This window comes from Megalops cyprinoides, chromosome 1, assembly GCF_013368585.1.
Source record: "Megalops cyprinoides isolate fMegCyp1 chromosome 1, fMegCyp1.pri, whole genome shotgun sequence".
In the NCBI taxonomy this organism is placed as follows: Eukaryota; Metazoa; Chordata; class Actinopteri; order Elopiformes; family Megalopidae; genus Megalops; species Megalops cyprinoides.
In genome coordinates, this window is record NC_050583.1 from 31,702,446 (window position 1) to 31,770,770 (window position 68,325).

The 68,325-nt window shown below is 38.4% G+C and overlaps 4 protein-coding genes across 7 annotated transcripts; 1 reads left to right on the plus strand and 3 right to left on the minus strand.

Annotated features, from left to right (window-relative positions):
- Positions 1–4,053: 4,053 nt before the first annotated feature.
- LOC118781061 (protein rogdi homolog) lies at positions 4,054–16,513 on the minus strand. Its single transcript, XM_036533924.1, has 11 exons — positions 16,298–16,513; positions 13,757–13,828; positions 12,642–12,724; positions 8,968–9,022; positions 8,736–8,816; positions 8,212–8,307; positions 7,126–7,224; positions 6,924–7,037; positions 5,757–5,806; positions 5,312–5,438; positions 4,054–4,972 (listed from the first exon to the last, which is right to left on the minus strand). Exons 1-11 carry the CDS (start codon positions 16,331–16,333, stop codon positions 4,931–4,933), a joined length of 855 nt encoding a protein of 284 aa, XP_036389817.1. The 5' UTR covers positions 16,334–16,513; the 3' UTR covers positions 4,054–4,930.
- Positions 16,514–19,982: 3,469 nt separating this feature from the next.
- LOC118779087 (putative oxidoreductase GLYR1) lies at positions 19,983–32,033 on the minus strand. Of its 2 annotated transcripts, XM_036530976.1 has the most exons (16): positions 31,996–32,033; positions 31,401–31,437; positions 31,060–31,139; positions 30,796–30,934; positions 29,910–30,068; positions 29,486–29,569; positions 29,043–29,096; positions 27,745–27,795; positions 27,550–27,623; positions 27,136–27,235; positions 26,512–26,622; positions 26,185–26,286; positions 21,954–22,116; positions 21,599–21,778; positions 21,379–21,503; positions 19,983–20,254 (listed from the first exon to the last, which is right to left on the minus strand). In XM_036530976.1, the coding sequence occupies exons 1-16, from the start codon at positions 32,031–32,033 to the stop codon at positions 20,180–20,182; spliced, it is 1,572 nt and encodes a 523-aa protein (XP_036386869.1). In that variant the 3' UTR covers positions 19,983–20,179. The 2 variants fall into 2 exon arrangements, with proteins under 2 accessions (XP_036386869.1, XP_036386877.1); XM_036530984.1 differs by lacking the exons at positions 29,043–29,096; positions 29,486–29,569.
- A 2,140-nt stretch (positions 32,034–34,173) lies between these two features.
- Positions 34,174–45,643, plus strand: LOC118793098 (ubinuclein-1-like). 3 transcript variants are annotated; one of them, XM_036551097.1, is made up of 16 exons: positions 34,174–35,267; positions 36,206–36,301; positions 36,470–36,613; positions 36,795–36,886; positions 37,913–38,342; positions 39,078–39,148; positions 39,274–39,403; positions 39,966–40,084; positions 40,266–40,394; positions 40,910–41,053; positions 41,641–41,691; positions 42,152–42,194; positions 42,347–43,624; positions 44,269–44,524; positions 44,844–44,933; positions 45,471–45,643. In XM_036551097.1, exons 1-16 carry the CDS (start codon positions 35,037–35,039, stop codon positions 45,521–45,523), a joined length of 3,357 nt encoding a protein of 1,118 aa, XP_036406990.1. In that variant the 5' UTR covers positions 34,174–35,036; the 3' UTR covers positions 45,524–45,643. The 3 variants fall into 3 exon arrangements, with proteins under 3 accessions (XP_036406990.1, XP_036406998.1, XP_036407006.1); XM_036551105.1 differs by having other exon boundaries at positions 42,347–43,615; XM_036551113.1 differs by lacking the exon at positions 44,844–44,933.
- A 1,830-nt stretch (positions 45,644–47,473) lies between these two features.
- Positions 47,474–60,418, minus strand: LOC118784589 (periplakin-like). Its single transcript, XM_036538902.1, has 22 exons — positions 60,148–60,418; positions 56,557–56,656; positions 56,308–56,462; positions 55,842–55,971; positions 55,578–55,703; positions 55,326–55,367; positions 55,041–55,202; positions 54,842–54,949; positions 54,659–54,754; positions 54,162–54,284; positions 53,924–54,070; positions 53,497–53,648; positions 53,277–53,374; positions 52,994–53,151; positions 52,659–52,837; positions 52,412–52,550; positions 52,132–52,325; positions 51,747–51,897; positions 51,476–51,559; positions 51,194–51,310; positions 50,884–50,976; positions 47,474–50,495 (listed from the first exon to the last, which is right to left on the minus strand). Exons 1-22 carry the CDS (start codon positions 60,195–60,197, stop codon positions 47,826–47,828), a joined length of 5,274 nt encoding a protein of 1,757 aa, XP_036394795.1. The 5' UTR covers positions 60,198–60,418; the 3' UTR covers positions 47,474–47,825.
- Between the last annotated feature and the right edge of the window lie 7,907 nt (positions 60,419–68,325).

A 68,325-nucleotide genomic window follows, 5' to 3' on the forward strand; every position in this document is an offset into this window, starting at 1 on the left:
CAGATAGTGTAGAATTAAATGGTCTCTGCATCAGCAAACTGAGAATGTGGATGTCAGACTTCAATGACCTTCCCACACAGAGAGGGCTTACAATTACAGATCCAGTACTTAAGCATGTAGATGTATGTCATGGAGCAAAACTGGTTCAGCCAGGGGACTCACTGGGTTGCTAGGCACCAGCAAGCAACATTACCATCAGGTGATTCCCTGTACTTCCAGGGTCCAGTATCTTATTCTGCTTAATTATGATGGTCTATCTAATTTTACACAGCAAGTACTTAAATTAATTATGTGCTAAGAATTTCATCCACCAGCCTGCATTTTCAAAATTTCAATTAAATATGTTATTCCATAATATATGCCATATTATCCTTCTATATCATTCTGGTCTCAGGAAGCTGGCTACCATGTCCTCCCCAAAGGGACCCTAAATTATTAAATTAGTTGCCTTGATCCAGAAGTCAAAGACCGTTTCAATATTTGACTCCAGACTAAAACGCATGCTCTTCATTTTTAAGGCTTTTTAAGGTTTAATGCACAACATGTACTGTATTTCCCATAGCTTTGCTGCTATGTTTCTTAAGCTCATGCTGAGGTTATTGTATTTACTAATTACTCTGTTTGTATACAAATTACTCTGTCACACACCAAATTGCACACCAACAATTACTAGTATACTATGTATTACACAAATTTCATTAAACTGTATGTTTATATTTATAGTCATTAGCTGTTGCAGAGTACTTATGTAATAATACTGTTACATATTCATTTGTGTTTTGGGCCACAATGACAATCTAAAGAGCCATGATAAAAAGGTCATTGTTATGCTCACCAGCCTCAAAGGCTTTCTCCACTTATCTGGACTTGATCCTATTCTATTTCCCTTTGTCTCAAAAAGTCTCACTCATCTCATTGGCATTAGACATATTGCACTGTAACTGATTTTTTTTTATTATTGTTTGTTACATTATGTACTCTGCATGTTATTTGCTATTTGTGTTGCATTTACAGACTAATATGTTCCATGTTGTTTTCTCATTTTTATTATTATCTCAGTTCATAGGATTTGTGATCTGTGACAGAGTTGCCTTAGACTGTTTCCTCTCATTTACTTTCTTACTCTTGTGTTACTGCTCTCTGTCATTCATCTGGATTGTTCTCCTCTGATATGTTTGATATTGTAATATGTCCTAACAACTCAAATAGCATTCCACGGTCCTTTGTATTAGTGCCTTTCTGCCATCTTGTGAGAAAATAAAAGTACTGCCATTACTTTGAGGGAGTAATTGACTCAGTGAGGGAGTGTGTAGGGAACAGTAGCATCTCTACGCCTGCTTAATCACAACGAAAAATATAGCAGCTGTGTGCTTAGATTTTACTTGTACTTTATGTAACATTCATTTGCAGTCATACCACATTAATTTCATTCATCAGTAAAATAATCAGCTTTTATGTTGTGGCGAACCTATGTGACAAGTTGATAGTAACAGTGATGATAATGGCCAGTGATGATAATGTGCTTTACTGGAGTTATCTTTCAACCATGGACCCATATTGTGACAAAGCTTTTTCAAAAATAGTGGCATCAGAGGTCTAACCTGTTCTAGGGGCCTTCAGCATTGACATGGGCGTCTTTACATGTTTTTCATTAATGAACAATGATCTGTAAAAGACTAGTAAGGGAATGCTTGTCAAAGGAATACATTTCCAGAACACCTTGAATAGATGGTAATCTTATTCTTTTTCTCCACCAGTGTCTGGCTATTCCTCATATCCAAATATAAGTATATAACAGCAGAAAAATATGGACATTGAGAATGACCTGAAAAACTTTTTGAGTGATGCTAGACAATGCATCCTTTAAGATTTTTGCTCATCCTCATATGGAATATTGTGTAACCTTTATTGTGTAACCTTTCTGTTATGTATCTATGTGTCATGGTATAAAATGTAAAAAAAAAAAAATCCTCTGTACTAACCCCGTCTCTGTGTTGCAGGTCAGTGCAAGTTCCCTATGATGCTTCTATTTTCATAAATCCTACTTATATATTTCTAAGAGAACTGAGGGGCTATATGAAGAAAAAAGACAAACATGTCAGCAGACTCTCTGTGGCAGTCTCCTACCATACAGAACCTGCTTATTGACTCATCTGCAGAATATCAGTTTTGTGTCCTATGTAATGACTGTCTTTAGAAACATATTTCAACAACAGAAACAGTTGCATAATGATAAGGTATCAAATTATCCAAGCTACAGAAGCATGTACAGTACATTAAAGGATGAGAGAAGATAAAAAAGAGAGGAGACAGACTTGACCAGGAGACAGCATTTGATCATTTGTGCTGACCCCAAATCAGTGACAGAGCCCGCTGGCTTTGATTAATGGCATGCAGGGCAAGGTTAAGGACTAAGAGCACATAACATTTTCCCTGAGATGCGACATCCTCTAATTAACGTGTCTTTCCTTTGAGTCCGGTCCCTCTGACTTGTTTTGAATATTGCCGCAGAACACACTAATGGGCTTCCCCTTTCAATTAAGCGTGTTCATTTTATAAACATAGCCGCGGTATCAGAATTTTATGTCCAGTAAGGGAGGCAATGTGCTCAATGTTCTCATTTGTTGATTTGCATACTAAAGGGGAACATTAGAAGCCAGCAGTGCATCTCTATGCCTGTCTGGTAAATAAGACTGGCTTCAGTCATTGCCCCAACAATAACCTGTCATACGTCAAAATACATTCAAAGTGAATGAAACTCAGTCATGCACACACTTAACAGTTGTTGTAGCTGCCCTAAAATCAACACAGGGATGATCAACCTCTGGAGATGAAGATAATCATGGTTTCTTTTTTAACAGAGCATTGTCTTGGTCTTTCTGCTTCAATTGGACAAGAACGGCCTTTATCACTTGTACAGACTATTTTGTTTAAATAATATTAAATATTAGAACCAACTAGAAGTACAACTCATTGATAATGTCCAGGAACTATTTACAGCACCCATTGCACCTTCATTCAACTATGCATTGCATGAGAATATGTTACATGTTCCCTATTTCCTCAAATCAGCAAATATGTCATACTGTCATCAATGAGATATATACAGCAATTATATATATATATATATATATATATATATATATATATATATATATATATATATATATATGACACACACATACACACATTGTAAATGTGTCATCCTGTTACCCTTCTCTGAATTGAGGGACAAATGACTTCAAACATATTCTAAGACATTTTGGGCTACAGCCCTACTTTCTGCTGCTGAGAAGCTCATGCTTGGTTGAAAAAGGGACATTTCAGCATGATGATCTAAACCATGCATTGATGTCAACATGGAAATGAGTCAGAGGCAAATCGATGCTCTTAACTGCTCACTGCTCTCTGCAGCTTGAAATCATGGAAGCAGTTGGAAAGAGACAGGCAAGTATTTGTAAGGAAGTTGAACAATTTTACCAGAACAAAAAAAATCTAAAAACCTTCCCCAGAAGTGCCTCATGAAATTACAGGAAGTGTCCTCTCCACATTATCACAATCAATGATCTAGGCACAAAATAACAATTATGGGATTTGAATAAATTTGACAGTGTTTTTTTACAGCCTCAAATATGATAGGGTTTTTTACAGTCCTGGCTTCAGACCACTCCCTGGATATCACAGGAACTGCCAAGCTCAGAGGTACCAAAAAGAAACTCCAGAGATGACAGTGTTTTATAGGAGAGATACAGGGAATCTTAACCATGTGGCTAACAGGTAAACAGCATGTTTATCAAAAGCATTACTGGCCAAGAACTGCTCATAGGTTTGTTACCCTTGGCTGTGCTAAGCCCTTTCTTGACCCATTACAAATAGCTTACAATGAGTTTGATCTCATTTCAGGAATGTTTGATAGTTGTTTTACAGGTCAGACAGAGTGGGAGAAAAAATTTTTAAAGACTTGACAGGCAACAATTAGTCTGTTTCACTTATTTATTGCACATACAGTGTGCTTTATTTGGTCCGTATGTATTTCAATGCATTTACAACAGTTCACTGTAAATCCTTTTTTATATTACAATACATTTCAACAAAAGAATATAGGGATATTGGTCTACAGGAATTTGTGACTAAGCAACAAACAAAAGTGCATATATTTGTAAAAGCATAGTGAAACAATTGCATTTTAATAAATAAATAAATAAAATTGTATTCAATGACTGTGATCACTTTAAAAAAAAAAAAAACAAAACACAAATATCAGCCAACTACCACCTTGATTCAATATTAAACATGGCTTGGTTTTTGTGTTTAGGTGGCAATTGAACTGCTTTGTCTATTCATGGAATGATGAACACACAATTTATTTACATATTAGGATTATACTCGTTAAATTAAAATGTGTTTTATACAGCTGGGGTCCCTTTTCTAATTCAGTTATTTCTCTTCATTGGAATTATTATTAGATCCACAAAATACAACAACAAACATAACATGAAATACTGAAACAATGCATTGGTCAGTACAAATCTGCAAGATACAGGCAGTGTGAGCATTCAAATCCTGGATTTCTTCAAATATTTTCCAACCCTTTCTTAGTCAAGACACCATGATGAAATGACAGAACCTTGAGTATGAGAACATATATCATCCTCCTTCTACTCAACCCAATATCAACCTTGCAGCACTTGTCCTGGTACGTACACATACACAAAACCAAAGCCTTACTGGCCTTCACAGAAACCTAAACAACCTACCTACCACAATGAACTGAGGATGCTTTTTTGAGTGCCCTGGGTGACTTAGTGTTACAGATAGTAAAATAAATGTTCCAGGATGTCCTTTATGTATCATTTAGCCTGAATAAATATGTAAATGAAGTCCATGTGACCACTTTGACCTGTGGAAATCCTCCTACCACAGCTTGTAACTAGAATGGTCCATAGTTCCAGTAGCTGGAGAATACAGATATCTGAAAGGAAATATCATATATTGCTAAATGCATCAACATCACATTCAAAACTCAAGTCTAGTATTTAATTGCTGAGATTTCTGTGCTTCTCTAAGTTTGTCTTAGATTGAGTGCAGATAAGGAGATCTAACTCTCTGTACATTTGACACATTTTCAAATAAATAGCAAACTTCATGAACCCACATGTACCCACACGACAGCAAATCATGTCAGGATAACACATCAGTGGAATAATCAGTTTTTCAGCCCCCGCTGAATGCTATCACAGGATGAGTCTCAGAACATTGCAGGCCTGAGGGCGATACCATGGGAGTATGTAGTGCGAGGGGCTCCACCCACCTTATCTTTCAGCTGCTGACAGAGCTGCAGGGAGATGGTGAAGAAGACCAGGGTGTCGTTGAGCCAGGGAACCACACACTCCACTTTGTGCACATGACTGACTTCAAACTTCGTGTTGTTGATTTCGCTAGTGGTGACAGAAGCACACAAGAGCACTCATGAGAGCAGAAGCATAACTCCACCTGTTTGGTACATGTGAGTGAGTAAACAAATGCACTCTCATCTTTGTCTCTGACTGATACTGACACTGGAAGCAGTCTTAACAGGAAGACAATATGCACATACATTCAACCCCCTTTATCAAAGCAATCACTTAACAGATTAACCCATTACAAATTAACTATACTTTATATTTACAGTAAAAATCTAAAGCTAAATAATAGATGCCTTTATAATTAATACTAAAGACTAACACAACACAAAAAATGTGATCACAAATACTTACAACATCGCACCAGGATTATGCAAAACTGAACTTCCAGCAGGCTTAAAGTTCTAGACAAAAAATATTTATGGAAGCAGAAAATGAAATTGATAATACCCTGATATTAAATCATGTTAACTTTAAGAAACACAATGTAAATGATATTTTGTTCACTATCAACTATATATGATGTACAATACATGCAAAAGGTTCCATGTTGTTAATTTAAAAAGGATCTTGACCTTTTCATTGTAATATTACCCAAAAGTGGAACAGATGAATTATATCTATACTGTATTATTCAAAGATCTGCAGGTTTTTAATACCCAGGAGACTAATCTGGAGGACTTTTTCACATGGATTTTTTCCTGTAGTCTTGAAAATGAGGCATATTGGTTCTAATTCATCTCTTTTGTTGCTTCAACTAATGAGGATGCTGTGAAATATAATAAATCTTTAATATCACAGTGCTAATGCTGCCAATTGAAACACCATTTTTCTGCACAAATTCTTCATAAAGTATTCATAACAGCTTTCATGCTATTCATCTTATTTAAGAGCATGTTGTACTCCTTATACAGCAGACTGCCAAGTGTGGTGTAGGAAGCTGAAGCACTCAGAGGAATTGTCTCAGCATTAAAAAAAATGGATCTTTCGCTTACAGTGCACAATTTTAGTCCTGTTGCTGTGAGAGTCAAGAAGGCTCCCAGAGCTTCAGCCGGTGAGTCAATTCAGAGAAACTAGAGGGACAGGTCGTGAAACATGCCGTGGGCAACAGTACCTATCTGTTGATATTCAGCTGTTTGTTTTTCTTGTGTGGTTTTAGGATTTTATACATATTAAAAACACCTGTAACATATTTGCAGTTTGTCTGAATTATTCTGGGTGTCAGAGACACATCCTGTAATGTTCAGTCACATATTACTTGCCACACCCTCTTCTATGAAGTTTTTGTGTGAAAGAGTGTGTTGTACTGCTCTATTTACAAATACTTGTGAACACTGTGCTAACCTACCCCGACATACTAACAGAACTAAGTCTTTCTAATTTTTTCATATCCACTGCTCATTTTGACAATTAAAGGACTAGACACTATAAATTGTTTTAATGTCAGAGACTTTCATTTTTTTTTCCAAACAAATACTAAGCAGCAGCCTATTTTGCTGGGAATAGCCAACAGAGTGCTACCTTGGTGGTGCTGGGTTGCAGGACATGCAGCTGGTAAACAATCAGACACAGCTTGCTGAGGTTAATGTAGAAGTTCACCATCAGGTCCCCTGGCATCGGGGGCGTGAACATTTTCTAAAATACAGACAGACAGAGAGCCTGTGAAATGGAGAGCCCTGTGCTGGCAAGCCATGCTTCTTGGGTCTTCTAGTCCCGGGCTTACCATGAGACCACTGGAGGCCAGCTCAGGCAGCGTCATCGTTGCCGGGGTGGTGAGCCGATTGCGAGCTCGTGTCAACTGCATCATCACTGCATCCATCAGCTACCAACAGAAAGGAGCAGAGGTAATGTCAGTGTGTAAGAAAGAAACAGTACACCAAAATACCCTTCGTTATTTGTTGTATTCAAACAGTCAATGTTTTATGTTTTTCCCTCATGTGAATTTGGAAGTAATTTCAATGTACACATTATTAACTATTAAACTAATTATGTACTCCTAGCACACATTTCAAACATAAATACACACCATCTTTGAATTTGAAGTGTGACACAACATCGCTCCATCCTTAAGGATCCTTAAGTATCCTTATTTCCTGGATTTTTAAGATGTCTTATTTTCTACATATCAAGTGTTCTTTTCCGGCTAATGCATTCAAATAACTAATTTCAGCCAATTAGTGACAGGTCATTAGGGCCATTTATTTCCACAATACACAATGGAGCCTGGTAATAGCATGTCAAGTGAGTGCACAGAGGCTTAGGGTGAAAAAGGGAAGAGTGCATTTAATGGGAAAATTATCTTGCCCAACTTGTTTAATCATTTAGCTTCCGTTTCACCTCAGAGATTTCCAAAGAATTTAATGATGTTTCATTCACACAAGTAATCACACAGCCTCAACTTATAAAGAACATTTTAGCTGGAGTGAAACAACACAAACTCAGTTTATTAGTTGCTTTATTTTGCACCATGTCATCTTGTGTTCAAGTAATAGGCAATTATGTCAGAAATACCAGTTATGAATAGCTCTATACAAACTGGTGATGGTTGCTCAGATACATGTTTGGATTAAAACTAGCCCATCTAGCCCATGTAGATTAGACAGGACTAATTTTGACCCTATGTCACTGTGTTTAAGAAAAACATAGAGCTTAAACATTAATGTACGGTACTAGACATTTCAAAAGCCTTAGACACACCTGAACAGAACAAGATATTGTTCAAAACTATCTACTTGTTGAGTGCAGCTAAAAACACAGACAAAAGGGCTGTTTTGTAATGACAGTCATGTGAGACAATGCTGTGACTAACCTTGTTAACTTCGGCCCCAGTTTTGAAGTGGTAACTCTCATCGCGGCTGTTCAGCAGCTGAAGGGCCTGGTTCACATGGTTCCTTGCATCTTGTATCTGAGGAAACAGCAGCTGAAATCAACTGGAGTTGTTAAAGTGAAGAATTACCAAGAAATGGCAAAAATGTCTGAGGGAAAAAACAAAACCACATGCATTTTGCAACAATTTTAAAAGGACATGGTGTGCTGAATAGTGAATACCAAGAAAGGACACCAAAACCACTTGCTGAAAGTGATGGCACATTCTGATATTTGCTGCATGAATCTCTTCATTCCCAAGAGAAGCAATTCCACACAACTGGCTTTTTCTTTCCCATTTACAGAGTAATTTTTTTGGTCAGGCAACTCTTTGAACCTTCCCAGACTTGCCAGGTGCAGTTGCCAGATTACTAGGGTTAAAGCGTTTTGCATACACAAACCCACAGAGGAAAGGAATTAATTCAAACACGGTAACAAGTAAAACAAAATCAGATGCTCAGACCAAACCTGCTGCATTTTCCATTGCTTGTCGTCTCGAAAAGCAAAATGCATTACTTGATTACTTTTGGCCATCTTTAAATTGATATCCTAGAAGACAAAAAAAGAGGCATTTACTCCAGGAAAAGATACTCCTGGAATTTAACTTGATATGAGAAACAAAATTATTGTCTTTCTCTTAAACCAGGATTACTTGAGTTCAGTATGTATACGAATTGAATAGTAGTAACTGCATACTTACAGCCTGGGTTAGAGCTTCCCCTTGTAATGTCAGCACTCCTTTCACTTGATCCATGCTGAAAATGAATGACATTATTAAAAATATATTTCACAGACACTAGGACACAATAGCTCACAGAGGGACTTAATCCATGGAGTAATGACACACAAATAAATAGGATTTGCAGTGGTGAGAGACTAGGCACCTTGATGATCCAAATTCAACACGGTGACAGATGTACAATAGCCAAACAATAAGATCTGATGGGACAAATGGACTGTTATTGTCACTATTCTTGCCTTTGTTGTGTTTTTTTCTTATGTTAATTATAAGGATGAAACCAAATACTCAGTATTTACAAATAAATTACCTGGAATGGTACTTTCACTCTCCAAATGCTTATTCACAATAAAAGAAGAAAAATCTGTCATCACTTTTTGACATGAACAGCCTAACGAGCTCTGCATGAAATACAGATGGCTCAGTAGTACAATGTTGAGAAAAAGTTCATGTATCCCCTTTGGAGTGTCCATATTTTCTCATCATTTAGACTTTTATTTCTACAAAATATTACGGTAACCTCCGTAAACAAATAACACAAGTAAATATCCTTGTATGAAGAATTATGTGAACCCTTGGATTCAGTAACTGACAGTGCTTCCTTTAGCAGCAATGACTGTAACTAAACTCTTGTAACTGTTATCAGTGTCTCATGTCAGCTTTGAGGACATTGGCCCATTCTTCCTTACATATCTACTTCAGCTTAGTGAGACCTGAGAGCTCATTTCAGGTCATGCCACACTTCATCCCTGAAATTTGACTCAAAGTTAAAGAATGTGAAATTACTGCTTCTTCAGACACTGTTGCAGATCTTCACAAATATTTAGGATCACTGTCAAAATCATGATTCTGTCATGATACATTCTGAAGGAACATTCTGTTTCTTCTGTTGGAAGGCAGTAGTTCTGGTTGTTTCTCATCGTGAAAAATTCTCCTTTTATGACACTTTTGACCAGAGAACACTTTTCCAGTAGTCTTGTGGATCATTCAGCAGAGAGGGATCCGTTCTTTTCACAGATTAGTGGCCTCTTCTTAGTTTTTCTAATAGTTGAAGCATGAACACTGACATCAGGTTTGGTGAGAGAGGCCTGCAGATCCCCGAATGTTACTCTGGGGTTCTTTGCAACTTCCTGATTGACTTTCCAGGTTTTTCTTTGAGAGATTTTGGGTGGACAACCCTTCCTGGGTCGAGGTACCGTGGTCTTATTTTTTTTTCCATTTGTAGACTGTCTGACAGCAGACAAATGGTCCCCACTGATTCTTAATTACTCATGTTTTTCAACTTCAACATCACCAATGTGCCTCAAAAAACATGCAATTATTGGTAAATATTGGTTATTTAAGAAAAGACTGATTGCAATTAAACAAGGCTATCCTTGCAATAAATTGTAATTCCCATAATCATGTTTGGAGTTCATAAACTTTTTCTTGCACTGCATTAATTTTCCTTCCTGAAAGCAAGCAATGTGAACAACTTTGCAGAGCCATTATTTACACAGAACTGAAATATCACACAGTTCTTGTGGAAAAAAGCATGCCTGATTACGTCTTATGACCCATACAATTCTCAAATTACTCAAAGTACACATCCCTAGTTAATTTTTCACAGTATCATAAATTACACATCAAAAGTAAAAATGAGCATAAAAATGTTCATGATGGCATTCATGGCATATATTCATAGAAAAAAATTAAATACACATCAATGAATATGCTATAACTCTGAATTCAAAAAAACTATCCATTTGTTCAGGCACGTTAAAATGTTACACAAGCTGAACTCAAAAGACATGCAGGCATTGATTTCATATGGGGCACTCTAGTGCTGGACTCTGATAGGAAAGTATTTGGTTAAGTAAACCTTGTATTGGCATTAAAACCCTTTGATGTGAACCACTGTTGCTGTTACTCTTACATATCTGAACTACCCTAATATTTGCTTGAGCATTGCATGTAACTAAAAGCTAGACAGACAGATTTACAATATAAGTTAACCTCTTCTAAAAATGTAAAGATTGTCATTTCAAGTAAGCAATACAAGCTCCAAAATACAGTATTTTAATTGAAAAGACAGACCACCCTCCTGGAAAATATATGGATAGTTCAATTTCCTTCAGCCTTTGAAAAAAAAATTGTTTGTGAGGTTTACATAAAGTAAATATTCAACATCATTATACTACTTCAGCAGTGCTTATCATTTCCAGATTAACACCTGGAAAGCACTAGAATACCTATAGTTGTGGACTTCTTAGTACTGATGATATTGTTACTGCTGATTCCTTTTTCTAATAAAGAGGCAGCGAGATATTTGACATTAGAAAACAATGTAATTAGTTTATGTTCTTATGTAGGTTTCCCTTAATTTTGTGTGTGTGATGTCATGGTCTTTTACTGGGTTTTTTTTTATCTTTTTGTACAAGTTTATTTGTCAGGATCTGTCTGCATCTGTATTTGTTCTCACCAAAGAATGCACCTCCTCCCATAGCATAAACCTGAAATGTCAAAGATGTTTAAAAACCCGCATGCTTGACCTTGCTCTGGCTATCTTCAGTGGCCTCCCATCTGTTGACTCTTTAGTAAGTTCAAACAATGCAATGCTGTGAAACGCTTAAACAAAATGGTAAGCAGTGATAAGAAACACACTTTGAGCGATGATCAGTTCACTAATTTCTCCCAGCACTGTAGTAGTAGAACTGTATCCATTTTGATCTGTGTGCTTTTGAGTATAGAATTGATAGTTTTCTTAACTATGACCCTCCAGGCAAAACAGGTTTGTGCTGTGTCACATTTTCAAAGTTCAGCTCTGGTAATCTTATGCTGCATTTGAGCAGCTGATTACACATAATGTAATATTGAGGAATCAAATGAAACAGAATTCAAGACACACTTCACCATTTACCTGAAAACAAAAACAGGTCACGCAGTCCACTTTTAATTACAGCAGATGTGGGTATTGATGTAGGAAAAGTAATATACACATATAGTTACTTATCCAATGATTACAAACTAATTTAACAAAACTGGAACTGAGCCACTGTTTATGAAGGCTTCACCAAGTAAAACGCTTCTTTTTCATTGACGTTGTAAGATGGTAATCTTACAAAAAATGTTTGCCCGAAGCACTACTTTTCTAACACATTCTACCACATCAAAATACCTTTTATTATATTTAGAAAAATATTTTGAGGACATATTTGTATCCATACATATGTTGCTCTTGTTTTTAAGTACACAAGAAATTGGACTGGGGTGAATTATTTTGATCCAACCAGTAATAAAGTAACTAAGCTGAAGTGTTAAGTGCTTGTAAAAAAAATTTGTTACTATTACTGGGACAGGGAAAATGGCCTTTCACAAAAATAATAAATAGTGGAATGTAATGTGCTGAAATAACAGCTGTTCATGAAAAGAATACAAATGGTGCATTAAAATAAAGATCGTTTAAACCTTAGACTTCCAATTGCTTTGGTTCTTTTTTGCAGCTTACTTTATTAATACTTTGTAAATAATCATTATTTTCTTTACACCAATACCTGAAATTTTTTACTAATTTTAGAGAGCATCTGTGTACAACATGAATGGAAGCATGGAACTGGTTATGTGGCATTGTGAATGTTACATTAGCCATTTCTTACGTTGAACTTCCAAGAATGAAATTTTCTTGTTTGAGTTGGCTTTCCAGGCCAGCTGCTGGCATGGCGAAGCGGCGTGATGCCTCCTGTGTGAAGAGAAAAAAAAATATTCACCATTTTCTTGCAAAAATGAAAATGCATACTTAAAGCTCTGTCACAGGCTGAGTTTCCATACAACACACTTTCTGCTTGACTTACTACCTGCAAGTGTAGTTACACATTCACGGGGAAAGACTTTACATTTCTTCCATTTTAGCTAAACTTGAAATGTTTCACCATCTAAACAATTTAAAAATCTAAAAATAATGTATGTAGAAATATACAGAAAAATAAAGAGACAACTGCACAAATCATTTATTTACTTGCATAGCAAACAAAGAACAGCTTGAAATTTCAAGTATTTACAAGTTACACATTAAAAGTTACCCATTTAAAAGTTTAATATGTAATAAAATACATAGTTTTACTTTCTCCCCATCTTAATTTTCATTTTCTTTAATTTAACTATTAGTTACATGCATACTGTATTGCAGTCCAATTTCATATTTCATAGTTAGGCAGAACTATTATTAACATACTTGGACATTAATCTAGTTTGTAAGTCTTTACCAAGCATCTACACAAGGAACAACCTCAGGGCATGCAAATCAATAGCAAAACAGCAGCTTTTAAGAAGTTTTAGTGGAATTCATTCAAGAATAGCATGCACTAAAGCATGGCAGGAAAAGGACCTGTTTCAACAGGAGTTTTCTATGGTAGATATACACATCAGGCTTCCTGCTACAGTCATTGCACCACAGTAATTTACAAAGACAGACTTTAATTTATGTTCGAACTTCCCTTTGAAATTAATGTAAATGGTGTTTTAAATCCATCTATATAGAACAAATACCAATGTTCAGCCAATGTTCTACCAATTACACTGATATTAGCGTAAAAAATTACATCAATGTTACACCAAAGTTCTACTCTTGCTACATAATGAAAACGTTCTTTATCGTAATGTAGAAACTGTGTGTTGCATTCAAAATGGTGACAATATAGTTTTTATGAAAACTGTATCTACTCTGGTTGTATTTACACACCATACATGAAATATGAATCTTGTCAAATTGTACCTTCAGTATATCCTGCAGCTGCTTGAGGACGGCATGGACCTCCTCTTTCAAAAGCCATTTGAACTCCTCCTCCTGAAATCACACGCAAGACACTATGTATACAGTTGTATATGTCCTGTTTAAACAATTTTAGTTTACCGTGCCATCAGGTTCTATCCATCAAAGTAAAACATGAATCTTTGCACAACTTTATACAGTATATATACAGTAGATCTAGAAATCCTACACAAACGTTCAAATTTTCTTGTTTTTGGTGTCTTAAAAGCTGAAAATCAAGATAAGTGAAGTCAAACTTAGTTTAATTTACACTAATACACAATATCTAAATGGAAATAAAATGCCTCAGTTTAATTAAAAAAAAAAGTTTTAAAAACTAAAACTTTGAATGTCTTGGTTGCAAAAGTCTGCACACCCTTATATTAATACTTGCTGGAAGCAGTTTTTGCTTTGATAACTTCAGTCTGTTCTGGATAAACCTCTACCAACTGATCACATCCAGATTTTGTAATTTTCTCCCATTCGTCTCTACAGTAGAATCTGAGTTCACTTAAATTGCAAGGGGATCACTCATGAACCACTCTCTTCAGGTCAGCCCACAGATTTTCATTGGGGCTGAGGTCAGGGCTCTGACTGGGCCATTCCTGAACACTGATCTTCCTTTTTTTTCAGCCATTCCACTGTGGATTTGGCTGTTTGCTTTCGGTCACTGTCATGCTGAAAGATGAAAATCTTCCCTACCTTCAGCTTTTTTGCAGAGGGAAGTAGGTTTTTCTCTAAAAAACAAAAAAAAACCTCTGGTATTTTGCACTACTTATTTTCCCCTCTATCCTCATCAGAGCTCCTGTCCCTGCTGAAGAAAAACAGCCCCATAGCATGATGCTGCCACCACCACGCTTGACAGTAGGTACTGTGTTCTTAGGCTTTTGGCTTTGCGCCAAACATATCGCTTGGAATTAAGGCCTGTAAGTTCTACCTTTGTCTCATCAGACCACAAGACCTTTTTCCACATGGCAACAGGAGATCCACTTTTTGCATGATTCAGATGAGACTAGATGTTCTTTGTGAGAAATGGCCTACGCCTTGCCACCCTACCCCACAGCTCAGAATTCTGGAGAACACATCAAATTTTTGCTATGTACATATGGTGGCCAGTCCTTGCCATGAAGTTTCCTCCTTGCTTGGTCATCCATCTTAGAGGGACAGCCTGATCTAAGCAAGGTCCTGGTGGTGCCACACTTAATCAGTTTCTTAATCATGATTTTTACTGTGTTTCATGATATATTTAAGGCCTTTGATATTGTTTTATAACCGTCTCCTAATCTTTATGTTTCAACAATTCATTCCCAGAGATGTTTTGGTAGCTCCTTGTTGCCCACAGTAGCTTCCTTACACTAGCATGCAGTAAGAAACAAGGACACCTGCTGAGAAAACCTACAGAGGCAGCTGATTTTATCCTGAACTAATCAGAATCACTTTAGTTGGTCACATGTGAAGTCAATTAGCTTTGGGCATTTGGAGGGTGATGGGTTAGACCTGAGCACAATTACAACTCCCTTTATAAAGGGTGTGTAAAATTATGCAACCTAAGTTTTCAGTTTTTCCATTTTAAAATTACATTCAGAAATGTGTTGCATTTTCTTTTTACTTTGATGTTGTAGGTTACCAAATCTAAATGAAAGTGGAAAAAAATCTTATTTCATAGGCTTTCACTTTATGCCTCAACACAGTAAAACAATATCGTCAAATATATATTTGATATATTTATACATTGTCTATATATACCTGGCATATATATTTTGACTTTCTGCCTGAAGACAAAAATGAAACCCTTAAATATTGCAAATTTCAACGATACAGTATAACAGTAGACTAACACATGGCAGGTGAAGCTGAAGGATTTCACTTCAACTATTAAGAACGTTTTCATCTGCATGATCTCAACACCTTGTCACAGCAAAATGCAGTAAACCGGTAATTTAAATAATATCAACTGAGCTTGAGCAAGTGCTTACAAAGAATGGACAGTAGCTAAATAACAGGAACATCTATCCAAAGCATGTGCTAATATTAGCTATTTTATGGAATTTCTGTTTTGATTTTATGTAGCCAACTAGCTACCTAGCGACATGGTCCCATATTTTTATGGTCCTCCAGGGTAACGCACTGCTAACGTTAAACAGCTAGCTAAATACCCTCTCTAGCTTATTAGCTCGTCTTCGCCAGCATTGATTTTAGTAGCCAGCTAGCCGGCACGGAGATGCGCAGTTATACGCTTAACGAATGACTTAATCATTTTACAGATAGCGACTGGAGCCATTTAATGAACATTCACTCCCTCGACGAACGAGCCAGCTAGCTATTCACCAAGACACTGAGGCAGCTATCAGGCTAGCTCTAATCACACTCTGCACGACACACAATCATAGCTGGCCAGCTGGTTGTGCATATCTCCTCTTAATCCACAATTCAGTGACAGGCGGCTAGCAAGCACTGTTACTCACTAGGGTTTGTTTAGATATAGTTAGACATTTTTCTGCTTACCAGGACAGCTCTTTCCGCTTGACTTGCCGCTGACATCTTAAAATTGTCGTATAATGTGGCTACCTATCTACGTAGACCTATGGATCTTAATTACTAACAAGCATTAACACACAGCCGTACCGCCTACTGCTTTAAGTGTGCTTGACTTATTTGTTATTGAATTACTATGCTCCACCTCCTTTGGGTGGACTCTGTTGCTACTTCCGTTCTGTATCCGTTCGCTCCAGGCAGAAACTGCCTGTCCGAGCTGATCCAGGTCCAGTTCTGCTGTTTATTTTATATTCAATATACAGAATTGTGGTTAGGGAATCTGGTCCTAGATTAGCAGTTACGGGCAACTTCTGCTTCGAGCCATTTGTTGTTAATCAGTGGCACTCTCCCTGTTTGGCTGCCACTGGGTCACTTGAAGACGTAATTCTCCGATTGCTTTTCTGTCTTCATCTTTCTGTTGGAAGGGTCGTTTATATTCAACAATAGATAGTCTTTCTATAAAAAAATAACTGTTTGCTGGCACAACTATAGCGTCGCTAAGATTCTGTTTTGTTAAACACGCTTACGTCGTAGTTGAAATCTGTCCATATGGTAGGCTATGTAGTTTCCCTCCAAACTGGTATACAGTAGCCTAAATATGAAACTGCTATTTCATGCTTATTCTTGAAAGATGTACATATTTAAGAAGTATTACATTTTGGGTCTGGGGCTGAAGTATTTTAAAGTCTATGAAACGTGCAAGCTAACAATGATGTAAAACATGACAGATAACAAGACAACATTGAATCAGCATTGATTCAGTATAGAAATCGGTTGGATCATTTAATTGATGTTGATTTGATATATGTTCAGAATTTATGTGCAATCCCTTTTAAGCACTGGCAGAACACATCAATGGTGCACATAAATGTTAAATCTTAAATTAACAGTGCATTACATTACATTTATTTAGATGCCATTACCCAGAGTGACCTTCAGCACAGAACAGAAGAGAATCTATTCAAATTAACTGAATAACAGTGTCAGACCAGGCTATCAACATTCCCAGAGCAGTGAGTGTGAGCAGAACACCATTCAAGCACAACCGGCGCTACTAGTTAACTTGTGCTAACCTGAAACAAGACAGCCTACAAAACTAAGGGGAGTCGAGTACATAGTACACCACCATATATCAGTCACTAGATGACAATATCCATAAAACATTGTGATACTATCAATAAAATAAGCAGTAAGCAATGAGAGTAGCAGGTGTGACAGGATGAGGATTGAGGTGGGACCAACATGCAGTCTGAAGAGGTCTGTCAGTCTGAGTCAAAGATGACCAGTGATTCTGCTTTCCTGAGCCCCACAGGAAGTTCATTCCACTACTGCAGGAACAATACAGACTGTCATTGTGGCTGAGAGGAGCAAAGGGACAGTCAGTTGCCCCAAGGTTGAAGAGCAAAAGCATAGAAAGAAAGAGATAAAGCTAGAAATATGGAAATACATAAATAACATAGAAATGTAGGTATTAATGAACATAATTCTTTTTTTTTTTTAATAAGTCATCTTTCTCCTCTTCCCACCAGGAATGTTTCTGTATAATCCTGTATACAAAGGGGTTGAGTGTATACAAGGGGTTGACTACTTTTGAAACCATGACCAAGGGTGACAGAGAGTACAAATGTCAGAACATAAAATTCTGATCTCAAAAGTAAAATATTAAATTATAAATAGCCAAAAGGTAACAATAATGTCCAAAAATAATCACAAGCTTATGGACTTACAGGAAAGCAGGGATAAGGTTTTCAAGCTTTCTCATTTTTAAAATGGACAGTGGGAAGGAGAGCTCAATTTTTACTTGCGTTTTTTAAAAGTAGGAGACCAACAATGACGTAGCTGCATCTGTATTTATTTCCAGCCATCTGCCCCCTTAAATGAATAAATGGTAGGACAACATGACATGGATTGGTACATATGTAAAATCCATGATTTTTTTTACTTTTCTCATTTGTCATCTGCACGCATTTGTCATTTCATTACACACTTATTGGCACAGACTACTTAGCTGCAGCTCTGCTTATGTGATGGGCAGCGTTTACAGTCGTAGGAAACATTGTCATCAAGGATCAGAGGGTTTGATTTTGTGTAAAGCAGCTGAAAAACGAATGGAATGCAGGCCGTTCTGCAGATTTAATTGGGAGTCACGGCAGTTGACAGCAAGTCTTTCCCTGGTATAGCAAATCACCTCTCAAATCTCATACATTCAAAAGGACATTAACTGGTTACTTTCATACACAATTTTATCAAGGATCAAGACAGCTCTAATGATCAAAAAGCAGGAAAACACTGCAGTGGCAAACATAACCTATTGTATTATAACACCAAGTGACATTTTGTCTGATCACCTGATCATCATATCAACTGCATTGTGTTAAAGATCCCCTGCAATTCCAATGGGGACATTTACTTATGGTGGAGAGATTAATAAAATGAGCTTTTTCACAGTGATGCAGATCTGCCATAATATGTATTTTGAAAAATTATCTTGATGGCATAAAGGAAATGTTTATTAAAATGCATAAAGTCATATGCCTAACCCTGTAATCTCAAATTAATGTTTGTCTAAGAAAACATCTACACTGGACACATTTTCTTATCCACACATCACATGTATGAACCATTTACAAAAATACAAACATAGAAGGTAGATTTTTCAACAAAGCACCCAAAACAGTAATGGAAGTGAAAGCTGACAAGTTATATTCCACAACTGAATTTAATAATCTTTCATAAAAAGTACTGTCACCATGGTTTTGTCAAAGGTATCCATTCAGGACCTGTAATATATTCTCAACCTCCCACAAGTGTAAAGTTTGCATATCTCCATGGATGTTTAGCCATTAGTAAATTGTATGGTAGGTAGCAGTGTAATGAAAACAAACTGATGAGGTCCATGTTTCTGTTCCAAAGAGCAGCCACATTCAAAAATCCTTAACTCAAAAACCTTTTTTGAGCTCTTACCTTTTCATGTGTTGTTAACAGTAGTGGAAGTATTAAAATCTGACAGTCTGAAATGCAACTGATCTAGCTGCACATCATTACAGACAGCCAGTGGGCACTGGTGCATCAACATTTAGAGTAAACATTTAATTCAAATTCAATCAATGAACCACATACAACAATTATGAAATAAAAGCAGAGATTTAGTGGTGGAAATTACTCTAGCACTGAACAAACAATTGGTATGACCTTGTTGGAATGGATAACTTTTTATATAGCCTTAGTTTGCATATTGTGGCTATCCCCATTCTTTTTTTTTCAGAACAGTTAAAACTGGAACTACAGTAGACATTTAAGGCATTGGAATATGCTAAATATTTAAGACATGACAAGTCATTTTCCACACTTTCTGTATTAGAGAAATAAGAATCAGCAAAGAAATAAATACATATATTGTGGGTTACAATATTAAGGCATTACTATGGCATTTCCTTGGTGCTTGTTTAGGATGCTCACAATATTAGGTTTTGTAATTTACATTATTCCAGACATCATAGCAAAGTATATACTGCTAAATTAAATAACGGAAACCATGTGCAGTCATGCATGACACATTAAATCTAATTCCCCTTCAAATCACAGAACACCATGAACAAGGGGTACAAGTTTAACAAGATGAAAAGACCCCCCCCCCCCCCCCCCCCCCAAAAAAAAAAAAACAGTGAGGAGCTGAGTAAGCTCATGTTACTATCGTACAAAGTCAGTGCAATGCTCAGGTTTACAAATAATTGCTCCCATCTCATATGGGAAAATAACATCACTGCTGCCAAACAGGCAGAATCTGAGCAAATTTATAAAAAAGGAAATAAAAAATATATATGGTGCAGAATCTGATGTATACTTTCAGATTCAGTGAATATAGGCTCTGTAAACTGCTGACATGTCATTGTCAGACTGGTCCAGCGCTTTTGCTCTCTTGTAGACCTGTGGAGAGAAAACAAGTACAAGTTAAAACTGGTAAAGATAGCCCACATCCCTGAGGACAAACCAAATCACTACAATGAACACAGGAAAAACACACTGAAGCAAGCCAACAGGACTTACAAAGGCATGCCATAGCTGTTCAGTCAAATGTGTAGTGAAAGCTCACCACCAATCTTTAAATATATCTGTCACTATAAATCCATTGTACATTTTCTGCAGCCAGAAAGCATCACTCTTTGCCTGCCTGGGTCTGGGTGTCATTTTAAGATGCCTTAACTCACAGCTGCCAGGTATGCATTCTATAGTTTACAGTTAAGTAGACCACTAGCCCCAACTTGCTCTTCTTCAGCGCTGTTCAACCACTTTATTAGGCTGCCTGATGAGGATGGAGGGTGCCTGAATGATTGGTGGTTGAACCTCCTTCCACTAATTCCTGTGAACTGCATCATGTCATTCACCCTAAAAACACTGCTGCATTTCCAGATTACAAAAGACAACTTATAAAAGGCTGAGAGACACAGGGGAGTGACTACACAGACAGTTAAACAGAAACCAGGCCACATGAGGGTTTAAACTGCATTCAATATTACAAAGAAAATAACTGTTTCACTTCAGAACAAAGGTGGAAGAGTATCAGTAGTATTACTGCAGGTTTTAGACTGCAGGTTTTAAGAAACCACTACCCAGACCCTTTAAAATAAGCAGAAAGGGTTTTCAAGCAATCTGTTGCCATGAGAAACTTATTGCTTTTCAGACCCTAGGCACAGAGATCCAGGAAGTCTGAGGGAATCAGATGACAGGGTGGTCTGGACTGTCTTTTATGAATGCAGTATGGTAAAGGGTATCTTCTGATGTTTTCACCAGCCAACCATTTTCTCATTACTGTAATTTTCAAACATTTTACTCTTCTAAGAGCTCAGATATTACTTCCAGCTGCCAATTACAGTATGTGAACAATCAAATCTTAAATGTAAGGTGAAGTACTGACCAATTTTCAGGAAGACAAAGTTAATTCCTGGGATTCAAAACTCCTCACACCACATGAAACCTAAAGGGGGTTCATGTTATTAATAAGCTTTACCATTTTATATGAATAGTGGTAAAATATTCTGACGACACCTTACCTCATTGGCTGCAGCAGCCATGGGAGTTGGGTGGTTGACTGAATCACCCATTGAAATTGCTAACCGGAGATCCTTCTGAATGTGTTTCAAATAGTAATCAGGTCTGAAGTTTCCCTGCAAAATATCTGAAAGGAAACATTAAAAAATGTGAGTAATATGTAAAATGTAAAAGACAGAAAACTACAAACTATTGCTTCAATGGGCATTAATTCAAACATACTTTGGCATTTCTGGTCCAGGAAGGTGCTTGCCATTTGTCCCTGACACAGAATATCCAGGAATGTCTGCTGTGATTGCCCTGTGACTTGAGCCAATGTTAGCCCTTCGGCGATCGTTGCCATGAAACTGCCCTGCACCATGCTTAGGATTAGCATCATTTTTGCAGCATTACCTGCTTCACCTGTTTAAGAGAGAAGAGAGGGTGGGTTAGTCAAATTGTATGAAAGATCATCTATGCGCACCATTACATTTATCTCATATAATTCACTTTACCCAAAAAAAAATCCCACTGTGACTGACAAGCATCATGTACACCTTGCAACTAGACACTGAAAACAGATTATTTTAACACATACCTAAGAAGAAAGATGTTTTTCCCATAGCTTGGAAGCAGCTGCTACAGTCTTCATACAAAGTTCTGTCTCCAGCAGCTAAAATAACCAACATGCCATCATTAGACAGCTGCTGGCTGCCTGACACTGGGGCCTCCAGGAACCGACCGCCTCGGGATGGGATGACCTGGGGACAATGACAATTGTACAGGATCAATGAGGCTGCACTGCTCTCTGGTTATTCACCACATTAGACTAGTCAGCCAAAATCAGCAGCAGCTCAGGCTGAAAGCCTGTCAGGATGTCAGCTCTGTCCAACTTCTGTGGCATAAAACAAGGCATTCAGGTACAGTCGGTGCAGTACAGAGCTCCAGGCAAACAAGACATGAAACTTAACATTACATTATTGTCATTTAGCAGACATTCTAATGCAGACTTACACAAGTTACAATCTTTACATGCTATCCATTTACACAGCTGGATATTTACTGGGTTAAGTACCCTGCTCATGGGTACAGCAGCAGTGCCCCAACTGGGAACTGAACCAGCAACCTTTCGGTTTCGAGCCCTGCTCATAACAAAAAGTGTTCACTTTCTCCTTAAAATGGAGGGTTTTTGGTGTCCTGCGATGCAGATTATGAAGCAGTAACACAAATTAATGGGGGCTTTCAGGCTTTGTCCTTTTCCTCTTTAGCCTTTCACAAGCTTGACGGGTTGCTTCCTTTTCAGTATTCTTCAGCTTCTGAAGTTCATGGTTAAAATAGCACTCAAAATTCTACAGAATGGAGTTTGATACAAAATTACCATAAAAACATATTCCCCAAGAAATAATGCTAATAGGAAAACAAAAACAACATGACTGAACACAGTTTTTCCTTTTTCTTTCCTTTCTTCATATCAAACATTGCCTTTCCAAAGCAGTACTACAGGTGCTGTTACTGCTTTTATGACAGCGATTAAATTTTAAAAATCAGCGGAAATCTGCTTAACTACATATTTTAAAAAGAGAGACCAAAATGACCAGGTTGTAGTGAGCACATGAAACCAGCAATCAAGGTAATACCTAGCTTGTTATGATACCTATAGTAACTTTCCTAACACCATATATACAGTAGAGTTGTTGGCTTACTACAAAAACTACTTATTGCTCCAAAAAGATGACAAATATTCCCATTTTTGGTGATTTAACTTTGCTTTTAGTGATGTGTAATGTATCAATTACACTAAGCATGTCTGTCAGTGTGCACTGACATTAATATGACTTACAAAAATTCTGTTTACCAGCTATATAGGTGAATACTGTTACAGCTGTAATAGGAATAATGGATTGGAACTAATCGTTTTTATAAAGCACTCTGTCATAGCACTGCTCAGGACTAATGGGCAGAACCAGTACAGCAAGTGAAAATTACACTGACACAGTATTTTGGAAAAAACTAATTACACTCAAGCCAGTTATTATAAATCACCTGGTAATTTGCTTTTGCAGTATGATCTCAGGGTCAAAAAATATTTTGTCATTTTCTCATTTCACAGAATTTAAAATTATGATATTTCATATCATGCCTATCCTTTATATTCTGAAGTGTTCAGAATAGCCATTAAAGTAGAAAAACACATTTTTGAAATTGCACAAAACCATACACTTTCAAAAACAGCATTATTCTATAAAGCCAACAGAAGCTCTAGCTTTAGCTCCTCCTCTTTTGGGAGTATTACAGACAGCCTGCTTGTCTTTATGTCCCTGCTAGAGATTCACACACTGTTAAGCAGCATGCCCCTTTCAAGAAAGCAGTTGAGGGATCTCCAACTGTCTTGACAATGCTGCACACCAAGCTGAAGTACTGAGTCTAGGGTATAAGTCTACCATGGAGGCTTTATCCATCTTTCCAACATACAGGCACTCTGTGAACCCTTCACACCATTTGCCAAATGCCAAGAGCAAGCAGAATCACTACCGGATGGAGTTGAAGGAGACAATCAGCTTCTGTTCTTCAGTGTATATTTAATGTCTATTAGTCTGTTAGAATGTCTATTAGAGTGTGCAACATGCCAAGACTAATGAACCCTGCCAGGATCATTCCCCTTTTATTGCTTTGAAGCACAATTTTTTTTTTTTACATAAACATACCAAGAGCAATGAACACTCAACTTAGATTGCTTGGTCTCAGTTCTTCATCAAGCTTTGTGCCTTCTGATTTATGAACGTAAGACCTCAGGTTTATGCCATTTCCCCTATTTTTAACTTGGTCTTCCTGTCATAGTAAGGCGAAACCTTCTTAGATTAACCCTATGAACACTGCCCTACTATATAGTGTTTCTTGATGTTGGGGCACTCCCCTCAGTTTTGGCAGATTACTTAGGATGTGTGATAGCTATCCACACATGCCATATTTTGTTCAGACCTAATTCTTCAAATGGGAAATCCCACCCCATGAAAGTAGGAATGTGATATGCCCTTTAAAATGATGTAAAATAATTTTTGCTTGTTGAAAAATATGTTTACTTGATTGCCCCTCCAAAAGCAAATGTGTAATTTCAGTTTGTGCTATAGAAAGAGACAGCATAGACTGTCTGGATTGTACACATACAATAATTGCAATTGAACAGATAATAAATGAAGTAATAATAAATCAGTTTATATTCGTAATATTACCAATAAAAAGAAAGATAGCTTTCACTAACTGAATTTGCCCACAATCTACATGGTGAGCTAAGGCGAGAGAGGCACATCTGAATACACTGCAGTAGTCAACATGAACATACAATCCTGTTATTAACTGACATCTGACTGAACACCATGTTAGACGCACGTTTCTGGTAGATTGCAATAAAAAAGTTTCTAAGTGCTGAAATGACCAAGGTATTAAACGGAGAGGAGCTGAAAAAAAAAAGAGAACCACTGGTGATGCAAAATATAGGCTGACTTTCAGCTGCTCTTGATGAGCCAATTTTACATTTACTGATGATGTGTTAATGGTCTGAAGTTAACACCTGTGAGGCAGATTTTCTCTTTGGTTGGGTGAAGTTGCAGGGTCACTAGCCACTCTGGCTGGTGGTTCTTGCATGAAACAAAAATGGATCAGGGCCTACTGTGTTAGTCAAATACGACTTGTAAATCGCAAGATGCTCAAACAAACACTCCTTTCAGTCCGGTTCCTGTTTTGTTTTTTACTGTAAATCAATGCAGCAGGAAGATTCAGCTTGATTCAAAAAAATTCAGTTTGACAACCATGTCTGCCACATCAAATATTTTATTGGTAGCTCTACCATCCAATTAAAATGTGTAAAAATCAGTAACTACACTGAGCAAACAGATGGCAGAGAAATGAAGACTATGTTCCGAATGGTACATGTCATCGGAAACAAAGGAGAAACCCCAAATTTGAGTGGCTGTGCAAGTAAATCTGATCATCCTTCATGGATTATTTATTTTGATAATGTCTGGCTAGCTAACTAGCTAGCTAGCTAGTAGTCGTGACAACCATTACTGTGGATTCACTGTCAGCTTTACCTGTAAGGTTCTCTTGCTGAGCAGCTGTTTTAGCTAATATACAATGTTGCTACCATATAGACTACATGTGTGCCTCACCAGATCCAATTAAAATATAACTTGATTCAGAAATTATTTTGGCTGGTGAAAAATTCACCCTAGTTAGAGAACCAAAAACTTCCAGACACACTGTCACACTGGGCAAAATAAATGGGAAATTTCTATGTGGGGGAGAATGAGGTAAACTCATTTGACCACAATTTCCTTCTTTCAGGTAATGGGGGTTAATATCCGTTTTGAATATTTCAACATATTGCAGAAACCTTTTCACCTGAAACAATGCAGAATTCTGCTGACTCCAATAATGACCTTTGCTCACGAGAGTTAATCTCCTCACATTTTCATGCCAGCATCAAACAACACTCAATTTTCACAAAACAAGTTAACAGCTACAAGATTTCTGTTCTAATAATGTGACATTGCCAACCACAACTTAACGTGCAATGGACACTGAAAATACCACATTAGATCCCTCACATCTATCAGTTCTATTCAAAACTTCCATTATAAGAGCACAAAATTTCATTAAAAGTTTTTCTGCCACAAACCTCCATTACTTTACAAAGTCACTACAGCATCAATGCATTATGATTATAAAGAAATACAGATAAAAAATAAATCTGGCAAGCTTAACCCACCTGGTAAAGACTACCGGTGAACTGGTGAAAACAATTTTAGACCATTATCTGTAGTGATACTCACCTGTGACAGTTCATTGATCGTTTCTGGGTCAACAGTAGACATTTCAACATAGCATTTCCCTGGTTGGATTCCCTGAAGCACACCACTGGGACCCAGAACTAACTGCAGACAGAGAAGTAGGTGTATGTTTACACACATATACAAGGGCACATGCCCATCTGAACACCTCTTCCTTCTCCACTTTACTTTGAAACATGAAAAATCAATCCAATTAAATAAAAAATACATCTCATTTGAGAATGCCGCCCCCCCCCAAAATGTCTCCAAGAGGTAGCACAGATGGCGGATCAGAAATGTAACCTTCAGTGACAAGGATTTTCTGCTTACATCTTTTGCAGCTTTTGGGTCTGAAACACAGGAAAAGGTTATATCACACATGGAGACAACCTCTGCTGGTGTTCGTCCTAACCTGGCTCCCTCCTGAATGAACAGGTCACACTGTAATGGAGATCAAAGTACATAATAAATACACTAGTTAGAAAACACTCTACACATTTATTCACACATTCACTCTCTTTGCTCGTTGAAGACCATAAGGCATCCAACTCTGCTTGTCTTTTGCAGTTCTGTGCCCCTCCCCTCAACAGATTCATTTCTTTCAGTTCCTGTTCAACACTCTGACATTAGAAGTTTTAAAAGGGTAAAATTTTTGTTATATAAGCAAATGGAACATTCTATGCAATATACCTCTGCACTCCCATGTGGAATCCCATTAACCTAATGTAGACATAATTTACAATGGCAGAAAATTTAGTCTCTTAATGGAATCAATTACTCAATGCTTTAGATTTTTATCTAATGCATCTGCCATCCCTAATTACAACAGAAGCCACCACTGAAAGGCATAGAGCACATTTTCTAGAACATCTGCATTGCACACTGCAACACATACACAACCTACTTTCCTGAGTAATATGTACCAGCAGCACATGATACATTTTCCAGTCTTACCTTTTCTGCTGTGCGATTCCACACTGTGACAACATGACCCATCTTTAAAAGATTAGAAACTATTCCACTTCCCATGTGTCCAAGCCCAAGGAACCCTATCCTGTGGTAAAAAAAATTCTTTTTAATGATCAGGCTGCAACAAGTACTTTGAAATGAAGCCATAATTCAATGTGTCATTGATCAAGCACTTTACCCTACCATAATTATCCTTAATTCACATGCAAGTCAGTTATGCATTTGGAAGAGTAAGTAGTTTGAGTGACATTTAAACTTCTGCGTTGTTAAAGAATGCCACTGCCATTGGAATAGCTACACTATTTAGTCTACTAGTTACGTTTGCTACTTAAAGTTACTTCAACTTGTGCTCTAGCAAAGATCATAAATTAAAAGCACTAAAATGCTCCAAGTCCATACCGTTTATCTGTGGGTGTGATGCTGCCATTAAGGGCTGTGCTGTCTGCTGCCTGAATAGATGTTGATGCCATTTCCTGTTTAAATACATTCAAACCATACAGCAAGTGTCAAGTCACACCACAAAATCATGTACACATTAATTGATTTAGAATGGTCAATTGAAATTGAACCTTCAAAAAAATAAAAAGTAACAACCTCCTCTATAATCTTCAGTCTTTTGCTGATGGGCTCCATTGAAGAACCTGACTGTGGAGAAAACATTACTCTTGTAGTTTTTCCCCACACAAACTTGAAATTATTAATAGTGGTGGAACATTTACACTGGGTTTTGTGATTTTAGTATAATTGTAATAATATTCAGTGATACTAACAGGAAACACTGAAGTCAGTATAAAGACTAAAAAACTGACCTCGTCACATTTGATTTTATTGAACATTCCACAAATGTTTGCCCTTGACACTGACAGTCTGAATTCCGAATGTGTGGTTTGGATGTTTCGATCCAGTCATTTTATTTTTTGGTACTGAACAAATGATTTTCTGAACCCCAGTGGGGCAAAACAGATTAATTATTCATCATGTGGTATTATGTTTCAGACTAGATAAAACATCTTAGTATTAAATGAATGCTTTCTTCAAGAGGCAAACACTGTATTGTTCAATGAATTGACCTCAAATACAGCAGTTTTTGATAAAAGGAATGACATTTTCAGAAGAAATCCAAGTAAAACTATCTTTTCTGAGAGTTCCTAAAATCTTTACAGAAACACTATTTTCATTACTTCTGCTGTGGAAGTATCTGCCAAATCACCAAAAAGACAGCATTCACCAAGGAGTCCATCTACACTATATGGACAAAAGTATTTGGCCACATCCGTTTATCAGGGTTTGGGCTAGGCCCCTTATCTCCAGTGAAGGGCTTAATGCGTCAGCATACCAAGACATTTTGGACAATGCTATGCTTCCAACTTTGTGGCAACAGTTTGGGGAAGGCCCTTTTCTATTTCAACATGACTGTGCCCGAGTGCACAAAGCAAGGACTATAAAGACATGGTTTGATGAGTTCAGCGTGGAAGAACTTGACTGGCCAGCACAGAGCCCTGACCTCAACCCCATCGAGCACCTTTGGGATGAACTGGAACGGAGATTGACAGCCAGGCCTTCTCGTCCAACATCAGTGCCTGACCTCATAAATGCTCTACAGAATGAATGGGCACAAATTCCCACAGAAACACTCCTAAATCTAGTGGAAAGCCTTCCAAGAAGAGTGAAAGCTGTTATAGCTGTAAAGGGGGACTAACTCCATATGAAAGTATATGTATTTGAATACAATGTCATTACAACGTAATGGTCAAGATGAATACTTTTGTCCATATAGTGTATATACAATGCCAATGTGATATGGTCTGCTATTGAAGGCATTCCTACAAAGCTCAGGCATATAGTTCTAAAAAAGCATTCTACAGCCTAGCGAGCAAGTTACTGCATCTTACCTTCTCAGACTGGCTGAGCAGGAAGTGATGGAAATATGGGTCATCCTTTACTTGCTACAATGGGAGAGGTTGAATGGGAAATTTCTCTACACAAAATTTCTAATCTGATAAAGTAAAAAATATCTACATTCAAAAGATACTGAATAAAAACACGTAGGGTACGTAAGCTCCACTTTGGAACAAGGTGCCTAGAATATGTACCCATTAACAGAAATCTTAGCACAGAAACGTCTCATAACTGAACGATGAAAATGTTAAACTAAGCACCAAGTAGTATCACCACAGAGCTTACAGTATTCCCATTTTTCTTGGTTAGATATTAAGTATAAGTGCAGTGTTCTGTCACTGACAATCAAGAAAGAAATGACCAAACATAATGTCATATATTCATTACCAGTGTTTGTAAAACACTCTCTCTAATCAGGGGCAGCTTTATCACCTACACTGCTCTCCCATTTGTATCGTGAAGCTGTTCCAGTGACCAGTCGTTGAACAGAAGAAGGTTCAGGGTCAGAGACAGTTAAACCCTTAAGGGAAAGAGAGAAACATTTACCTTCTCATATAAAGTGACTGGATATCCCATTTCACCTTAAGGTGTCATTCATGTCTTACTATACTTGTCAGGGTGCAGAACACGCTACCACAACATCTATAGAAGGACTGAGAGAGTCCTTTTAAAAAAAAAAAATGTGAAGAATCTGAAAAAATGATCTTCAACAAAAACAAACTCAGGACTGATTGATATAGCAGGATTCCCCAGCAGGTGGAGAACAATGGCCACTGAATAAGCCTCATTCAAGAAGCAAAACTGCCGGTTTCACTAAAATTGGCAAAAATGTTCACAAAACCAATGAATTATCTACTAACCTTTCCATCCTTCTGAAGACTGATGTGTTTGTGAGAGAGTAGGTCTTCTTCATCTTCCTCTAACATGGATTGCACAGACTTTGTAGGACTTCTTCGCTTTCTCCCATCAGCTGCAGTTGATTTGTTTTTGTCTTCAGAATTACTATAATTATGTGATGCCTAAATAAAAGATTGCTTAGGTGAGCAAATAATGTAACAATATGGTATACAGTAATGTTTGGCCAGAAGTGTGACATACTTTGGGGAACTGGGTATGGAATGGTACAGGGAACTGTTGTTGTGCTTCATATCTCACATGAACTGCATCAGTATGCTATATAAACCATCAAACATAATAAGCAGATAATGTCAGGATACTGATAAAGGATCATCCCTTATCCAATTCTGGTACGCCCCACTGAGACTTTCACTTTGAAGCATTTTTACATACTTTTGTAATGTGGAGATTCAAACATATACTTCTCATTATAAATGTATTTTATATCAAATTAATAGTAGTACCATACTTGTTCCTTTAAGCATATCTTATATGAATTTTTTTTGTAATATTCAACATGCAGTGAAAATCTTGCTGTCAGATTTGAACATTTTGTCTGCCTAGATACGCACTGTGGCCTTTGATGATGGCTGACTACTGATGTACATTTTTTTAATTCTGAAAATATGATTATGAATATAAAAATCTCATCTCTACTTTTGATTGTGCAGAAACGTTAATATGAATTTCTAGAATCTACAGTATGGGCACTGTCAATTATTCCTTTTGACTCCCAGAAAAGTCCTAATGCACAACTCATGTGAAACACTACCAATGTCCTCTTACAGAGGTGGAACACATTGTTTGTTTTAAACAGACTAGAGAATGAGTTCTGAAAAGACATGTCACCTGTTCTTTCCCCTTGGATTTCCTCAAGAACTCCTCCACTGCATCCACTGCCTGCTGGAACCGTTTGCCTTTGTTAATTTTGATCATCTCCTCTTTATGTGGGTGGTAAGGCTTCAGCTGTTCCACCTTTATCCAGGCACTGAAATGTACCATACAACAATACATTAAAGCAAAGAATGTTTCCAAGCTAAAAATATACCAATTGATGTAGACATGCACACAACTGTCTGCTTGGTTAAAACTTTAAACAATTATAATACTCACTGATCTTCAGTTCCAAAGAATTTCACAAAAAAGCATTTTTTGCCCCTTGGTTTCTTCAAATCCTTCGGGGGACTTACAACCTTATAATAAAGAAAAGGGAAATGTTTACCATTGTGCAATGAACAGGGCCTCCACTGTGAGGCAATCCCTCTTGTGTGGTCGCAAGCTAGCCATACTTAAAAGGATAAACATTCAATTGCATGACCACTGACCGGTAGCTAACGCCATTGGTCTTTAAAACTAAATGCGTAGTACATACAACTCGGCTATCTAATATATCCAACATGCAGCCAGCTATACAGTATTTTAACAAGCTAACCAGAGAGATTTCAAGAACTCACTTTTCCAGGCCAGGGTGGATACCGTCCCAGTTTTCCCCTGAAACAAGTAATGCAAATGATCAGTTTACAGATGGCTATCAACACCGAGAGGAAGAGGAGAACTGGGTACGTTAGCTAGCCAACGTAGTTAAAATTACAAATAGAATGTCATCATTTACACCGCCTTTTGTACCTGGTTAAAGCTGACTTCATTTAACTTTCTATCTAGCTAACTTACCCACGTCGTGAAAGCAAGAGTAACAAATCACAAGTTACTTAGGAACAGTGTGTTGATGTATCTCATTAGCTATTTAGCTAGCTAGTTATACACCAATTTTCAGTTATGGTGTGGCTTTTATTTTACACTCACGAAAGGTAGCTGCCCAGTTAGCTAACCACTCCTTGTGTCAGTGTTTGAATATCAGAAACTAACGTTAGCTATGTGCCTACTTAGAACGCTAGCTAGCTCGCATAGTACAAATTAAATATTGACGAACACAGCATCTCGGAATCGTGAATATCAGTAGAACTACTCAAACCACATCTTATCGAAGTAATTCATCGTGCGTCATGATTACAACTGTTCATAATCTAGCAAAATGGTAAATTGTCTCACCAAACCAAGTCCCCGATTCTCAGGTGCACACTCGCCATTTTGAGACTACCAAAGCACTAGCGACGACTGTCGAACAGCACCCAGGGAAAAAGAACACACCCACTTCGGTCACATGATTCACCATCCCGAACGAAATCTGTTTTTCTAACATAATATTTTCTGTGTTTAAGGGTTTTCGGGGCGTACCCCACACATACAGCACCGAGAATTAAGACATATTTTGGGTGGCCCACAGAAATAACAATGATGCCCTTACTGTACATAGGTGCAAGCATACATACAAGCAGACGCTACCATAATTTACATTGTACACAATTTTATCAACATTATTCATTTATAAAGTTGAATATTTACTGAGGCAATCTGAGTTAAGTAAAGTAAATGGCACAACAGCAGGGCCGCACCTATGAATTGAATAATCAGCTTCGGTTTCGGTCCTATCTGTACCATCTAACCTTATTTAAATATCCTTACAGCACATTTATTTACAAGCACCGGTGCTTTGCCGTACCAATTTCTGCTACTGTGAACACTGAAAAAGGATCTGTGCTACTGCACAACTTCATCTGCCCGCATCTGCATTTTATTCAGTGCGTGTATGTATGTCTGTGTACATTTGCTACATTGGGTTTCACGGATTCTTCTGTGTATAATTTCAACACATGAGGTACACCTAAAAATATACTGTAACAGATTTCAGTATTTAAAAAGACTAAATTACTCACATTTATATATAAAATTGCAGTAACAGGTCTACATTTGTTTTCATCAATGTATCTCTGACGCAAACATTTTCTGTAAGTCATGTGTTCTCCATAAGTGCACTAATTGCAAAAAATAAATAAATAAAAAGGGCAAAAATGTTTATATCAATATGACACCAACGTAAAATGAGCAAATTTACTCACATTACCTTGCACACTAAAGGCACATTATTCCAGATTAATGCTGCCCAGTGTTCTCTCTGTCCTTTTTAGTAAATTGGTTCTGAGGTTTATCATTTTAGCATCTCAACACAGTGTGCTTTCTCTTTCTCACTCTCTTTGCAAACTACTTCACATACAGTGCTGAAATGCTGTGGGAATAACAACTAAAACACATTTGTTGTAAATATATTTGAGTAAAACATATTTGTCGAAGAAATGCATTCAATGTTTGTGCTACTTTGTACATTGCTTTAAAATGAAAATTAAAACCTTCAGAACTCTGATCTTGTAGCCTAATACAGAATGAACACCAAGTTTGATTACAGTATGTGGACATATGTACAATATATGCTTCTATCTTGTAGGATTCAGCTGCTGCACACACCAAGGATTAAAACATCAATTCCATAAACACAGTGCTGTTTGGTCTCCACAGCCACAAGTGCTGCTTCGTATTATCAATGTAGTTAATATTTGCTGTTGCTATTCTTCACTGTCACTTTCCTCTCCTTGTAATAACTATAAGTTCAAAATTTATAAGACGACTTGTTGGGCTAATACGGTTCTTAGTACACACACACACACACACACATACACATACTGCATTCAGTGAGGCAGTGGCGCTCCAGTGGAAAAAATGTCAAGCTGATAGGGCATGGAACACTTTTTTTACTTTAAAGATGTCAAATTCAGCTGTGCTACAAAAGACCACAGACTGGGAAGGCACTTTACCGCCACTTTATAAAATATCAGTTTCACATTTGAAAATCAATACATCGGAAAGATGAGAATCTCTTAAAATTATATTGTAAAAGAATAGAGGAAATGTTTTGTACATCTGAGCAAGTTATCTTTTCATGTACCATTTCAACCTTTTCACTGTGGAAGTTCGCGTTTGAACAAAATTTGACAAAATTAAGGGTTGCCAGATGCGTTGTTAAGTACAAAATGGTTTTAATTTTCAGCATTTTAAGCGGGTTTCTATTGTTTTCCCATCATCCCTTTAAGGCTGTGAATAACTAAGCATTGACGTGGAGAAAAAGTATTCACAACTGTGGTGCTGACTCAGTCAAACAAGGGATCTAGAGTTGGAGTACTATTCCTATTTCAGTGACTAGAAGGTAGGCACTTGACAAGTTTCACCGATCCATTTCTATATAACCTTATCTCGCATTGTGCCACTTCATTCAAAGCTCCCCAAGAAATCCACCACACTGGCAACCCCAGTATCTTGGCGCAGTATGATGACGAAATGACCGGTTTCAATGAAGGTCCAGTCAAGAGATAAACAAGAGAGGAAACTGGGGAGTAATGCATATTTTAAATCATTATTGAAATAATTTAACTATGTTATTTTGAATAACCAAAGTAATTTGTATTTTTTTCGTGTTGAAGTTATTCCCTTAAGACCCAAAGGCCGTACGACTACGGGATAAAGTGGGAATAAGCTAGCTAACGTTAGCTAAGATGTAAACTCACTGACGCTAACTGTAGTAAGATTTCATATTTTCCATTTACCTGTTACTACTCTAGCAGACTAGCTAGATATTTTTCACGTCGACACGTTTGTAGCTGGTTATCTATCAATAATTTATCATTTTGGCCTGGGATCTGTTTATTCTATTTCCAGACCAGTCAAGGCAAACCCAACTATATTAGCTGGGCAGCTGCAAGTTGTGAATTATGTTGACTTCATACTCATGATTTTAGTTAAGTAGAATTGACCATTTTGTTGAGTTGGTTCACTGTTGGGATCTGAAACAATATGTGTTCAAACAAATGATGTAAAACTAATACTTGATTTCCAACGCAGATCACTTTCCAGGGCATTACGGCTGTGCGCAATTGATAGCTAACGTCATGTGTTTTCAGCAGTGGCTAGCCCGGCACCTGGCTGACTAAACTTTTGCAGGGTGTTAATGTGACACATTTTAATTTACTCTCGAGATGTAAGTCATGGTTGAACTCTAGCTATTGCATTTAAAGGCGCGTGTTAATGCGCACACACGTGGTTTCGATGTTTGTTTCTCTTTAGCTAGCCAGCTAGCTGCCAGGCTGGGCAGCAGTAGAGAAGCGTTCGTAGCTGGCTGTCCAAGCTTGCTAGTTACTTTTGCTATGGCTGAGCCCCGGAGGGTGCAGTTGACCAGTCTTCCCAGCAATATCCCTCCCCCTTCAACTTTATTGAAGATTCCCCAAAAACAGGAGACGACCGTTACAACACCAGCAAACGCTTTGCATACGGCCATTACAGGAAAGTCAGAAACTGCGCGACTTGTCCTCGCTCTTTTCGAGCCTGATCAGCGGCGCTGTCCAGAGTTTTATTATCCTGAACTTGTGAAGAAAAAGGTAACTTGCCGTTTCAGATTTCATAACTTTACTAGGTACATTGTTTTCGAATGTTAACCGATGTGAATTATGGATAATCTAGGCCAGTGGTTTCTCCATTCTGGTAGAGGGGACCCATAACTACTTCATACAGGTTATCGCTCCAGGCGAGTACCGATAGTTATTTTTAATTCAACCAGCTAGATACTGAGCTACATACCGATTTCTATGCGGCATTTCTTTCACAGTTATTTTCGGTTCTTTATGAGCTAAGCCTGGGTGAGAGTAGCTAACTGATATGAAATTAATTTCTGTATTATTGTTGTTCTTCAGGTAGCACATACCCTTACAAAACTTTTTTGTTTGTTCAACAGTGTTCAGTTGTTCCATCATGTTCAACAATGATCAGTATCCACTTGAGGTTAATTTGGGGAGTCCTCAAATGTTGACACAAATTGAAGAAACTTCCTTACGTTTGGCAGTATATTAGTACAAGCTTTCCTTGTCACAAATATATTTAATAAAAGGTGTAAGCTGCAGCAAATAATTTCCCATAGATCAAATAAAAGCAATAGTAATTAAGAGAGTTTTTAGCGAGAATGCTACTCCGTATCTCCACACACTTGACCAATTTTCCCCAGCTGTGTATTTTTCTTACTATTCGTTTTTATGGTGGGCTTTTGGTTGATTTTTTTTTTTTGTCAGTGAGTGTTTTCTTGAGTGTGTAGCGACAAAAACAATATTAACGTCTCTGCAGAGCAATGTACTCAAAAAAACCGCCCGAAGTTTGGAGGAGGAAGAGGAGAGGCAGAAGGAGGAGGTGGAGGCCATTGCAAAGGAGTTTGAAGAAAAATATGTAACTGTTTATTGCTTCTATTGTGTGATGGAATTACTATGGAAAACGACCAAATATTATTGGTTAGCATGTTGAGTTTGCTGTTTTATTTTTCGATGTTTAGGGTGGAAATAAACGCAAGAAGGATCGCATGCAGGACCTGATTGATATGGGCTATGGCTATGATGAAACCGATTCATTCATTGACAACTCAGAGGCAGTAAGGATTTGGTTAAATGTGTTACTTTTTGTGCAGTGCAGCCAAAATGTAGTGACAGATGATGAAAATTTACAGACCAGTCTGTGCTTTGCTGAAAATGTGTATGTCTGTTTGGATTAACTAACTACTTGTAATTGGATTTGTTTAATCAAGCCTCTTCTCTTACAGTATGATGAGCTGGTGCCAGCCTCTCTCACAACAAAGTATGGAGGATTTTACATAAATTCTGGAACACTTCAGTTTAGGCAAGCATCTGAGTCTGAAGCTGATGATGATTTCACAGAAGACATGAAGAAACTCAAAGCTCCAAAGGTATGTGAATCCCAAAGGCTTTGATTGAACCTTTTAAATCAGAGTAAAATCATTTCACACTAAATGTCTCAAAAATGTCTGTGTGGTTCTGGTTTGATATGGAAAACCCTGCTGATTTTGATCAAATTCACTAGTCTTGGGACCAAAAAAATCTTGTTGTAATGTCTATCTTTTTTAGCAGAAGAAAAAACTGAAAGAAGGAGGTGATGTAAAATTAATCAAAAAGAAGACAAAAGAAGGACAGCATAAAAAATCAAAGGTTTCAAAGATAGGGTAAGTGTTGAGCCATAGTACTGGTAGATACTGGCAGTTCATGCCTTTTGACATTGAAAGTACTGAAAGTTAATTCTGGAGTATTTGTTTACAAAATGCTGGATAAAACAAAACAATTTACGCTTGACAAAATGCTTATTTGGAAGAGATGACATTATTTTTTCTTGTTAGGTCTGATTTCAGTCAGTCTGTTAGATACCACCTGGATCCGTTCACCCCCTGTCACTTTTCAGTTCCAGTCTGACTCACTTAACCTTCTTCTGAAAGCATGTGGGTCAGCTAGGGGTCCTGCCCTTCTTTCCCCAAAGACAGATTTATTTTTTGACTCACCCTTGATGCTTTTTCTTTCCTTCCTAATGCCATTTTTCCCACAGACTCCAGTTCTCACTGGTCATTTTCCACCTTGATTATTGTATTTTTCATTTTGTCACCTTACGTCATTCTATGCACTCTTCAGCTAAAGCGGAGCTCTGCTTCTTCCTCGTCCTTTCACTCATACTGTGTTGTTGCTCCAGTCGGCTTCATTGCTTCCTTTTTGTTTTGCACAGTCACTGCAAAACTCTTTTTGCTTTGCTTACTGCAGTGTTAACTGTTCTGCTTCACTTCATTTTGAAGATATAATTTCTTTTAACTTCCAATCCCATACACTGACATCATCCTCTAGTGGCATACCACGTCTTTCTGTCTCTTCTCTCTCCCATGTCTTAATCTTGTTTTGTCTCTCTTCCCATTAACATAAAATGTCCTCTTTGTTGTCCTCTGTTGTCCTAGAAAAATAGCCTTAATCACTGCTACTCCTTTTAGCCTGCTCTCTAATGTTAGTTCTTTTCAAGATCCATCTGATGCCTTCAATGTTCTTGTGTCTGTAATGTCCCCTTCACATTTATTGTCCAATAGTTTGTATTCAACCAGACCTGGATTGTAATGAAGATTTTACATTGCATGTTTTGTATTTTTCACAATTGCATTGTTGTGAGAAGTTGCACTGATAATGATGCTGTTTGTCATTCTGTTTTCTTTGATAAGCATTATGCCTCTGAATTCGACTGAAGACAAAAAGAAAAAAAAGAAGCATGCTGGTGCCCTGAGCGTCAATGAGATGCTGAAGAAATTCCAAAGAGAGAAAGAATCCTCAGAAAAAGATGATTCAAAGCCATTGCAGAGTAGCCAGCCCGTGATCCTGTCTGCTCGAGAGATGGACCCCAACTTAAATGTGGCAGATCCTCTTCTCTCCCTCATTGGCTCTGCCAATGAGAGTGATCTCTTCCAGGCAGCTAGTACCATTGACTTTGATATTGACCTGGACAAACTCCTCTCTGAATCTTCAGAGCCTAGTCCCCCAGGATTGGATGAGAATAGCGACCCTCTGTCAACAGGGCAATCTCAGAAGCAACCTCCCATTCTCCCTGAAGGATTGCCACCGACATTGGAGCGGAGAATTAAAGAACTCACTCAGGTACACTTTCTGTTGGTCTTGTCTTTTATCCTTAGTATATACTTGATTTTTTGTTCAGGTGCGGTGCAGGTTATGTTTTGGGCATTCAGTGGTAATTGTCCTGTCTGACAAACAAAATACTGTGGCATGCCCTGCATGCGCACTGCACTTGCATTTAAGTCACAGACGAGGGAATGTCCAGAGCGGTGAAATTATACATTGTCAAATGTACTGGACTCCATCTTTGTGTGACTTGAATTCTGTGATTCTGTGAAATACTCCATTTCTTTGTAAATGATAGTAAGCAGGAATGTCAACTTGTTCAAGCTGTTGTCCTGTTTAATGCCCATCACAATGTGATGGACCATATAAGTGATAAGACCACTGTGAAGCACAGTTATGTAATTAAAAAAAAAAAGGTCCAGGACAGATGTAAATTAACTTTGTCCAGCTGGAGAAGAAGGACACCTGCTTTATGTAAATGGCAGTTATAATTTGTATATATTTTTAAATACTTTATTCCCATTGTACTGCTTTTGTTAACATTGAATTATGATGACACGTATTTCATTCATTTTTAATGAGCAGTGTAGTCAGTTGAAGACTGAACATCAAAACACTTTCTTAATGAATACTGTAAAGATTTTGCCCTGTGAATATCTGTATTCATGATTCTTAATTAATATCTTTGGCTGTGAAATGTGCAGTTATGTTGTAAAGAGTATAGCTGACTAAACCATGCTTTCCATCTACCAGGCTGCTAAAGCCTCAGAGGGAGAGGGGAAGCAGAAGTTTTTTACCCAGGACATAAACAATATGTTGCTTGAGTAAGTAACTGCATACTACAGTATGTCCTTTATAATCTGCTCAAGGTAAAATGATGTCATCAGAGTTCATCTGAATTCAGATGCAAAAGCAGACATTGATATATTGATTTTTTTTTTCCCTTCAGCATTGAGCTTCAGTCCAGAGAGCTGAACAGCCAGATGCGCTCTGGGATCTATGCGCACCTGGCCTCTTTTCTCCCATGCAGCAAGGACACACTGGTGAAAAGAGCCAAGAAGCTACATTTACATGAGCAGGTTAGAAATGGGCAAAACAATAAAAAACTACCTCGAGGTCATGTCTAGAGAATTGTCTACATTTCTGGTCCTCAAGGGTAATGCTCATACAGGCTTCACTAGTACTCTTCACAAGGTGACTAACCTTGAGTTTTAGCTGTTAGTCATAGACCTCAGATCCATATTTTTGTTTACACTCATTCCACAACAGTAAATGCTGTAGCTTTTTGTTTCCATTTTCTATTTGTTAGTCCAGAGGCTGGCTTTACCACAGAACTGAAGTCAATCTGTTAACTCAGTGAGTTAACAAAAATCAATACATCATATGGTTTTAACAAGCTCAGTACCTACAAATTCAAGCAGATTAACAGGTTCTGGGATGCATATGTCATGTGCAGCATCTGCTCAAAATCACCCTAGACTTATCCCAGTCAGAAAAAAATGACATTCCTACTATTCAAAAGTTCATGCTACTTTCAATGACCTCTTTTCCTGAAGTAATCACTTCTTTTAAAATCAAGATCTCTTGACCTTAAATATTAACTGTAAAATGTAATCTCCACTTTTCATCTTCTCTCTTCAGGATGGCCGTCTCAAAGAACCACTTCAAAGACTGAAAGAAGCCATTGGCAGGTCAATGCCTGAGCAGATCACCAAGTACCAGGATGAGTGTCAGGCTCACACTCAAGCCAAATTTGCTAAGTATGCTTGCTAAGAGTTTCAGAAGCTGAGAAATACTGTCTTCATTGTGTTTCATATACTCTACTTTCAGTTTGCCATTAACACTACTTAAACTATGAAACCTCAATACTGATCACCAGTTAATTCCTGCGCTATATTTTTTAATGCCCTGAGGGTTTAATCAGGAGACTTTCCATTGCAGAATGCTGGAGGAGGGGAAGGAGAAGGAACAGAAAGAGAAGGCATGCTCAGATGAAGATGAGGATGAAGAGAAGAGTGGAAAGAGGGTTATGGGACCAAGGAAGAAATTCCAGTGGAATGAGGAGATAAGGTGTGCTGCTGGTCTAGTTTTATGTCCACAAAATTAGGCTTTGTTCTTTAGCATTTGATGATGACAGCTGTACAACATTGAAAGGTTCTAAGCATGTAAATGTGTGTAATATGTTGCCGTTGAAAGAATTTAAAAAAAAGTGATGGTAGAAAACATACAGACAAATGTGCAAGAGATTCAAGTGGGAAAGCTGATTCAGTGCCTGTTTTGTCCAAAAAATGTTCAGGATCTAAGGACAGGTATACATCCACTGCTAGAAAATTATATGACACCATAGACAGTTTCATTATTCAGTCCATCTCCAGGAGCTCAGCCGAGGAGGTATTAGGAATTCATGCAAAAATGACATAAAACAATTAATCCTAGGATTAATTATATTTAGAAAATCCAGTAAGTCTAGACACCCGTGTAGGTTATGTAAGGGTAACAGTGATGTCTATAATCTCTTCACCTTTTTCAAGGAATTTCTTGACATTTTTTAACCAACAATCTGATCATGTTTGTCTCTCTACTAGGGACTTTCTTTGCAATGTTGTCAGATTGAAAATGGGCAGCTATGAACTGGAGAGAAACAAGTCCCAGAATGCAGAGGAATACCTGAAGGCTTTTCTGGAGGCTGAGGTTAAACCACTTTGGCCAAAGGGATGGATGCAAGCAAGGTGACCCACACTGAATGAATGTACCTGCTCTACACTTGCTTTAGAAATTTACCTGTGTTTAACATGCAAGGTCACCAGAGATGCCAGCCCCTTTGAATGTGTAGTTTACGGTTTTAAGCACCAGCTGTGCTGTAACAATCTGCACTTATTTTTAATCTAGCCACATAGCCTGCAAGTAGTTTTGTCTATTTCTTAAACAGAGCAACAGTTGTCACATCATACTGCAGACATCACTCAGCGCCCATGTCTGTTTTAAATGTTGGCATCTGCAAGTTTGAAGTTAAAAACGAAATGCAAAACTAATGAAGTTAAAACCTCTCACTACTATTTTGACCTCCCACTACTTGTTTCTTGAAATTAGCATCTCTGGGTCATAGGTGGTCAACTCTGTAGAGTTCTAAGAAATTGTCATTTTTTTCTGTGGTGGTCATGGAAACTCATGGAAAGAGAAGCATTACACTTCACTGGACAGAGCTAGCAGGAGAAATGAGATGAAGAATACTGTCCTTGTAGGTGTAAACATCTGGAAATGTGGTATATTTACCCTGCACTCTAGATGATTTCAATCTTTCAATCAATTTCTATAGGATGTTGTTCAAGGAGAGCAGGAGAGCACACAGTTACATCACCTCTGTACCGTAAGTATGCATGAGTCAGACACATTTTCGGGAGAGAAGTGTATATTGTGCCATCTTCTGCACTTCAAGTCCCACAGTGCACCACAGTGGAGTGAGTGCCAGTTGGAGGACTTTACTGGCATCAACTTAAGAAAATCTAAAAATATTTGTTTTTGTTGTAATAGTGTTTTTTTTTACTAGCTATGAATTCAAATGTCTCTATGATACAGAAATGTATTATAAGTAGTCATTTTATGTAAAAAGCTAATTGCCATTGGTGTTGTATTCATTAAGGGAATATGGCTGTAGATAATTAGAATTATAGTGTAAGATTTTAAACTTGAAATAGATTAACTGACTGACGTTTTTAAGCATTTACACCCTGAATATCATGAGTAAATATATGCATTCAAAAGGTTTCCATCTGTTACAGTATGTGAAGGGATAAATGAAATCTATTACTTTCATCTTGTTCCTACAGGACCAAAAAGAAAGTAATAACTGCTCCAAAAATAAGAATGAAGGTATGGCAAATTAATCACTTCAGAATTAAAATTTTCTTCGAAGATTTACATTATATGCTCTCTTTCAGACAGCATTGTTCTCTCCAATGGTAATGAAAAACACGTTCTCATTTTAGTGTCTGCTTCACAGCACTGCTTATATTTCTCTTCAGGAGCCATCTGTGAAGCCCGAGAGAAAAGTGACCTCCTTGGGCACAGCAACGACCCCCTCCGGAAGCACCTCAGCGCTGGTGTCTGGTTCTGGAAACACCACCGCATTGGTATCTAGCTCTGGAAGCACCTCGTTGGGACCGCCAGCTTCCTCTTCGTGCCACAGTGCTCAGGTCCACAGTAGCCCTATGAGCAGTGCTGCCCCTCAGCCCTTCAGTATGGACAATTCACTGGATGGAGATTTAATTCATAACCCCCCGTCCCTGGGAGCCGTCTCCGAGGAGCTGGCTGCTCTGAACACTGACGTGAGGGCCAGTCCTGACTTCTGCTTTCCCGCAATGCGCAAGTCCTCCCCCAACAACGCGGCCGTGTTGGCGCTGCAGGAAGAGAGGAAGGCTGTGCCGAAGCCGTCCACCTCCACATCCGTGACTTCAATGACGATGTCACAGTCACCACTCAATCTTTTAGCAGAGCAAGCGCTTGCACTTGGGCAGCTCTCACAGGACAGGAAGGCCGACAGCTCCCAGCTTTTGATTCTACCCGGCTACAAAGAGCTACTGTCCCAGGCATCTTTGTCTACTGCCAAAGCCCTGTCAGACAACATGCAAGCCAAGCAAAGGATCTTCAGTTTGCCAAGAACAAGCCAGTCGTCCTTATCCAGTCCTTTACCATCTCCAGCCCTGAAGCCTTTAGTCCAGCACAGCCAACACCAGAAGCGCTTTGCTGCACCAGCGCAGTATAACTTGGGCACTTCCCAAAGCAAAGCATCAAAGTACTTTCCTTCATGCCCAGGCGTGCAGCAGCCCAAAGTCACATCAAAACCACCAGCGTTTCACTCTCTCCCCTCCCCTTCAGCAAACAACGGTCACCCAGCGTCGATCAGCATAGCCAGCATGATTCCCTCTCAAGGGTCTTCCCAGGGCTACCTGTCGAAACACAGTGCCACGCCCAGCCTGCCCTTCAAGCCTGCGTTCTCCCTGCCCAGCGTCTCCCAGAGCGTAGTGACACAGAGTGGCTCTGGCTTGCTCGGATCTGGCACCAGCGTGATTGCATCGCACAAGTCCCCCACTCCCAGCCAGGCCCCAGGCCTGCAGTTGGCCAGCTCAAGTCACACAGTAAAGAAAGCTCCCGCCTCTCAGAAACTCACGTTGGTGGCGCCCCCCGGTGGTTCAAATGGGGACCCTGCTGTGGGCACTCAGGGTGTAGCCAGACTCCTCACCTCCTCACTGAACCCTGCTGTGGCAGCCCCGGTCTCTGCTGCCGTCACAGCTGTGAGTCCGGTGAGAGCGGAGCACTAAAGTCTCTCCTCCTGTTTTTCTGATCATTTTGATGTGTCATGGATTATGTGTTCAGCGGATGTTCTGATGTGTCTTGATATCTAGGATATGCAAAGTAGCCCAGAAACTCCATTTCAGATTCCATAAATCGTGCTTTGGTTTTGTGCAGTTTATGAGTGGTAAAAATTATTGCATTGTGGTGCAAGACGAAAGGTCCACCAAACTGTTAACATATCAGACATTTTTCTCATTTTATTTGAATCAGGGTTTACTGGATAAGAATCATCATTTAAAACTGGTATTATGTGTACCAGCTATTTTTGATAAGAGTGGCTCTTCCAAGTGTAAGAGAATATTGTGTTACGCAGTCGCATGATGGGTGTAGATTAGAACATTGACGAGATGCGCCATCTACAGGTAAAGGAGATGCATTTCTAGTGCTGTTGGTACTCCATAACCACCAATTGTGGATGTAAGTATCTAATACATAACACACAGTATATGACAAGTTTCTGCCTGAGCTCTTTTAATGTCTGTAGAAATCACAGAAAAAATAAGCATCTATAAGTAGCTCAGAGTGTGTTGCAATATGCAAGTTCTCTTGTGTAAATTCTTGACCACTGTTTTTTCTTTCCTTCTTAATGAAGGTCACAAAGAGCTCTACTGGAGCATCTGTGCTTTCAAGTTCTCCGTGTCTTAACCTCCTCTCGCCATCATTTACCACGGCTGGCCAGAATCTGACGCAGGGAACTCTGGGAATTCTCCCCGGGATCGTCCCCATGCACACGTTCAGCTTCCCTGTAATCTCCTTCAACCCCGACTCCACATCCCAAACACTGGGATCAAAGGACGCCATCGTCACAGGGCCTGCCCCTGGTACATACCACCATGGCCTCACTCACAGTAAGTGTCCATACACACAACTTGCCATCCATAACCACACACACTGGTTCAGCACACAGAGTCTTCGCACTGTGCTTATGTGTCGCTGTCTGTTTGTATCGCTTTACTTGTGGTGCATGTCTCTTTTCCATCTTGCTGTGTATCATAAGTTGAAAACAACACTCAGTTTGAGCTTTACTCTCACCTTTCCTAATGTGTATTTTCCCTAGATGACAGATGTCGTCTTGCACCCACGCCAAGCTGCTGAGGTGTAGTGCATGCTCACGCTGTCTCTCTCCTCTTTACTTGTCTGCACTTGTCTTCTTTCCTCTTCCTCTAGGTATTTTTGGTGGTTTGCATTCTAGCCCTCTCCACCCACCGCAGCTCCCACAATCCACTTTGTCCTCCCATTTACAGCAAAGTCTGCAAGGTAATCTGCCACTCACATTAAACAGTGTCCTCTCTGTCTCGTCATATTGAGCAAAACGGCTTAACTGCTTCAGCTGACTTTGTGTTCATTGTCTTGCTTTTCGTCTTTTGTTGAGGTTCTGCAATATTGATGATGTTTAAGCGCTGTGAGCTTTTGAAACACAAGGGACATAAAGTGCAGATGCCATACCACACAATAAGATGGAGTTTTTCTGTGCCTGCAATGATGAATGGGTCCGAGTTTGCAGGGCACTCCAATCATGATGCTCCTTTGTTAGGCAGGGATTCTGAAATTTGTTATGAAGTGAGTGGTCTGAAAATTTGACTAGGATTTTTTCCTGTATTTTGTTTGTTTGAAATATGGTGTTTTTCTATATTGAGGTGTTAGATACATGTAGTGCATATTATGTGAGCAATGGATTAAGCTTGTTGATTGGCTCTTAAAATGCGTTTGATCTTTAGATGCTAGTCAGCAGAACTAAATATCCTACTGTACATTTTACTAGATAGAAAAACATCAGTTTCCCATTTATTTCAGATGGGAGCCAAGACCAAGGAGAGGCCCCAAATGCACAGAGAAAGCTGCAGTGAAGTCTTAAAGGATGAAAAAGGCACTGGCTTTAATGGCTTTAATATCCTTTAACAATTAAATAATGAGATTTGGTCCAATTCTGTTGTGGTTATTATTGACGGATTGTCTCCTAATGTACATGGGTGAATGTGATTTTTATATATATATATATGTGTGTGTGGGTGTGTGTGTGTGTGTATGTGTATATGTGTATGTATATATATATATATATATATATATATATATATATATATATATATATATATATATATATATAATTACACATACATATAATGATTTGATGAAATGAAATTGGAAGACAGTAATGCACAGTGAAATTTGCACTTACTGACCCCAACTGGAATTACCCCAAATATTAATTTGAAATTGAAATTTGACACTTGAGTAAGGCGATTGTGAGGGTATTATACCTTGCAGTTGAATTTGTGAAGTTTAATGCTTGATGCACTTGAAGGTGATACATGTACATAGTACTGTATCTTACAAGACCATCTATTTTTTTTCTTGTTTAAACATTAATTGAATTGATGCATTTGGTACGTACTCTTTACACATACAAGAAGTTTCCAAATGCCACTTCATTTATTGTAATTTTGCCAAATGAAAGATTAAGAGAAAGTCAGTTATTGTTTACTATTAAATGAATCTTGAAATGTGTTGTGTGTACATTGCCAGGTTGATTTGTACTGAGATCTTGTATTGTAGGCTTTAAGTTTTGGAGCATTTTAGCACTGCATTCATTTTTTATTGATTTATATCTGATGTTTGCTTTGTCCATTGAGTTATAGAACAGCAGTTGGGGCATTTTGGACTGACTATTGAAAAAAATTCCCATTGAGTATTTTCATCCTTTCATACATTCACAGTATTTTGAATTACAATGCTATAAAATCATGGGACCATCTTTCTTTCTAGGCTTTTTTTGAATTGCAGTAAAGCACAGTGCTTTTCTGTGTTTTTTGTTTTTGTTTTGTTTTTCTTTTAATGACTACAAAGTGCTATCATATAAGATGGAAATGCTATCATATAAGATGGAAATACAATGTACATTTCCAAAAGATGCTGTTTCACTCCTTAGTACCATTGACTAATGATAAATAGTTGAAAGTAATATAAATTAATGTACTTATCTTGCTTTAGAAAAAATAACTAAAGAAATTATATCCTGAGATATTTTAGGCCGAAGTATTTAATTTTTGTTTGTGTTCCTCAGTTTATTGTTTGCACAAAATTCAGATTATGTTGAAAAGAATGTCAGTATTATCATTAAGAGTATAATTAACTTCAGAGACTGAGAAAGGCCTTTAGAATCTTTAATTCTTGTCCCTTAAAGAACAATGGAAAGACCTATTGGATCCCTTGTGAGGATGAGATTAAACTGTCATGATGAATATATACAGTTGTATAAGCTCAGGACTTAAATCTATTGATCATTTTGAGCCATTTACTTGAACATTTAAGATTTGTATATTAAGATGTGATGCTCTAGACTGTCAATGTAAAATGGCACTTAACTTTTAAACTGTTTTGTTGTACTTTAAATAGTTGTAGTGGAAAAAGATTTCAAGGAATAGAAATCTGTTATGTTTACCTTGTAAAAAGTACTTCATGTTTTGTATTTCTAAATTTATTTAAATGAAAAGATGAACAAAACTGACTTAAATAAAGATTTTTTTTCCCTTAAATGCAAATATTCTGTTTTCGGGTGTGTGTGTGTGTGCGTGTGTGCATGTGCACATGTGTGAATTTCTGGAATGGACTGAATGTTGGCTTTTCAACATTCATGAAGACTCACATTATCAATGTTAATTACTCATGTGATTTAATTTTTTTTGCTATACAAACGTAAATGCATCAGTGTGGTAGACACAAAGAGGTTTTCAGAAGGCAAGCTTATTGATAAAAAGAATTGCAGTATTTATTAAATGGCTTCCTGATCATACAAAAAGTCCATTTATGAATATGTTAAAGATTTTTTCTCTCAGAACATAGAGCACTAATAAGACAGTATGCCAAAAGGCTTTATTGTCACATAAATCTGACAGCAAATTTCTGTTAAGGGTTATGCTGCAGTGAAAAAATACTAGACTAAAGACTTTTTTATAGTATTACTATGAAATAATCTTGTTTAAGCCCTCCAAGAAAAAGACCCATCTTCCAAATAGATTTAATCTGTAAATACCCAAGTAGATTTCCCTTCAATCCTGATAGAACACAGTAAAAACAAAGCAAAACAGAAAACCGATGCAAGTCCATAAGGATATCAATACATTTAGAATCAACAAAATTTGCTTTGGATTCTCATTTGCTTCTGCCGGATACCATGATGCCAAATTCCTGGATGGTGATTTCTTTATTGTGGTACTGCTGCAATTGATGGTGTGTAATGATGCCAGCTTTTAATGCATCTTCAATGGAGAACTTCTGGCCTGACTTTCTGTCATGAAGAACTGACGACTCTCCACTGGGACCCTTGACTGAGATCTCCTCCCAGTCGCACTCCTGGCTTTGGAGGTTGACGAACATTTTCCAGTCAATGAGTCCCAATTTGTATGCCTCTTCTGGTTTCATTTCCTTGCCTGTGTCTGGGTCAATGACGATGATGGAACGTCGGAGATGACTCTCCCTCTGTTCCCTCTTGATTCTCATTGCAGCTAAATTATTGTTGAGTGTCTCAATTTCTTGATCTTTTTGTTTTGTGATCATTCTTAGGTCTGAAAGCTCTTTTTGAAGTGAAGCAAGTCTTAATTCAAGGTTCTTTCCATTCTCAAATGGAGCAGACTCTGTGATATGCTTGGTTTCTTTTACTGTGATTTGGATCTCTGACTGAAGTTTCCTGATTTCACTCTGCAGTCGTTGGTTTTCCCTTTGCATCTTGTTGCTTTCATCTCTGACTTGTTCCAGCTCCTTCAAAGACTTTGTGTTGGTGAGCTCCATTTCAGATATATTGTAATTAATGTCTTTTAGTTGCTGGTCCAGTTTATGGCGACGAGTTGTTTCCTCCTCCAAACTTTTCTTGAGCCTTTCTATCTCCAAAAGTGTCTCAGGGTCTTTCTCCACTTGAACTTTTTCAGAGCGTACTATTTTTTCTTGCACCTGCCTTTTCTCCAGAGTTGCCTGCTGTTTTAATAAGGCATTCAGCTCTTCCTCAAGCAGCATTCGTCTGTGCCTCTCCTCTTCTACTTGCAATTTGAGGATGGAATGTTCCTTTTCTTGCTGGGGGTCTTGCTGGAGGACCACCATTTGCTTCATAGTTACCTTTTCCCTTGTTTCCTTGTCCCTGACTTCCAGCTCATTGAGCCGGACTTTTAGTCTCTGGATCTCCAGCTCCGCCTCTCGCCGTGCCCTTCGCTCACGCTCAAGCTCCTCAAGCTGAGTTTCTAGATCAGCTTTTTGACGCTGGAGCTTCGCAAGTTCATCTCTCAGAACGTCCTTCTGTCTCTGCTCATGATTTATATTCTGAGAGAATGTTTGGCATTCGGATTTCAAAAGTGGGTCTTCTTCCATTTTCACAACTTCTTTCTCAACCACTTTCTTTCTCACCTGTGAAAGGTCAATCTTCCTCAGCCGGATCTTTTCCTCATTGGCTGACCTCTCCCTCTCCAGGTCCAAACGCTTCTTCTGCTCTTCTGCCAGTTTTCTTTTGAGGGTCTCCACCTCCTCCTTGGTTCTGGGATCCTCGCGATACTGAAGGACCTCGTTTACAACCTCTTTAGTCTGTATCTGTGGTTTGGTGTCCTTCCACCTCTGAATCTCCTCCTTCAGTTGCCGTATCTCCATCTCAGCCCTTTCTGTGTGGTGGGACTTGTCAACAATTTCATTCCTGAGAGTTTCCAGTTCCTTTTCGGTCTGTGGGTCTGTCTTGTATTTGATTACTTCTTTGATGATTTCCTTGATTTCTATCTGAGGTCCTCGGTTTTTCAGCGCATTCAGTTCTTGTTGGAGTGTTTTCAGCTGAAGTTCTGCATCCCTGTATCTTCTTTGTTGTTCCACCAGGTCAAGACGAAGATTGGCCACTTCTTGTTCAGCCTTTGGGTCAGGCCTAACAATCTCACGCAGTTTCTCCTGAATAATGACCTTTGATTTCTCTTCCTCCAAGCTTGAAATCTTCCTCTGAAGATCAGATTTCTCCCTTTGTGATGATCTCCGTTTTGCTTTCTCATCTTCATGGTGCTGTCTGAGGTTTTCCACTTCTCTTTGCAATGTCATGTCTTTTTCTACTTTAAGTACTTCTTTTATGGAAATCTTTTCCTCAGCCATAGCCTTTTCCTTCTCCAGCCTTCTTAGTTTTTCCTGTAAGAATGTGAGCTCATCTTCCAGGTGTTTTCTGCTATCTATTTCTTTTTGTTTGCTCTCCAGCAGTAGTCTGTATTCGCTCTCAAGCTGTGGGTCATTTTTAACCTTGATGACCTCTTCCTCTGTGATTACTTCCTGCTCCTTGGACTTCTCCTGGGCCAGTGTGGCAACTTGACTCCGAATTTGGATGATTTCATTCTCTTTTATGGTCCTCTGTCTCTTCAGCTCTTCCAACTCGTCTTTCAGCCTTCTAACCTCCTCCTCTTGTCCCTTGTCTTTTTCAATGCGGAGTACCTCTTTTATTGTAAACTGCTGTGCTTCTTCCCTCTTCTCTCTTTCTATCCCACGCAGTTTTAGGCAAAGCACCTCAAGTTCGTTCTCTAGGCCTCGGTTTGTTCTCTGTTCCTCAGAGAGCTTCTGCTGGATTTTGTGGAGCTCTTCATCCAGCTGTGGGTCAGGAACCTTCTTAATCACTTCCTTTTTGACTACAGTGTCTTGTGGTTTTTGACCCTCCAGGACGTAAATATCACTCTGAATAGTTTGAATCTCTTTCTCAAGTTGCTGTCTCCGCTGAATCTCATCTTCCAACTGCTTCTTCACCCTCCATGCTTCCTCACCCGGTGCTGCTGAGCTCACAGACTGGACATTCTGCACTGCTATGGGAACCTCTTGTTGCTGAAACCAAAAATGATCAGCTCATTTTAGGAATTCACAGTGTTGTCTGCAGTATCGCCGGGCTGCACAAATATTAATTGCAACTAAATAATAATCAGAGGTGGACACCACGGCTTCTGAAAGTAAAAGTCCTGCCACATATTTGTTTCACCCATGCACTAAACAAGGTGATTTCACTAATTAGCTCCTCTACCTGGCTGAAGAGTTGTGCTAATTAAATTCAGCTACTGTAGTGCATGGGTGGAACAAATACATGGCAGGACTTTTACTTTCTGAAGCCGGGGTGTCCACCTCTGATAATAATTATTGCAAATTATGACTTCCGTACTCCACAGGGTTCACCAAATGTCTCTGAATGCTGTGTACTGTTCATATCAACAACCTTTACCTGATTCAAAAGACTTTGTGCATACTCAAGATTCTGCAGCCTCTGCTTGTTTACAGCATTGACTTCTGTGAACTTTGCTTCAATGGCAGATTCCTGTTAAAAAAGAAACATTTCCTGAGTGACACATCATCTTTGCAGAACTTCTGCAAAGAACTGCCCCACAAATTATTAGAGTAAAAAGGTTTCAAATGACCATGCATAAACACAGTTGATACTCTTAAAACTTTTATCATTAAAATATAATGTGATTATATAAATTATTTCAAAATATACAGGCAATAATAATCAATAAAGGCAGGTATTTCAGTACCTCATTTTTTACATGTATAGCTGGGGACTCAAGTCGGCTTCTTTTGTATGTCTGTGGGACTAAGCCATCCTCAAAGTCAAGAATTGATTTAAATTTCTCTGTTTCAGTTTCATAATCCTGTGAAAAGTGAAACAGAAATGTTAAAATATAACACATAATCAGAAAACTAAACATTTAAGCAACCAGCCATGCATTACAACTTACATGAATAGCAAAAGATAAATCTTATTTGAAAACACTGTATGAAGTTCATTTGGACCTATTTTCGATTACTGCCCTTACCTTGACTGCTTGCTGGTATATCTGTGCATTTACTGAGACATTGTTCAAGTCCACCTCCTTCCGTGCAATATCAGACAGCAGATTCTGTGAAAAGTAAACATGAATTTCCATGATTTTTTAACATACATACATAATACTGTGTTTGAATGGACTACAAATAAATTAAAATAGCAATAACTATCAAATGCATCACTGAGATTGCTTAAGTCTTGTATAACACACATTCACAAACATACAATAATAAAATTATTGTTATTGTTCAAACACTTACTCTTTGGTTTTTCAGTTTTGCCTCCACTTGTTTGACATCATCATCCTCCTGTGGTTCATAGTTTGGCACTCGGGAAAGCCAGTTATTCAGACTGTCATAATCATTTCGATAGCTGACATATGCAGTCTTGGCTCGTTGTAGACTCTGGGCCCTTGAAGGAAGATTATAATATGCAATTTTGCTAATGCTCTTACGATTCAATCACAAACATAGTTTGATGCAGGTGATACACAACACAAATTATTGTGTTCCAGCATGCTTTTATAAATGGAAAATATGTGAAACGATGACCTGTGTAAGTTTCCCTGGAGGAGAGCGTTTGCTAAATAACAATAATGTAATGTAATGTGAATCCAAAAGAGCATATGCACAATGGATTGCTCACCTGGCATCGATCTGCCTGTTGAGGTTGTCAAAGCGTGTGCTAAGTTTGTGGACCTCGGCTTCTTGTCTTTCAATATCAGGACAATGCTCCTGCAGCTTGTTGGCCATGTTCTCACAGCTGACCTTGGCAGCCCTGAGGTTCTGCTCTGCCTCTGAAATGGTGGGTTTTTTTGATTTCAGCTCATTGGAGAGTTCCTGTGAAAAACAATTAGTAGAATTATGAATACATTTTTTCCTGTGAGAGAATATTGACAGCCTTTAGAGAGGGATTCAAAACCTACCAACAGATCTTGTTGTGTTTTTTCCAGGGCACTCAGATCTGATGGGGCAACTTCCTCCCTGGCCAGAGTATTCTCAAAAGTGGACAACACATTCTTTCCATTTTTCAGGGAGCTCTCTAGATGGTTGGAATTCACAAGTCTGCAAAATGTAAAGAAAACATTTATTGACTTTCCTATATTCTAAAATTACGTTTAAAACCATACCCTTCAAATCTAAGTTTGACTCAAATTAAAAGAAGTTTCATACTTGTCCTCTGAGCATGTCAGCAACAAGTTGACCTTGTCGTATTTGTTTTTGGCCTCATCCACTTTGGTGAAGAGTTGGGGGGCACTGGCGCATTTGGAGTTAGCAGTTAGGAATGTCTCTGCTTCACGTACTCTGGATGTTTTTTCAGGCTCAATTTTCTGAACGACAGCCTTAATTTCCTACAAAGTAAATGTGCATAATGAGTCAAACAACTTAATAACAATCATTTAATCCACCTTCCACAAATCAAATTCCAAACACTGGTGACAGGTTTATTAGGAACTGTTCTACTGAAAAGCTCATGTAATTCAGCGTCAACATGAACAGAGAGGTACCTTCAGCTCTTGCAGTCGATCTGCACTGTCCTGGAGTGAACGGTTCTGCTCCAATGGGGGGCGCACACAATTGTAAATGGCTTTCTCTTGTTTGTCCAGATCATTGGTCACTTTTTCAAGGCAAGCCATCAGCAGGCGACACTGTTGTTCTTCCTTATCTGTTTATAGGAAAGACAGGACAAACCCTTACAACTGCATTTTGTGTGTTTTAATGAATAGCGACTTATAAATGTACAATTGTTTGCATAAATGTTTGCATACAATATTACCCCTATGTACATACCACTGGTGACTTCTTTCTTGAGTTCTTCCAGTCTTGTCAGGAGTGTTCCCTTGCTGCTGGTGGCCTTTTGCTTGATAGTCTTCTGCTGGTTAGCAAGGCTAGTAAAAAGGTAAGGCTGTATTATTTCAGTGTAGTGAAAAACATTTTCAGTTCAATCATTTCCAGTGCAAAACTGTTTACATGGTTCAAACATATAGTACATCCAGAGAAGAGTACCCACTTTTCAGAAACAGAGATGGCTTCAGGGTCAGTAGGGGGGATAATGAAGCACACTGCAGGGGCAGAGATTTTACGTCCAGTTGAATCTTGCACATTCCATTTTATTCCATCATGCTTGAGAAGGGTGTATCGCTCTCCACGGACAATTTGCCCCTAAATGAGAACCAAGCGCAAGAGCTGGACTTACTACCTGTAGTGTCTGAAACCTTGTGTCTACCACAATGCAAAATAAACTGGCAGTTGATTTACATAATGTCATGTACACAGGACAAGATTTAAAAGGATTTCAGAAATGCAAAACATAAAAAACAAGTGGTTTTGCAGCACAAATTCAAGAAAGCAAGCCAAAGTTGACAACATCTTATTCAACAGCTTAAAGATTATAACAGAGGAAGCGGAGCAGAGGCAAGGGAAAGGTGCTTCTGTACCTCTGCGGTGTAAAAGTCGCACAAGGCCTCCACAGGGAGGGGCTTCTGGGGAGCCTCTCTGCGGAGCTTCAGAGGGAGCACCTGCAGGCTGCGCTTCTGAAGGGCTTTCACTCTGTCGTCATAGTGATCTATGGCCTTCATCTGGTCCTGCTCTCACAAAAAGAGCCATAGCAAAGTTAAAAATTTCCTGAGCATGTATTACTGTAATAAATTTGTGATTTTCTATGAAAAAACTCACATCCAAGTCACTGATCAGACCCTCCATTTGGTACATATCTTTGAACTCAGGGTTGTACTTCTGGTTCAGGTCAGTCTCCAGTTTCTTCAGCAAGTCCTCAGTGTCCCGAGAGTCTTTATAATACTGTATTATAAAAACCACACAGTTATACCAAAGCTGCAGGAGAAACTTTGTCAATAAAGTCCCTTTTTCTGCAAAACCTGATGACAATAAGATAACTCTCCTTAAGGCCAAATTCCAAAACATAAAGAGACCTGTCTGCATATGTATTAATTCACTTTCCACAACTTTACCATGAATGTACCTCTCAGTAGTCCAATTCAGTGCTATGCATTTTAAAGTAGCAAATGATGTTTTTGTTTCTTTCCTTTAAGCAAGGAGATCTTGAAAATAAATACAAAAAATGTCTGTAAACCTAACATATTCACCACTCATCCCAAAAGTACAAAAGTGACAAGATTAATGTGCCTTTATGGGTTTGGTGTGTATGCACTCACTTTGTGGTACTCCTCCATGTTTTTGAGGTGGTTTTCCTCACAAATGAGCAGGTTGAGGTATTCCTTCCAGTCTGCATGTACTGCTTCCATGTGTGCCTATGAAACAGCAACATCTCAATACCAATGGCATACTTCAGAACCAGCTAAAACTAATCTCCTCAAATTACAGACTACAGTATCTACCTCAATGACATTCCTCCCTGGGTGGTCTGCAGCTAACAGTTTCTCCCCATCATCACTCAGCTTGGTGACAGTGGCCTCCCTGTCTTCAAGAGCCTTGCTGATGAAGTTCTGTAATAATGTTAACAATTAACATTCACCAAGCATTAAAATTTAGTGAAATGTTGCACTGTTGAGCAAACCACTTGTGTGTGAACCTTACCTCATACTGCCTCCGGCGGGAGAGGTAGTCCAGGTTGGTATCACTCCAGTTGTAGTTGATGCGTTCCTCTGCTTGCTGGTCCATCCAATAGAGCTCATTGGTGCAGCGCATCATGTAGTCCCTCAAACTGATCAGGTCCTGCTGCCGGGCTGCAGAGCTGGTCTGGAGTCAGACATTGCACATCAGCCGCAGGGTTTATCAGCATTCACACTGCAGCCACTGCGTGTATTCAAATTCAGCACGGGTGTGTTTGAGGACATGTGGGGGAGAACTCACAGCACCTACCAGAAGTTTATTGTATTGCAGCTGCAGACTGTTCGCATCATCCTGCAACGCAAAGAGGAATATAAAAAGAGGTGGATACTTCTTACATAACTGCATAAAATCCAGTGACTTCCACAAGCCTTTTAAGTATCACCGACATTAGGTACACTGATTTCCACACTATGAGAGAACTATTCCCTATTAGTTACTGCTGACAGAAAAGAGAATATTTATTAATTAAGGGCCAATTGGATGCCTCATCTGATGGATCACCTTGTCATCACTCTCAGTTATGTGGGGGGCCAAAGCTTCCACCTCACAATGGAAAATGTTGTGTTCATCCACTTGACTTTCCACTGTGGGCAAGTCACTCCCAAATCCCCTGTTACTGAGGTTCCCCTGTTTGAATAAACAGACATAGAGTGTTATCATCACTTCTAACATACGTACTGTGCACCCAACACAGATTTAGATTTAAAATTGAGAAACACATGTCAAAAGTGAAGCAGGACAAAAGGCAGACATTTTGACCATCACCTGCTTTTCCTCAATTATCTTTCTCCAGTTGACACTAGGATGCCCTTCTGGGCGTGTTGCTGATGTGAAGTTGTAAATTTTGTCGTACTCCTCACGAAGTTTAAGAACTCGTTCTCGCAGCTGCTTTATACTGTAAACAACAAAAAACCATCAAGGATCAAGCCTAAGCTCCAATACTTATAACTTCTCACGTCATCACTGTACGATATGACAAGTTAAAAAAAAAGCATTTGCCTGCAAACTTTAATTTGTGAAGCAGAATTTTGCTAGAGGAACTTATGATTAGGTTTCGCACTTTCTACTAACCACTGGAGTTCTTTTTTTAATTTTTAAAAGATAGGAGTAACAGCTTTACACCAGTAGGAAAATTCATTTTAAATATTAATGAAAACATATCATTGTTCATTTTATTGTTTCAAACCCTTTCGCTTTTGTATTTTAAATGCTATCTGCCCAGCAAACCTACTCGTCTTCGATCATTTCTGCCTGTGGATGGGTCAGGCGAAATGCTTCCGCAACATCCTCATCTAGGGCCTTCAGAATATCCAAGGAAGCCAGGATCTTCTTGTTGATGTCATCTTGGTAGAGCGCCGTCTTTCCTTCATTGATCTTATTCACATCCTAACAATGAGCCATTTTTTCCAGAGTTAAGGAGCAGTCAGCAAGACGGACCCAATTTTCCAGCAGTATTTATCAAAGCTGGCCACCTACGTACCTTGTTCAGATTTGTCTCTATGTCATATATGGTCTTCTCCACTTTGTCAGCATTCTTCTGCAGTCTCTCCACTAGTGCTGTCAGCTCTGTGGCAGATGCTCTGAAAGAAACAGAGCACAGGGCAAAAGTATTTACACCATTGATCAACAACTGTGTTTCATGCCATACGGTAGAATCATGGACTTACATCTCTGTAGCTGAGTTCATGAATCTTGTCATGACTTGATTAATCAAGCAGATTGGCCATGATGAAATATTTTGAACACGGAAGTTCCTCCTATCTTGGTAATTTGTGCATAATAGCCAGTATTTATAAACTGTAGAAAGTGAACCGTGAAATGTCTATGATTCACACAGCATATAATAGCAAAAAAATTATCATAAAGTCAATATGCTGAATCCCTTAAATTGTACTATTTAAGCTTTGAGGGACTCCAAATTTGAAATCAAGTTTGTAATTAAATATCATTTATTCTCATTCTGCTTGAGCCATAAAAAGTAAATATTGAAAATTCTGAGGGAGGATGACAGATGGATTGGTTGCAGTCAGCATTTGTTTGGAGGAATTCATTCCCTGAGCACTTTACATTACTCAGATGGTATGCAAATACAATGCCTGACAGAATCTTCCTTAGGTAAATATTTCCTTTACCCTTTAGACAATACTGTCATTGCTGCGTACTTTCAGCTGAATCACAGGATTAAGGTCACTGTAGCAATTTCAACTTTAGTATAATATTGTTTTTTGTACCATTTACCAAGCATTCAGTTTATATAAACACTGTGAGCACATAATTACTGAACATTGATTTAGGGATGTTTAAAGTAGAAAAAATGTCACTATGTTATCTTTAGCCAAGTCCATAATTACAACATCTGCCAAAATTTTCACACCATCTGTGTCTTCGTACTTTGTTACAAGGATCACACTGCATATAGTTGAGCAAAACGCCCTACTATTACACCCATATTATTAGTTATTTATATATAATTCTGGAAATCCTGATTAGACTATAAAAACAATTTCTCCTCATCACTGTACACCAGTGTGGCTTCAGTTAATATTACGGTTTTGGTTTTGATTCAAAAGCAAGTCTGAACCTGAGGTGAAACACCGACAAAGCATTTTACCTTCAGGATACCTGGGAACTTTTTTTTTTTGGTGCATACTTGCACCCATGAGTCATGTGGACATGTATTTGTTCTTAAAATAGGGTATGCTGTAATTTAATTTATGTAATGTATCGAACTTGATTCAAACTGAGATTACCCAGTAAAAACAAAGGATAACAGGTTATGAAATACTAAATCAAGAACCAGTTCATTTGAAAATGTACAGTTGTTTTGTACTTTGGCCCTGTGCAGACAAAAATGAACTGTTCCATTATCGCATAGAAAGTGAACAGATAAATGAAACCATGTGGTTTTGTTTTGTTTTATTTTTAATTTGTTGCAACAGCTAAGTAATTATTAATTACAATGTGGCTTTAAATGTCAAGCCCTTACATTCTGGTTTGAAAAACAGGTCAAAACACAATTCATAGTGGTGCCATGCTCATTCATTGGGGTTACACAAACCTTTACCTATTTACACCATAGGACAATATACATCCTTGCAACAACTACACACCATGTATAACTGCCTCCAGTGCATGTAGGTGATTAACACAACTTCCATAAAGTTCAATCAGTGCAGACTGTTTTGTTGCATCACACAACAATATTTCAAGGTTTTCCAAGTAAAAAGAAGGCTGTGATACTCTGAATGAATAGGCAGCTCTTGCTTTATCTCTGCATTTGCATGAACAGAACTACACTGGCCTTCATTTGACTGTCTGTGTACATAACGACAGGCCTGAATTAGTGAAGGCTATCAACAGGTCACCAGCAAAAGAGACCTGATCAAATGAAAGAACCATATGCAGGTTGTAGTTACAAGTCAAATCTGAAAACACACTGAATGTTTTAGAGACCTAGCTGGGCAGTGTTGTGTATTGCCATGCAAAGTGTCTGTGCTGTATCTGCTTGTGGTCTCTCTTTTATGCTCTGGATGGTTTTCAACGACAAGGCGTATATCAGATGCCATTCAAAGGCAGACAGCAGCACAAAACAGAAACTTCTTTATTCAAAGATGCTGTAAACTAGATCCCATGATGTCAAACTGAAGATTGTATATCATGCTATGCGTTTCATTAGGACATGCCGCTAACCTTTTCCCAACTCATTTATTTAGGATCTATGCTGAAGTGCGTAAACATGCTTGCTTAGATGTATCAGTCTGGGTGGAGTGCATTCACATTACTAAGATTCCATGGAGGCTTCCATCCAGTCTAAGCTCTGCTGAGACTTAAATGCTAGACCTAGCAATTACATAATTGCTTATTACTGAATAACTGTCGCATGAAGGAAATAATATTGCCAAGCTGTGTCAGTTGGACTGTGCTCAACACTAACTCCATGCAATATGTTGAACTATTTAAAGATCTAATGCCACTACTTAGAGAATACGATTTCCATCCAACCTTTGTTTGTCTGACAAAAATAAAGCAAATACATTGTTCCCTTTGTAGTGAGCCCTGTCCATTCCAAAGAGGTGTTATCTTGTTTTAAGCAAGGCACACACTTACAGAGATGTTTTTTTTTTTTTTTGCAGTGGCTGAAAGACCAGTTCTGTCAGCTCACCATGGCACCATCAGGGACATCAGCTGTGACTTTCGCCATGTTCACTCATTCATTTGAACTGCTTTGGCTGTTTTTTTTTTTTTTCTGGCACAAGTAAATTCAAGACAAGTAAACACAGATCTGAAGAACTGGGTCCATTTTTCAAAAATGGGCAAACCTGACAGAAATTTGACAGCACCTACACAATAATGATCTACTGTGGTGGTGTTTATGTTGTTACACAATTTAGCCTCTAAATCCAGTAAAGTTGGTTTCAATCAACTAAAATGTTGTTTTTAATAAAACTTAACATCTAACAGTAAGACAATTGAGAACTGTAAGGTGTGGCACTACTCTAGTAAAGGGTAAGGTCTCAGCTGAAAGGGGAGGACAAAGGATATTTAAAGAGTGGGTGGGTAAAGACCTGTTATGTAGGCACTGTTAATTATGTGTTGTAACACAATGCGGCCCCCCAAAATAACAGAAAATTAATGTTTAGTGACTGAACACATCCGCGCGCGTGTGTATTCAGTCTGTTTCAGCTGGTTCTTTACCTTTGCCTTGCCTTACAACAGCATTGCTCTACTGTTTTGCCCACTGTTATGCCACACCTATCAATCTAATTTACTATAAGCAAAGACGTGGAAATGCAAAACGCGTCAGCATTCGAGATTTCAAACTTGTAAATGGATTCAACGCAACTTTCCATTTCCTATATCCCTTTCTACCAGGCTACAGATGTCGCTATGAATAGCATAAACGTAAACAGTACTCGTGACTGCTGGAGGTTTCATGTTAGACAGACTTAAATCCCCAGTTTTTCTTTGATTGGCCAGTCATCTTATATAACTGTTATGCAAACACATGTAATAAATAGGTAAATATCGAGTGTTTGACAAAAATGAACCTCTTGAATAGTGCAGTACTTACTTTTTCGGTGTGATAGTAACGCTATTCTTGGAACTCTTTTTCTTAAACATGGTGACGGACTCGCTGCTTTCTTGAGCACCTGTTTTGGGGACAAGCGGTGATACAGTCCTGGTACAAAAGACGCGGCTCGGATATGTCCTGTCAAACCAAATTCCCCCTCAAGTATAGACGCGCTACACACGGTGCCAAAGATCTCGGCTGGATTCTCGCCGTTTCGAGTCGCTGAACTGTCAAATGAGACACTTGATTCGATGCAACTGAAACACTACCAACGGCCGGACTGGGATACGCCCATTGAGGTGGTGTATACCTGTAGCCTATCAGCGCAGAGGTGGGGCTTCTGTTTTAGAACTCGTAGATAGATCCCCTCTGTACACACAACAGCATGACAAACACAATCATGGTTCATTTCAATACTGATAATCGAGTCTGATGTGTCCAGTTGCGTTAATGAACGTGTTCATAAGAAAGTGCAAAGGTGAACCAACACTTCGCTCTGGCCGTTTCTAACTTTGGATGCTCTTTATTAATTCACAATAAAATCTCATCATAAAATTTATAATTGACATTTTATGAATGGCGCAAATTGAAAACGCGTCTGTGTTCATGCTGGCCCCATGGACATTATGAACATGATGTTAATTAACTGATTTATACATTTATCTCTGTATCGGTCTGGTCCGGAACAAGCGTGTCCTCATAGCAAATTTATTTTATTGAAATTTTATTTTAACCAAAAGTTAAAACATGCTACAGGGTCTAGTGAAGTCTTATAGTATCTACACAGTATTCACTCTTTGTGTGTAAGTGCTGAAAGATCTCTAAGAGATGAGGCTTTAGATTTAGTTTAATTATTATAGTAGAGGTTATGTCTTGTAGCACATAACATGGCACTAATGGCACCGATAATGATGATGATCGTTGTAATACCAATACCCATATACATAATGCCAATCATTCATCCAGGAGGTGGTGGGCCCTGTTGCTGAATTAATGAATTAACTGATCATTACTGTGATGTAATGAGCATACCAATCTGACCAAACAGGCTGAACAAACCTAATCAGAAAAACAGAGTTTTGCCACCCCAGTGACAAACATACAAAAAAGGCATCCCACTTTCCACAGTAACCATGAAATCCCTCCATGCACTAAACGTTGGAATACTTGTGAGATACAGAAAGGCTGCAAGCTGCCTGCTTTTGGATCAGTGGTGGTTGGGCAAGTTGAACCAGTTGGGGTTTTGGAAGAGCTGCAAGTTTCAAAGTGAATCAGAATAAGCCTGGATTGTTCCCAGTTAGAATAGGCTGGTTTAGAACGCATGAGAAAAAGTTTCTGTGGGCCGCAGCAGGAGCAGCTAACTTCCTGTGCAGGACCAAACCTGCAGGTTTTCACACCTATTTATGCTGTGCGAAATCTATCCCTGGTACTTTCCTATGAGTGCAGTCAGTCACAATGGACCTCAGCTGGAGTGACATAGTGTTCAACTTATGTCAGCCCTGGCAAGGTCCGTCCTGAAACAATTTATCCACTAAGCACTTTGGGTATAAAAAGGAGGGATTTAGTCATTAGTCAAGGGGGTTTGTGCGATTAATCAATGGACAAGAAACAGTGGCGCTGACTGGCTGTATGGATGGAAACCGAGCTGTAACAAGCTCAAAATGCAATTTCTAAAAGTGACAACTTGAATCTCAATGCACGTGTGTGACCTTTAGTGACATCATGAAGGATGAAATTTATTTTCAGTTTTTCATTATTTTTTATTTTCATTTAATCCCAAGAATCGAAATGTTGACATACTTTCATTGAGCAGGCACTGTATTTCTGCATGTTATGCCAAACATTTCTTATAACAGGTGTAGCAAGTGCTTTAGGCTTTTGACCTTTGACACAAGGATACTTTTGACCCTGGCTGTGCAGTTTCTTAGGAGATACTGAATACATGAGAGGGCTCCCAACTGTCATGCATTCAGTGTGACTCTCACACTTTGCACCCATTACTCACAGTTGTGCATTTTAAATGCATTCAATGGTTAAATGCCTCTTAGTGTTTTCTTTTCCATATTAGTGCCTGTATTGTTCTGTGATTTTCAGTTTTTCACCCATAATTTTTGTGACAAAAATAGATGCCTCACATCCGGTCATTAGTGATAGGCTTGGCATAGTTAAAACATACTACCTTGAAACAGCTGAAATATTTAAATGAAAGATTGTGTAATATGCTGGGGAGAAGCTGTGTAGTTCACATGCACTGCTGCTACTGCACTGATTTCTCTGTTCAACATACTCAGCACATCAGCACTGTCTATGTCTCATTCCAGCCGTTTATCTTAGGATGCCAACCCTGGCATGAAGGAGCCATTGTTAAAGGAAGGGAAACAAATGGGACAGGAACAATGTGTGCTGATTAAAAGTCTGTGTGGTCCCTTTGATTTAAGCTTTGTGTTGTCAAGTTTGAGTTCAAAATAAAGACCAAAGACACAGATGTTTTGAGAAATCATTTTTTAAGGTTTGTTTAAATTATTTAATATCTGCTTTCACTAATCTGCTTTCACTAATCTGCTTTCACTGCTTTGAGGAAATTTCAAAGGATCTTTCACCTGACTGTTGTATCTGCAGGTGTAATGTGTACTGTTTATGACAGAAACAATCTGAGAGAGCTGAGGTACAGTTTTCACAGCATTATTTTCATAAGTAATAATGTACTGATATATTAAACATAGAGGAGGGGTGTAACAAGTCTTTTCCACTAACATCCTATTATATCATATGCCTTTATGTAATTATTTCTATTATTTGACATCCATTTTGTAAAAACAGTGTTCATTAATCCACCAACTGAAATAGTTCTCACTTGTAAGTTGCTTATCTCACTTGTAAGTTGCTTTTGATAAAAGCATCTGCCAAATGAATAAATGTAAATGGTAAAAGCAATACAACGTTTTTTGTTCTATTAATACGTATATAACGGAAAAATGACTTCAGTTTAGTTTATTAAGTCTGAGAGAGAATAAACCCAGTGGTCTAAACATTAACCACATTTTGTCCTGATGCCTGAGCAAAAATTAACAGTACAGAAGTCACACATTCACTATCAACCTTTATGCTTTGCATTGAGGATATTTTTATTTTTCTTATTCAAAACACTTTATGCTTTCAGCATGTGTTAATTGGAAATTGTCTCTGCTCTCTCTGGAATTTTAGCCAGAGTTCATGTTGGGCTTTTTCAGAGTTCATTCAGAAGCAGAGGGAAGTAGTTGTTGTAGTCCAACTTGAAATGCCATGAATGGAATGTCAGAATTGATTTAAGCTATAACTTGCTCAGTTGCATTTTTGTGTGAATCTGATAAGGCTGGACAAAAAAGGAGAGCTGGGTAGATACATATAATTTTTTGCATAGTTGAAATGTTTATGTGCATGATGAACACAGTATGTGTAATGTACAGATTAGATGAAAAGCTGTGAACCGATACTCACACAGGAAAAAGAGACAGACAAATGGGACTGCTACAGCTGATTACTGCTCTTCTGTTTACTATCCTTCCGCCCTCAAATTCAGCCATTGCGAACAGTTTACCGTTTAAAGATAACAACATTTCAACAATGTTTCAAAATGGTCTTGTAGATGGAGTTTATCATTACAACGAAATTTCTGTGGTTTACTCCAGAAGGAATGTGTTCTGTATGCACTGTTGTAAAAAAGGTGTAGTAGAGCTGCGCCCTTGGTTGTTATGTGTAATCTATAGCTTTGATTACAGTGATGGGTGGGAGGATATCTTAGAGTCAATAAGCATACCCTGTGTTAGTCAGGGCGGTGCTGACAAGGGCAGTTGCAGAGGTGTGGGGGTGGTGGGAGTGGTGGGGGAGCATTCAGTGAGATTTCTATATTTTTGTCCCTACAGGTAAAACAAGCCCTTGACTGATCTCTTGACTGTCCTTCTTACAACAGATCAGTCAATGGAGAGATCAGAGATTCAGCCCAGTCTGTGGGGGGTGGGGTGTGTGTGTGTGTGTGTGTGTGTGTGTGTGTGTGTGTGTGGGGGGGGGGGGGGGGGGGGGGGTTGCAACATTTTTGTCAGGTTGGAGCTTTGTTCCTGGAGTGTGAAGAGTTAAGTGCTGTGTGTGTCGCTCCTGCATGGGTGTGTTTCAGCCAGACAACATTGTTTCATGTCTTAAGAGATAAACACGTTGTAATAGTAGTGCTGGCACCTCATAAAGGAGAGACCTACGTAGTTTTCCATAGTAGGCAAACAAATACATTACGTAACAAGTGCATACTTTAAAGAGTAGTGTTTAAATCGAATCGTAGTTAGATAGAATCTGTAATTTTGTTGAGCTAAAGAAGATATTTCAGTATTGTATTAAGTGCCAAGATGCACATATGCTCATAAGACCTGAAACATTGTGTGCTCTGGTTTGTTTTTCAATCCCATTAATTGTGCCCACATTGATGAATTTGCCAATTTTGTGTTTGGACAGGAAAAGATTGCAACAAGGTCAATAAGGCAAAAGCAGCTAAAAATGTTGCTGCGGTGAAATTGGGCAAACGTCTGATTTCACCCAGCCTAAAGTTGGAGTTTATGATTTAAAGGTTGACAAGACACAAATAGTCTAATGTTTTAAAGATAATAAAGTTTCAGCAATATTGCAATGCAATTCAATTTGTCATGGCCAGGAAATTTCTGTAGTTTGGAGAAAAAATGTTGCATTAGTGAGGAAGTGTTTATTATTTTTGAGGGACAATTTGTGTTGAGCATACAATGGATTTCTTTTTCACATTCTCCTTTTCACTCACTCTTTTTCACTTGTTTTCCTCTATGAGCAAAGTTTACTGGCAAAATTCTGGATGAAATTTTCACTAAAGGTAGTGTGAAAGGAAGTTGGCTTTGCTGTTTTTTTTTTTTTTTTTTTTGGATGGCATGTTTAGCAGTTTCTCAATTATTTTATCTTTGTTGATTATATAGTTTCTTTTTTCATTTATTCACACTCTTTATGACAGCCACCCAATAAATGGTTTTTAAAAGTTAAAGGCGTGGTTTGCTAGTCTATAATCAGAGAACTGCTCTACTAAGGAATCTCACAGGCCGAGGTGTCAATGCTTGCAGCTCAACACACAGTGACATTTTTTCTCACAGTATTACCTATGATTGTGCAATGAGCCCGAAGCCTCTGTCCACATTTCAAAAAAGCAATCCCCAGCAACCATACATCTGACTGGATTGACACCAATCTATAAACTAAAGTTACTGAGTTAACGTCAAACACAAACTCAAATAGTGCCTGGAGGTTATTTCATGTTGCTATTCATCATCAGTACGCTTGGATAAGGCCATAATGACAGTGAAATAGAAAACTGAAAAAAGTAGTTTTATCCTCTGCAGCTGTGCTTTTGAAATAACCCTTCCCCCAAAATGAGTGAGAAATCTGTGTTTAAGCAGGGTGCAGCATCTCTTGTGTGTTCGGTTCTGGAACAGTGCTGTGAGATGATGTCCAGTTTTATCAAAGGATTCCAGTACAGCCCTGTGAGAACCACCTCCAGTATAACACAGGGCTCTGTGCAGGCATGTCTGCCGCATCACACAGCAGCTCAGAGCTTAATGAGAAGATAAACTGGTTTTAATTCCATTGCATGTACCCTGTATGGGCTTGTTCCATGTTGAATGATGTCTATCTAGCCTCATTACCTTCCATGGAGAACATGAGTCTTGTGTAATTCTGTATGTGGAATATTATATTCTTGGAAGACAGGGATTACATGGTACTACCTCATCACTGAAATGCTCTCAAACTCCAGAAATAGAATGGAAAATATATAGGACAATACATGAAATAGATTCACAGTTATATTACACTATATGGGCACTGCTGACATAAAAATAGCAAGACTTAAACTTGTGACCCTGTGATGAGCTCTCTGAAGAAATCCAGAGTGATCCCTTACCTAGTCAAGTAAGACCATCCAGAAAAATCTTTTTTTTTGGTAAATATTCTTTCTATTTTTTAAGATTCAGAAGTGTGTAATGTTCTCAAATGTAGTCAGCCTCACTTTGAGTCAGTCTGGCTGTGTGACATTGTTTCTGACTGAAAGAGATTAAAATAACAATGACAAGTCAACTAATAAAGAAGCAGCCCTGGTTCATCTTTTCTATTGAAACAATAACTGCACTGGTAATCATACAAGCACTTTTTACTTTTTGCATCAGTATTCATGTATCTATATCAACATAACTTATTTTTAATGGCATCTCATTTACAGTACAATGTTGGGAAGCCTGTACAGTTCATTACAAAGAAAATTGCTGGAGTGCTGTTCAATTTTGGAAAAATAGACATATTTAGATGTATTTGTTGTATTAATCATAATTAGCTTATAGGGTAAGAATTAGCAAATAGTTAACATTATCTGACTAACTAACTATATGCATGACAGCATGACATTGTATGATAAAACTGATACTCACAATCATCAACCCAAATTAATCCAGTAAAGATTAACACCATAGTAAAGAACACACATTTACAATATATTTTATATTAATTACAGGATACTTTTTTATTAATTCATTTTAATCCAGCTTCAAATGAACTAGCCAGCTAGCTCTGCAATATTGTAGAACCAGAATTGTTTATCAGCACAGAATCTATACTGTTTTTGAGGTTGGCAAAAATGAACAAAATTAACAAGGAAACAATTATGTCATTCTTAGCCAGTTGCCATAATTCAAAGAATAACATTTCTTTCCATAAAATGCATTAAGGGTTTAGATTTTAAAAATGGCTGGATTTTTTTAAAATAGCTTTAATGTCTAGGTAACATGGCAAAAATTGGATCTAGCATTCATGAGTTTTGACAGTGTGTCAGTCCTCTGGGAGTGTATGAATAGTACATGAGTAAGAGAGTAAGAATATAAGTAAGAATGTCAAGCATGTAGGATTTACTGCAATGAGGCAATAACCATCTCAAGGAATTTTCTACAACTCCACACAATAGGTTGTATTAGAGTGTTGCTGCCGCAGGTTAATAAAACATTTCAGATAACAACCTGTCTTTAACCTCAGCCTAAAAAAGGTATATATAAGTCCTTAAAGCATACATTATTACCATGGTAGCCTATAGTGATGCATATTTCAATAGGAAATAGACATTTTCATCATAAGACACCAAAGTAGTCTATATGTCAAATGGTGGCTGTGGCAGTTTATTAGCCCAACTGTGGATGGAGCAATACTTCTCTTGATGGAGCATAAGGGGGCATGGAAACCTGCCAGGAATCATTCTTTTGTCTAGATCTGAATGACACGAACAGTTTACCAATGTATATGCAAATTTAGTAGATTATCAACTTACAGCTGTGTCATAGCATGTTCAGATACTTTGAAGTGTTACCGTTTGAGAGGTGAGGACTTAGCTGTAAAATATTCTGTCTACATTCCTGACATCCTTTAAAGGTTTCTCATATCACAAGTTGCATTTTCCCAACTTAAGACAAACTAGACAAAATCCTCCTGGTCCCAGATTTTCTGTCCTGCAGCCTACTGGACTGAACAGTGGGCCATATGGACCAGCGATCTTGAATCAGCCCTCTGGGGTTGGGGCAGGCTTTGGCAGGGAGCCCTTTGGCATGGAACACAGAGGAAGAGTTGGAGGATCAGAAAGGCTCTAACAGCAAAATACCCTTTGCTACAGAAGCCTCTGTGTTTTCGTAACACTGTTATGTCTCCAAAACAGTCTTGATCCATAGCAATGCGCTCTAGCCACATATTCAATCACAAATAAGAGCAGGCCCTCGCCAGGCCACTGTCCCTCCAGATGCCGTCATGTCTCTCCCTTTTTTTATTTACTCGGTTGTTCCATCACTGTGACACCTGCAGATAGCTATGACATGCTGGTATGAGACCAGGAAGAAACCTGTTCCACTGGATTTCTTTCCCAGCTCCCCCTCCCCCACAGGCTGCATCTTGGCAGCAGTGCCAACAAATCATCCTGGTCATGCCTCCTGCTTCTAGAGAAGGGAGGAGTTCCAGTCACTCTCAGCAGCGTTGGGCTTGGCATAGCAAACAGTGGACACCAGTGTGCGCAGACCTCAAACAGGATTATGAAGTTCTTTCAATAGGAAAAAAAACATTGCTGAAATGACTCTCCTGCTGCTGATTGCAAGAGATGTTGCAAAATGAAGT

Coding starts and splice junctions, on each gene's coding strand:
- LOC118781061 (XM_036533924.1), bottom strand. CDS start 16,333: ATGTCAGCGGCAAGTCAAGCGGAAAGAGCTGTCCTG. Junction 9,023..12,641: donor TTCATTCTTGGAAGTTCAAC/GTAAGAAATGGC, acceptor ATTCATTTTCAG/CATGGATCAAGTGAAAGGAG. Junction 4,973..5,311: donor GTCAGCAGCTGAAAGATAAG/GTGGGTGGAGCC, acceptor ATTTCCTTTCAG/ATATCTGTATTCTCCAGCTA.
- LOC118779087 (XM_036530976.1), bottom strand. CDS start 32,033: ATGGCGAGTGTGCACCTGAGAATCGGGGACTTGGTTTG. Junction 30,935..31,059: donor TTCTTTGGAACTGAAGATCA/GTGAGTATTATA, acceptor GGTACATTTCAG/TGCCTGGATAAAGGTGGAAC. Junction 30,069..30,795: donor AATCCAAGGGGAAAGAACAG/GTGACATGTCTT, acceptor TCTTTTATTTAG/GCATCACATAATTATAGTAA.
- LOC118793098 (XM_036551097.1), top strand. CDS start 35,037: ATGGCTGAGCCCCGGAGGGTGCAGTTGACCAGTCTTCCCAGCAATATC. Junction 36,887..37,912: donor TCAAAGGTTTCAAAGATAGG/GTAAGTGTTGAG, acceptor TTCTTTGATAAG/CATTATGCCTCTGAATTCGA. Junction 43,625..44,268: donor CCGTCACAGCTGTGAGTCCG/GTGAGAGCGGAG, acceptor TTCTTAATGAAG/GTCACAAAGAGCTCTACTGG.
- LOC118784589 (XM_036538902.1), bottom strand. CDS start 60,197: ATGTTTAAGAAAAAGAGTTCCAAGAATAGCGTTACTATCACACCGAAA. Junction 55,972..56,307: donor GCAGAAATGATCGAAGACGA/GTAGGTTTGCTG, acceptor TGTTGTTTACAG/TATAAAGCAGCTGCGAGAAC. Junction 54,755..54,841: donor CAGGGAGGAATGTCATTGAG/GTAGATACTGTA, acceptor GCTGTTTCATAG/GCACACATGGAAGCAGTACA.